Source organism: Amphiura filiformis, chromosome 12 (assembly GCF_039555335.1).
Source record: "Amphiura filiformis chromosome 12, Afil_fr2py, whole genome shotgun sequence".
In the NCBI taxonomy this organism is placed as follows: Eukaryota; Metazoa; Echinodermata; class Ophiuroidea; order Amphilepidida; family Amphiuridae; genus Amphiura; species Amphiura filiformis.
This window is the reverse complement of record NC_092639.1, coordinates 10,946,666-11,018,754: the sequence shown is the minus strand read 5'-3', so window position 1 is coordinate 11,018,754 and position 72,089 is coordinate 10,946,666. Positions and strand designations below refer to the sequence as shown.

Genomic DNA, 72,089 nt, shown 5'->3' with positions numbered 1-72,089 from the left:
ATCATAATCATTATTTTAATGCCAAAGCAGGGCTTTAAATTTCGTTTACATTAGAATTGCTCAGAGTTTGTGAATCTATGCGGTTTACAAAGAATCGAATACTCAAAGTAAAAATGCGTAACTATGAGCATGATCAAAGGTTTAGCGCTAACAATTACCGAGAGGCTAACAAACTCTGCTGAATAATATAAAGTAACCGTAAAATGCTACGTGTATCACAAATCGGTTCACATTTTAGGGCACAATCGTTGATCTACGTTTTCTATTATAAAGCTACAGTCAACACATATCATGAGCTGTAAGCACAGATTTAGAATTATCAGCAAATTCATTGATAGTGACAATAAGGGGAAACGGGTAAATGATAGAGCCTTGAGGTACACCATAGAATTAAATATGCCAGCAAGGAGTTAAGTCAAATGGGTTATAAATATTTAGATATTTATCGCATGGCTATATCAGGAAATATAAATAGCTGTAGAGAAGTTACATTACAACTTTTAGTAATGTTTGTCATTTCAAACCTGACAATTATTGCAAATATTGTAGTTTATTCATCGTTCAAAACACTGGTTTATATTACAACCATTTACCATACATGCCATGGTAATAGGATTCCTCCATTACTTTACATTGCAAAATATTACTGTTCAAATTCTTACTCAATATTTCCCCATTGTTAAAGCTATATGGATGACAATGATATTGTCGAAGATATAATAGCAATTTCCGCATTGGAGCTTTGACATTTCCCTAGTCCCCGTAGGTGTGCCGTCGACGGAAATGTTTGCTTAAACATTGATTCAGCGGCAGTGTTTCTATTTCAACAATATGCGGCGTCGCTAGAATTGCGTTTGCATAGTTATATCAGCTACAAAGCTGTAGGAACGGTTGACTGTTTTAGATGAAAATTGATCTTGACTATAATTGATGTCAACTTGATTCAGTTTAAAATACGAGGTTTTTTGTCCTGGTCTTCAGTACTTCACGTTTTTGCTGCCTCGGCCATATTATGTGAGTGTAAAGGATACATTACAATTTATTTATTAGATAATTAGTACCTAATGTCACTCGTGGCTTTATGTCGGTGGAGGCAGAATTATGTTTGTTAGGAATGACAAATTTGAATTTAAAAAAATTAAAACATTAATAGTACATGTAGATTTGACAGTTGCATCATTTCAAATACAATTAGAGAAATAAACGTTAACAAATCTTCCCCAGTGCTAATGGCAATAAACTCCGACCATATTTGGCATAATGTCTAGTAGAATCTTGCGCAGTAACTTTATTTAATAAATGTAGACTAACTAGTCAAATTCAACTGGACCCTTTCAAGAGTGTACAAATTAATATGAATAGCTGCAGTGAAGTTACATTACAACTTTTAGTAATGTTTGTCTTTTCACAACTGACAATTATTGCAAATGTTGTAGTTTATATTTACATAATTTAAAACACTGGTTTATATTGCAAACATTTACCATACAAGCAATGGTGCTAGTGCAAGATGGTTTCCTCCATTACTTTACATTGCATAATATTACTGTTCAAATTCTGACTCAATATTAATTTCCCTATTGGAAAAACTATATGGATGACAATGATATTGTTGAAGATATAATAGCAATTTCCGCATTGGAGCTTTGACATTTCCCTAGTCCCCGTAGGTGTGCCGTCGACGGAAATGTTTGCTGAAACATTGATTCAGCGGCAATGTTTCTATTTCAACAATATGCGGCGTTGCTAGAATTCCGTTTGCATAGCTATATCAGCTACAAAGCTATAGGAACGGTTGACTGTTTTAGATGAAAAGTGATCTTGACTATAATTGATGTCAACTTGATTCAGTTTAAAATACGAGGTATTTTGTCCTGATCTTCAGTACTTTACGTTTTTACTGCCTCGGCCATATTATGTAAGTGTAAAAGATACATTACAATTACATTACAATAATTAATACCTAATGTCACTCGTGCCTTTATGTCGTAGGAGGCAGAATTATGTTTGGTAGAATGTCAAATTTAAATTTAAAAACAAATCAAAACATTAATAATACATGTAGGTTTGACAGCTGCACTAAAGGATGCATACTCAACTAACCGTGCTAGCATTGACACAAAGTTTGCAAGCTGGTATTCGAATACCTGGTGCAGAATGTTGTTTAATGAGATAATCTTGAGACAGTGACAGCGCAAGTGTGACAGGGATTTGATACAAAATTGTCTTGACATATCTTAACTATTCTCTATTCTGGCACTAATGTGATTATGCAATAAGGCCCGTGAGATGCTCATATCTTAAACCAATTAAAGCTCCTTTTGTACATTAAAAAGTAGGGTATATATTTTACCGCTGACGTACTCAGAAGCGACATGCAGAAGCAAACTAATAATTATGGCGGTCTTTTGCGGATTATACACTCTAAAAACATTTTACTCAACTTGAGTAAAAAGGCCACAACTCAACAACTCAATAAATTGAGTCGATGTTGGGTAATATTTACCATTATGAGCTAAATGTTGGGTATTATTTCCTCAATCTGAGTAATTTTTAGATTGCGAGTAAAATATTTAAGAGTGTTTAGCCTGTAATTAATATATAATGAGTATAAGGGATGTAAATATGATGTTTGGTCGTTTTATTCTTTCTAAATGTATAGGTATAGCGTTTTTACCTAGTCTCAAAGTGCCGCCGTTTATGGTGGATATTCACTTCCTCCGCAAATCGGCAGCCGAAGGAGGGGGCCAACGGCGCACTTTCATGTCTGTACTTAGATTTTGAATATCCAAAAAGCACTAGCACATGTTATGACAGCGCCCTACTCTTCCGGAGATACGTGTAAGGTATGTATCTCTGTACATGGGACCAACGGGTCTACGTCCTTCCGAAGGACGGTGTACTATCATGGTTCATTTATCATGTTTATATAATTTCAAATACACCATACACTCATGAACCAAAAGCAATTAGTATCCAACCTATTATATCACGCTCGCCAACTGGAATAATCAAATAAAATTGAAATCGATAATAATAAACGGGAAGATATATTCCTGCTCAGTTATTTATACATGTAGGACCGAAGTACTCCGGTTAAAATATGGATCTTTCTATATGACAAAACTGTAACATTTGCAAGCAACAAGGGTGAGTAAGGACATAAAATGGGGGAAAATATTGCTTTCCAAAATAACAGTAAAGAATATTTCCTACATCGATGTAATGTGAGATACTGTTAATAAATCATTTAGAGTCATAATGTGAAATTAATGATATGAAATCAACTAATAAAAAGTTTTGGCTGTTTTAGTATCATCAATTTTCTATCTTGAGAGTTAGAGTAAAAGAATTATCATTATTCAAATTGTTATGTAAGACCTGGTTTGGCACTTAACAGGTGTGTTGGACGTTTCAATTACATATTTCCGAATAATATGATGCTAAATAAGTTTTGACCTAGACAAAAAAAGTATAAAATCATAAATTTCAGATTCTGAATAATCCATAACTTGGAGTGCTAATAGAATTTCTTCTTTACGTCTGTGGAATTTTTATAATTTTTAACAAACACGTGGCTTACGTGATCAACTAAAATAAAAAAATCCTTAAAAATTGAATTAAGACTGGGATTTATTTGATTTTATTCGGTACAATGCACTTGGTACGAGGCGGTATTTGTTATTAATTTACTAAGATGTCCGTTTTTGTAACACTAAGTTAGCCTACACTACGCGTAGTTTTCCCCGATAACCCCTTTCTTAAGACAAAGCTCTTGTCTTTACTTTTGCAATGAATTAAAAATATAAATATCATTCAAACCGGTTAGTTTTCCATACTGTCAAGTATTTTTTGCATTCGGAACTGTAACTGAATCTGTGTTGCGCATTTCTTTAGATATGTTAATGGTATAAGCAGGCATTGCTTCTGTTGGTTCGTGTAGTGTATGTTAACTTTGATCACATTGATACGTTATTTTAATGCCAAAGCAGGCTTTGAATTTCGTTTACATAAGAATTGCTCAGAATTTGTGAATCTATACGGTTTACAAAGAATCGAATACTCAAAGTAAAAATGCGTAACTATTAGCATGATCAAAGGTTTAGCGCTAAAAGTTACCGAGAGGCTAACAAACTCGGTTGAATAATATAAAGTAACCATATAAATGACTTTAAATGTTACGTGTTTCACAAATCGGTTCACATTTTAGGGCACAATCGTTGATCTACGTTTTCTTTTATAAAGCTACAGTCAACACATATCATGAGCTGTAAGCACAGATTTAGAATTATAAGCAAATTCATTGATAGTGACAATAAGGGGAAACGGGTAAATGATAGAGCCTTGAGGTACACCATAGAATTAAATTTGCCAGCAAGGAGTTAAATCAAATGGGTTTTAAATATTTAGATATTTATTTGGTTTGCTTTCGTAAAAAATATCCCCCTCGAAAGCTCCTTGGAGTGACAAGGACGTAAGACGTTACTGTTGATTGTCAATGTCTCGATAGTACCCGTAAGGTACTAACACTGGAAGCGGATCATGCCTGCGATGGTTTAAATTATATGATGTTTAATAGATGCGCTAATAAGCTGCAAGTCTCTGTTCAATGGCATAACCCATAAAAAATTTAAAAAAGAAAGAAAAAAAGACAGGTACAAACGCCTAGACGTTGATCCACAAGCCTCAGTATACTTTACATGTTGTCGCTGACCACTACGGCCCCACATCATTCCATAAACCATTTAACAAAAAACTTTTGCTGCTACAAGAGCGCACATCCTAGACATCCCACCAATAACCTTCGCAACCAGGATCAGCTCCCCGAGTTTCGTACGGGTTACAACGAGACAAAAAGCAGTAAGTTCCTTGCAAGCTAACTCAATTTTTCCACGAGATCGTACTAGGCACCGCGTACCGCCAAGGTTCGAACCCGCAACCTCTCGGCACCATAGTCGAACGCCTTATCGATTGAGCTAACTTGACTGCTCAAGTCGTGAGTCATTATTTTTTTAATTTAGAATAACGCCATCCATTTTCTGTTATGGTGCATTCACATGTACAACATGGAGAGTCGATCTGAGCCAATGGGGGTAGTGAAGAGAATTCAGTGTCAGTTTCAGTTATTTCATCCATTCAATCAGGCACAACATTTTTGGTCCTATAGCGCTATCGGTGCCCGAAGAGGTACCGATGACACTTTTTATCGTAAACCCTGAATATTTGTACAGTGCATTTGTTTTTTATTTATATAAAAAAATATACAAACATATTACAAACAAATATATATTATATTAAACAGTTCAAAAACAACCAGTTTTTGACCTTAGCTTTCTGAGAAAAAATCAATATACGTGCGGAAGTTGGTTTTTTATGTTTAGGCCCAGTGGTTTGAATGATTTTAACTGGTGTTGCAGGCTTAGCGCTAGCCGAAAGCTAAGGTCAAAAACTGGTGGTTTTTGAACTGTTTAATATAAGTATTCACCGTATCTCTTTTAGTAGATCCAACCAGTATGTTTTACAGCACCCTGTGGAATTGTTTGTGGACATTTTGGGTACTACAAACAAATATATATTTTTATACAAAATAGTGAGGGACTTTTAAAAATATGACACATATACCACATCCTTCGTTAGTCTAGCGTTAAACGGGATTCAAAGGCGCCATGACGAAACATCAAATAATTCGCATGATACAAAAAGAAAATGGATTTAATTAAAAATAATTCGTCCAGAACGTACCAGCAAGAGAGTGTGGGTTAATCCAATTTGTTGTTGTTGCACTATTCATTATAGTTGGACTCTATCGGATTGTGATCGTCATACAAGAGACTGATAAGGCCAAAAAAACAAGTTTGTTTCCTGTAGCGCGCGTATTACGTTTTTGACGGCTTATTTTGCGCATTAGATTTTTTTTTTCACATTTCAAAGAAGAAAAAAAACCCGGAAAAATCGCAAAATATAATATAAAACACTACTGGAGTAAACATTTACACATTACACGACAAACGAGCGTAGTGAGAAACTACTTCAGAAAACAACACATTTTTTTGAAATACTTTTTTAATCTGCAGGTTGAAAGGGGATCATACATAATTCTTGAATATGACTTTCTTTTGTTTGTGTCGGAGAGACCCACTGTAAATTCCCATTCCAATTTTAAGACATGCATTAAAAAAGCCGCATTTCGCATTTGACTTTTTTGACCTGCTGCAGGAAACAAACATGTGTTTTTGGCCTAAATGTCTATAAATATATCACAATGAGAAATAATTATGATAATTAATCTGTAAGTACTTTTATGTTTCAAATTCACTTTTCTCGCACGTGTAATTTATGAGAGAAGTATCAATTGTGATGTGATCAAGTAAAATCAGTCGGAACTTTGGAAATATTGATTTTGAGATATAGCCAAACAAAGGAAATATTTCCTTTTGTTTCCTCTTGTTTGTTTTGGAAACTCTTTAATTGCTCATATCTTAGGAACTAGTTGTTCAATTTCAATGGGGTTTTCTGCAAAATACAACTTTGTAAATGTTTTTTACTATCCTATAAGAAATTCTGACTGATTTTGCTTGATCGCATCACAATTTTACACTTGTCTTAAAGATCAAACTCATAATACATGTATGAATAAAATTGAACCGTGTGTGCAAGTATGATACCACTCATACAGTACAATGACGTTTTTATATGGTTTCATAATTAGCAACATGAAAATACCAAAACGGTATCAAATTCTAGGCATACCTATATGAAATTACGAGATAAAGTGTCTGAACTTCATTTGTAGGCCAACAATCTGTTTCATCTAAGATAATATTCGTGTTTTGTTTTCCTGAGTGTCTCGTAGCTTTGAGGTTACCAGTTCCAATATCATAATACCTTGTATACATCCTATTTGAAATTCAAGATAGGGTACGCAAAATCAAGAGTATTGTCTCTTCTGCAAGTTGTTAGCTGTTGTTTAACCCACATTTGTAACTAAATCTTTCTTTTCTTCCAGTAGAATAATGCAAGTTGACCAGATGATGAAAAAAGTTAAACAGTTTAAATACTCGTAGCATAAGTTCACCTGGGAGCTTTTGGAATGTATCACTATTCCGTGTTCATGGACTGGTGAAAGATGCTTGTTGGTCAGATTCAGAGACTGTGGGACCGTGACGTAAGTCACGTGTCTGCTCTAAGCATCATATTCTAACACTAAAACCATTGCATGCCATCCCCTGCATGACTTGATCTTGAAAGGAAAAATAGGTTGTCGTACAAACCAATCACAGCATTTCGTGAACTTGAAAAGGGTCAAGGTTAGTTGTCTCGTACAAAGTGGTGTCATGCTCAACTCCAGGATGTATAAAAGCTTCCTCCACTGGTACACTGGTGAAAATCGCGGCGAGATACCTTTTATCTTGTCAACAAAGTCCAAGGTATTCTTTATGTTGCATGGTGTATTCCCCACTAACGGAGAAATGATCCTGACACAAAAGTGTCATATGCGATCCGCGAGCCCCGGACCGCGAGCCAGTGCCGGAGACGATGTGACTGAGAGGGATAGCTGCCTTGGAAATGTTGTAAAGTCCATAATATATACCTGAGGCTTATAGCTTGCAAGTAGTATGATGAACTTATTTTCAACTACATGATATATATTATGCATCAAAACAGGGTTAAGTGTCGTTCGTATGTATGTAAGCACAAATGAGAAAGTTCAATCATGTATAAATGTATTAGCTGTGATATTAAATTTGATTTCCCCAGCACAACATTATGATTTTTTACCATCTTTATTGATTAATAAATCTCTTAAGTGACCTAGTATCAGAAGTAATCCGTTGCTTTTACATATCGTTGATGTACGTCAGCCTATGCATAAACGCAGAGTGATGCAGATATTGCATGGTTGATAATCTTTTAACAATCTTAGCATTGCCCCGAGGAACATATGAGAACTTAGCAATCACGTAAACACCATGTCCAACATCACGACTTTTGCTTATCACCGGAGATGGTCTCTCCTCAACGTTATTGACCTAAATTTTGTAGCTCATTTCTTAACTTGTATAAATAATTAGCCTAAATAAGGACCCTGACTTTTTATTAACATTTTAACAACAATGTCCCAGGGAGACGTAAGCAAACATTCTCCACATTCTCCGTCTGCTCCTTCCCTTTCTAACTTATCACCATCTTCATCATCATCATTTACATCATTTATATCAACACATACATGTTACCAATCTCATCACATTCACTACAATCATTAATATCATAATACTACCATTCCATTCCAGTGTCGGAATGTTTAGCAAGCAACCTCACACGATGCGAAAGGGCATTGAAAATAAGTAAACCCAGCGATCTAGACACGTACGATCAACAAATGGTTCAGAATTGATAGAAGATTATAGAAAAAAGGAAAAGTTCTAATTTTCGTAAATATTGAGGAATATTGTTCGTCTAGCTTGGAGGTTTCAGAAAAAGAATAGATTGTACTATATCTATAATGTCTAGTTAATGTTACCCAGCAAAGAGTTAAGATAAGTAAGATGTGATAGGATTCAATTACATTTGTATTTATTTATCATCAACATGCAAATGGAATTTGGACCTGTTGGGCATCATAACATGGCAACTATACAAGTTCTACGCACACATAAGCCCAGGCAAATAATTTGATATGTTTTTTAGTGAATTTGGAGAATGTTTGATTTTTGTCCCCTGTAGGGGTTTTGGTTCTTTGGTTTCATTTTTAGTGCAAGGTGGTTCAAATACAGCTTGGTATACAAAATATTTGAATCCAGCATACCCAAATGAACAAAAATAAATTGGTTGCCAGATTATACGCGAACTTGCACCTTGATGCTCACATTTCCAAAACAGAACCAGTATATCATGATGGTTTAGCTAGGCAGTCCATTTTACCGATTTCCCTCAAACAAAGTGTTACGTGTAAGCCGATTTTTATTATATATGTCAACTGGATCACGTGCAGATGAATCAGAGTACGTTTCCTCATTCCCATGGTTTCCTATAGAGGTTACCCACGTTACTCATGTGTGACTTCTAACAAAAGACGCTGCTCCCGTAGTATTCCTCATTCAAACCAATTCAATGCACGACCTCAGAGTTACTTGCACGAGTTTGGCGGGCTAATTTGAAACAGTTATGGTTGTACATGCAGGTACTTCTTTTGAAAATTCTAAACAAGGTATAGCAGTCGTTGATAGGATATGCAGCTTATAAAACACGGATAACCTCTATTTCACACCGTGAGGGGGATGGACATATCAAAGTAAATGGAGTATAGTATAATAGTATCTTCAAAGTTGATCTTCAAAAATGATGGTGGTTTATCATATCTTGCACGCACCCTGGGAGTAAAAGCAGTGTAGCGGAAAGAAAATATTTGATTTGCAGAACGAAGAAGACAATTTTGGACGAAGAAGAAGAAAAGATGGGACAATTGTCGAGACTCTTGTCTTAAAATTTTTAATTTTTTTATTATCTTGCTTCATCAGTCAGAATTAATAGGTAAATTTTCACGGGAAAATTTTCTGGACACGTGACACCCATGGGCGCAGACATATTAGCATTATGAAATGTGACCCCGAGCACAGCAGGTGTTCTTCCAATGTATTTGAATAGGAAGAATTCCTCCTTTGATGCAAAATAAGTTACTTGTCGCAAGTTAATAATGCTATGGTAAGAGTTTCCGTAGATAAATATTTTTTCCGTAGATAGATATTTTTGAAATTACGTTTTGATGATATTGTGAAAAAATTAAGATAACATAATATTCAATAAATTTGCAATGTACAAATTTCTATCAAAATTACGGTCAAAAATACTATTCCAATTCAAAATTACTAAGACTTGAATAGCGAGGTCACCGCCGGGGGTCAGAGATCAGGCTCGAGCTTACACTCACATTGATACGCATTGGTCACGTGTCCAGAAAATTTTCCCGTGAAAATTGACCTATTAATGTTGACTGTTCATCTTCGTGTTCTGCAAGCTCTTTACTGTGTAAAAACTCCATATTGCTATTCCATCTGCTATTTTCATCCATATCTTTAAGAAGTACCTATAGATTTATTTCTAATCTAACACCGCGTCCGACATCATGACTTCCTAATATCACAAGGAATTGGCCCTTGAGTTGTTGACCAGAGATAAAGTTGCTATCTCATCATGTTCGTGTTACCTAACCCGCATTCTTGCATGTAAAATTGCCAAGTGTTATGCTGGTTTCATACTATCTATACCCTGCCGCTTGACGCTGAGCGGCGTGGCGCACGCGCATTGCCGACAAACGGACACAATCAAGGCTTGTCATTGGTTGAAACGCCCTGCCGCTGGGCAGGAAAGTGTGACGGGGGCATTAGTTCTCTAGTCGCGGATACTACGTCGGTTGTGCTGGTTGGATTTGCAATTTGATATAGTATTTTCCCATTTCCTCGAATTACGTGTTTGAATTTGTTCTGTTTTTAGTTTGTGACTAGTGTTTTAAGTCGTCGATCATGTGATTTTGATTTGACACACCTAATCAATATTGAGAGTTATTGTCAATGTAGTCTTCCAGCAATTTTCAATTTCATCTAGGATACAAATCTTTAGAAAGGATTTTTTTTTCGTTTTGGATCCGCATTTGTCATTTTTAAAATACGAAACGAAAATTAAAGTACAACTACAGAATAGATATTGACAAATGAATTTCATGGATAACCCCGTCATTAACAATTAATGGTTAATACTTAAATGTTTTACTAGAAAAACTGCCCAAAATGAGCAGAATCCTTACAATACACAAGTGTTCTCATAAGTATTTTACGTATCCGTCTTCTGTCATCCTTAAGTCCACCCGAATCTACACTTTCAACAAGAATGCGACATGCACATTTACGATTTTTAACATATCTTATATGGGAATGAGGTGTACTGTTTCACATCGTACTACATTTGAGTCTTTGATTGCTTCTCTTTACTTGAACTTTTGACAGTTTTTGAATACGGCAAACGCCCGTTATTTTTACTTTTAAAGAATTATGTGACAATTACTAAATATAAAGTCATGTCCGATTGTTGTTGTTTTTTGTGGTTGTTGCTTTTTGCGGGTTATTAAAAATAACCATTGCGCTTTAATATCGGCTTTTGTCTCTTTGTTTCTATTTTTGTCACGAATATGTAATTTTCTCCTAATTTGTCATTCAAGCTTGCTACAAATACAATATATGTGTGTGTTTAATTAACGTTACCAAGCTAAGTATGGAATACCAAATTCTATATCCTAGGTAAAAAACACCAACATTATTTCATGTTCTAAATGTTAAAAGACAAATTTGAATTGTTTAACAATTAGTATTTCACAACCAGACACAAAACATTGTATTCAAAGCGAAAGCACACTCTGTCTTTCAAAGTCAATTGCGTCGAATGTCTAAATTTACAAATACAGTGGCCTCAATTAACACCACATGTCAATTGTATGCCTTGTGAATGCTAACTAATTATGTATTATATTCTTTTGCATTGCAACGATCTCAATGTATGGTGTCTATGTGTCTATGTCTATGTGGCGTCCAATTGAATGTAGCAAAGACCATATCAATATCTCAACTATTTAAATGCTACCGGGATGGACTAACCTTATCCTGTTATCAGTGTTTGCGATATGTGGCAGAACAAACTTTTTTTCAAATGAATCTGACGTTTTGATAAACTACAAAACTCCAAACCCATCCTCAGTGATTCAGAACCAATGATAGACTCCTGCTATGACGTAGTCTCCTTGATTGCTACTGGCGCATTGCTAACCATCCTGTTACGGGAAGCACGCTGTAATTTCTAGGGCCCTTAAGAGCCACTGAAAGAATAAACCAATGGTATATCTAAGTAATAACTGTAGTGACGCGTATTAAATTGATAAGCTTAAGGCTTATCAATGTTGGGTAATTAGCGTATTCCCTGCTTGAGGACTCTTACAGTTTCGTCTTAAATTTAAATAACGAATTTGCATTGGGGTTAATATGTATTAGTGCTGGTTAAGCACACTGCGATTTCCATGAGGGTAATGTAAAGTACTTCAAAAGAATAAAAAAACACAATCCCCAGGATGTGGTCAAAAATACAAAATTAAAAGTACTTGGTGTTTGTTGGGTTACACTACTGTTGTTAAGTTACATGAAATCAAAACAACATTTCTGTCCATATAAGACAAAGATGGCAGAGAAAATAAGTATATCAAAATTACAGTACAATAAATGAACAAAAAATTCTGAAATAAATTGATCGTATTAAATAATAAAACCATACATGCGGTATTTACAGCACAGGCACCTCAGATGCGGTATTTACAGTACACCGAATCTTTGAAAAGGCTAAAGAATGACGCATTCCAATACACTGGAATTTTGTAGACTTCAAAGCAGCATTTGACACCATATGGAGGGAGGCCGTTTGGAAATGTCTGCGATCAGTAGGAGTAGACACCAAACTGGTGAACCTCATTGCAAAAATGTATGAGCAAACCAAATGCTCAGTCGTGGTAAATGGAAAGATCACCGATTGGTTTGAAGTCCTAGTTGGTGTTAGACAGGGAAGTCTTCTCTCACCATGCCTCTTCAATCTATATCTAGAGTTTGTCATGAAGGACATCCAAAATCTAGGCTCAGGTGTGCAGATGGGTGACATGTGTATTAGCAATATCCGATATGCAGATGACACCACACTCATGGATATGGACTTTGAGAACCTGCAAATATTCACTAATGAATTGGAAAAAGCATGCAGCAGCTGGGGAATGAAAATTAACCCAACAAAATGCAAGATCATGTCTGACGATCCAAGAGATATCATGCTGAATCAAATGCCCATTGACAAAGTAAATAACTTTGTCTATCTGGGTAGTAGTGTGCCCTCAGTAGAAGAGGATATTAAACGTCGCACAAAGTTGGCAGCCTGGGCATTTGGTAGATTGAAAAATACCATCTGGTCTAACCATGACATCACCAGATCGCTGAAAGTAAGGATCTACCAGTCGCTCATCCTCCCTATTGCCACCTATGGGTCAAAATCCTGGGCGTTACGTGAATCCGATCGACACAGACTGGATGTTTTTGAAATGCGATGCCTTAGGGCAATGCTTGGAGTTTCACTACTTGACAAAATCCGCAACAATTCCATCAGACAGAGTCTCAACATCACTAGCTCCATCAATGATGTTATCTGCCGGAGACGTTGAAATGGGCTGGGCATTTCTTCAGGATGCCTCTACATCGGCTTCCCCACCAAGCCTACATTAATGACTTCAGCAAGAAAAGACCACCAGGTGGTCCACCAACCAGATGGAAGGACCAAATTCAGAGGGACTTGGGAATGACCCCACATGAAGCAAAGACACAAGCAACAGACAGAACTGAAGGGAGGAGGCTTACTCGGCAGAGGGCAAAGGGCACCGGCCTGAGCAGTTAAGTCAAGTGAGTCAAAACCTTAAAAACTTCATCAAAAGCAAAATCAAGTTAACACAAACGAAATTAAATCATCTTAGCAAAATGGAAACCAATCTGCTTCCTCAATGAACTTATAAAACGTAGTTTAAAAATAACCGTGCAGTTTGTATTATTTATAGTACCACAATGTATTGACATCACTAGAACTATGGACATTACTATACTGATATTAATTTGGCCACGTATACGCTCGTTTTGACTCATCTGCAAACTTGAAATTGATCACCTGTCACTGCAGGCTGTAACGTAGAGGTCCCAAATAAAAGTTTCAATGCAATTTACTGGTAGCATCATTTCTTCTATCCTCATGCGCAACTAAGCTTTCGCAAGGGATGACGTAGATAAATGAATGTCACACCGGTCACGCTATTCATGAACAAACATGATCATATTCATACCTTACATAACCTATTAATGTTCAATGTTTTAGTGTTTAATCGAAGAAAAAAACTGCACTGTACAATGCGCAAAATATTCTTGCAATCCACAACTGTTCTCACAAGTATTTCGTCCCGTTCGCTCTTGCTATCCTCAGGTTCATCGGGATCTGCACTCTCAAGAAGAATGCAATATGCATAAAGATTTTTAACATCATATAACCGAAAGGGAAGTACCGTGTACCACTCTTTTCACATTCATATCGTACTGCATCTCAGTCTTTGATTATACCCATTTTGGCCCCAGAGGTCAAAGGTCACGGGCCCCAGGGGCCCAAATGTGAAAATACAAAGCACGCCATTTCTCACCAAATGAAGCAGCCTCAGGGCCCTGAGTTGGTACACTGATAGCCCTAGGGGTACTCTATATTTACAAATATACAAGAGCCCCATATGTTATATATTATGGACCCCAGGGGCCCAAATGTTAAAATATTGTGCAACAGATTGACAAGCCTAGCTCTAAAAGTACAAGATCACTAGGGCTCATATGTGGCATATGTATGGGCCCTAAGTTGTAGATGTGCCTTTTGCCCATTTTGGCCTCAGATGTACAAGGCTGGGGGCCCCAGGGGCCCAAATGTTAAAACAAAGGGCCGGCCGTTTCTCATCAAATAATTAGCTACATGGTTCAGATTTGGTACACAGATAGGTCTTTAGTATTATATTGTCATATGTATATATAATCCCCATATGTCACATAATATGGGCCCCAGGGCCCCAAACGCTAAAACACAGGGCCGGCCGTTACTCAGTAAATAAAGCAGCTACAATGCCCAGCTTGAGTCTACTGATAGCACTTGAGAATCATACTTCAACATATGTACATGAGCCCCATAAGTCATATCTATTGGCCCAAATGTTAAAACAAAGGCCGTCCGTTTCTCATCATATAAAGCAGCTTTATGGCCCAGAGTTTGTACACAGATTGCACCTGAGAACTACATTGTTATATGTACATACGAGCCCCATATATCACATATTATTGGCCCCAGGGCCCCAAACGCTAAAACATAGGGCCGGCCGTTACCTCAGTAATTAAAGTACCTACAGCGGCCAGCTTCAGTCTACTGATAGCACTAGAAAGTTATACTTCAACATAATTATGTACATGGGCCTCATAAGTCAAATATTATGGGCCCCAGGGCCCCAAATGTTAAAACAAAGGGCGGGCCGTTTCTCATCAAAGAAAGCAGCTTCAGGGCTCAGAATTTGTACACAGATAGCATCTGAGAATTATATTGTTACTAACACCCACACACCCATCCAACCCACACACGTACGTAGGACTAAACAGACAGATCGTATTATATTATATCATAATTGGAAATACCAGCGTGAAGCGTTAAGGCTGTTCCAGTTAAATTACATACCCATTGGCTGTTCCATTTAATTTACATATTCCCTCTGAAATGGCCCCAAAAAGGCTGTTCCGTTTAATTTACATACTCCCTCTGAAATGGCTGTTCCATTTAATTTACATACTCCCTCTAGAATAGTTTCCCCTGAATCATATTGCATAGCCTCACTGTGAGTAAGAGATAATGACAACAGCAACCTATGGAGAGTAAGAGAGACGACTCCCTGGGAGGGACTTTTTAAAATTTCTTTATTTTAAGTGCTACGACAGTGCAACCTACATTCAATTAAAGCTTGTGACTTGGACTTTCACTTTTTACACATACAATTTCAGTAAATAAAGTAACTACAGCGGCCAGCTTGAGTCTACTGATAGCACTAGAAAGTTATACTTCAACATAATTATGTACATGGGCCTCATAAGTCAAATATTATGGGCCCCAGGGCCCTAAATGTTAAAACAAAGGGCGGGCCGTTTCTCATCCAAGAAAGCAGCTTCCGGGCTCAGAATTTATACACAGATACCACCTGAGAATTATATTGTTACTAACACCCACACACCCATCCACCCACACACGTAGGACTAAACAGACCAGCGTGACGCGTTAAGGCTGTTCCAGTTAAATTACATACCCATTGGCTGTTCCATTTAATTTACATACTCCCTCTAAAATGTCCCCAAAAAGCTGTTCCGTTTAATTTACATACTCCCTCTGGAATAGTCCCCCCCCAATCATATTGCACAGCCTCACTGTGAGTAAGAGAGACCGACAACAGCAACCTATGGAGAGTAAGAGAGAGACGACTCCCCTGGGAGGGGACTTTTTACAATTTCTTTATTTTAAGTGCTACGACAGTGCAACCTACATTCAATTAAAGCTTGTGACTTGGACTTTCACTTTTTACACATTTTCTGCCCAATTGGACGACTTTTTACAATTTCTTTATTTTAAGTCCTCAGCAAATAAGGACTGTAAGTTTGGGTACACCGTTAACATGCGGGTATAGCCGTATTTGTGTACAAATATATAGCCTTCTAGTTGCTTCTGCTTCTCTTTACTTGGCCTACTTTTTAAGGACACTTCTTGAATACGACAAGCGTTATTTATTATCTTCAAATCTGTTGACATATGATTAATGTTTAAAGAAGTGCATGTGACAATTAGTTAACAGTCCCTTTTCCATTGTATGTGTAAAATTGCCTGACTATATATGATTATCAAAGGCGTTATATCTGTTTTGAATAGATCGTATGAAAGGCGTGATACTTTGTTTTATACAGGGTGTTCCAATAAAAGAGGCCCCTCATTGCGACCTCTTTTTCTCCTATTTCAAAAAAGATTGAAAAGTGCATATACCATGCATGAATATAAAACTTTATTTTAGGGAATGGGGCTTTACCGGTGGGCTTATGGGTTATGGGTTTTGTTAAGTGTCATTAATTTGGGCGAAATTGATGTGGGATGGGACTTCTTTTGCTATACTTGCAATTACTTATGTTTTTCTCGGTTATTTTATGCCTTTTTGTTTTATTATGTTTCTTACTTTATTGTTTATTGCTTTCTTTTTATTGACAACATAAGTCATTTGTCTTTTTGGAATAAAAGGTAGCCCTGAAAAGGGCTGTTTAGTTTGTCTTTGGTTCTTTTGATGTGAGTTTACTGTGCTGGTCTGCCCTCTACCTGGTTGCCTCCTTGACGAATACAGGTTTCAGCCCTAGTCCTCATTGCATCATTGCATCAATTGCGTTGCGTACCATCCTTGTGCGCCGGATACTTGCGAAAGGTAGCCCTGAAAACATATATTATGTTAAATATACCAATTAAATTACGTTTATCACACCAGTGAATGTGTTCCGAGGCCTTATCTTTCCATGTCATTAACCTTTTTTCATTTAATCATTGATGTAGCCAAACCTCATCTGTGGACAGAGTGAAAAACGGGTACATTTCTTTTTTTTAAAGGGCATATCTTCAAAAGTTATGAGCCGATTGAAATAATTTTTTTTTTTTTTTGACAAGAAGACATACCCTTCATATAAAATAAAAAAAAAAAAAAAAAAAAGTGCCAATGTGTAATTTCCCCTATTTTGTCTCCCGGTGCTAATGAAAACAAACTCCGATTGTATTGCGTGAGGTCCATTTATTTAAAGCTCCATGGTATGCACCAATTACTCTCTTAGTTTCGAGTCCAGACTGTATATTGTAAAGACGAACGACGTGTGTTTTGAACGACATAAACCACAGCATAAACCGATTGTGAAGGAGACTAACTTTAAAGTTGAAGCGTTTCCGATTAGAACGTCAGTCCGGCAAACTCGTCAAATTGGGCATATAATATATTTTCGGGATGTACGAACGGGAATCGGGATATCGCTGTGCTTGAAACCGTGCGCCCAGCAGGGCCCGCGCCCGGTAACTTGCAGTAGTGTTTTGTTTTGCACTACAGCCCGGGCATGCAAGAAGTGCTGTGAACTTGAACATATTTATATGGAAGATGTGGGCCTATATTAGATTTACTGAAACCCGGGGCTCACAAAAATGATTATCATAAATGATCAACCAAATATTGTTGAAGGTCTATAATTGATCATCATTCAATGACAATGGACATGCCTATTGCCTCTGGCAAGTGGGGGGGGGGGGGGGGTAATCCCATATACTGCCAAATGCATACGGGGATTGCGCTTTTGCAAATAATCCTTATAGACATGGGTCCCTATTTTTGCTGAAAATCCTTATGGGTCCGTTAAACCCCCGTACCGTGAATCTCGATCTTTTCGGGGAAAATGGGTCTAGGAAAGAACACTTTAGACATGGGTCTATATTTTTGAGAAAATCCTTAGAAATGGGTAGGCCCCTCCCTACCTGTCTACGGTCAAATGGCAATGGGTAGGCCTACGGGTTTCAAGTCTGGAGCCTCCACCCCGTCTAAAAAATATCAACTTGTTCCCCCCCGCATGCCTAGGGCCGGTTTTTAGGTGTCACTTCGCCTAAACCATAAGGGGTGGTGCAATAATTATGTGTACCCAGGGGTGAATTCTCAAAATGGTCTGCCAAAAATCGCTTGCCCCCCCCCTTTGGCCGTGCCAAAAAAACCCTTGCCCCCCCCTTTCGACGTGCCAAAAAATCTTTGCCCCCCCCCCTTACACATGCAAGATTTTGGGGAACCCGAATTTAAAACCTTAAATTGTCTTAACATATAATGCGAGCGCAGCGAGCAGGAAATTTTGCATGTTTGAACGTGTTCGTAACGTTTTCCTACGCCTTTTTAGGGCGTTATATAGAAACGGTGCCCAAAATATCTGTGCCAAAATTGCTTTCCCCCCTTTCGACCTGCCAAAATCGCTTGACCCCCCTTTCGACCTGCCCAAAATGCTTGCCCCCCTTTTTGGCCTGCCAAAAATCTTTGCCCCCCCTATAATTCACCCCCGGGGTACACATAATTATTGCACCACCCCTAATTATACGCCTAACGACCATACCCGTCATACGCGTATAGGCCTACGGGGAGGGGCTTTTGGGGTGGCAAAAAAGAAGGGCAGCAGAGGCGGCAAAGGGATAGCGCGCAGTGGTGTAGATTTCTTTTTGACATTTGGGGGGATGGGGGTTGGAAGTTTTTTTTTGAAGTAGGCCTATAGGCCTATACAGTGAATCCAGCACCTTTTGGCGACAGCATTATAAGCAAAAAAATACTAGAAGATAACTTGTGACATAGGCCTACTAGATGCAAAAGTGGAATAAATTCGCGTTGAGCGTGCAAAAATTTGCACTTTGGGGGCTAGCTAAAATGGCCAATGAGGTTAATTTGGTCAGAAACCCCTGGCAGAAACCCACATACAGGCGTCAACATTGGGAGGGTGATTGTATGCAACATCTACCCTGGCAAAATATTAGTGGGATTTATCCTCCATCCCACCAGGATCTACGCCTACAAAAGGGATCCGAAAATCTAAACTTTGAAAATAGTCCAATAGGCCTTCTGATTAAAATACAAAATAATAAAAACACAAAAGAACTTCCCATGACAATATGTCGGTTCATAAAATACAAATTTTGTATTATTAGATCCAACACAAAGGTTTTTACTGCTTTGGGAAGGAGGATGGTCCGAAATTTTAAAAAAGTCGGCGGCAATGAAATTACGACCCCCCTTTTTTCGGCAACAAAAAATTTATGACCCCCTCCGCTGATTGGCCTACACCTTAGGGGCTGTGCAATAATTATGACCCCTGGGGGAGGGTAAAATTGGCGGCCGGGGCAAGAAATATTTGGCGAGCCGAAAGCAATTCCCCCCAGGCGATTTTTGGCACGCATTCATGGGGCGCCTTTTTAATAAAACACTCTAAAATGGCTTGGGAAAACAGTGACTCGGAGCGCTGAGGGGGCAAAGAATTTTTGGCGGGCCGACGGGGGGGGGGCGATTTTTGGCGGGCGGAGGGGGGGGGAAGCGATTTTTGGTGAGTCATTTGGAAGTTTTACCCCCCGGGGGGTAAATTGCACAGCCCCTTAGGCCTCCCCCATAAACAGGCTACAATTGTATTCAAATCATTCAAATCAGTCTTTTTGAATGAAATAACCACACTATCTGTCATCTTGTGACTCCCTACATTTTGGTCATCGAAAATGTTATGACCCCCCCATATTTTTTATCCTTAAAATTTGTGAACCCTTCTGTATATTTGGGACCCCTTCCGAAGAAAATGATAGCGCCCCCCCCCCTCGCCAGGCCTAATCATTATTTTGTTCTTGAGTAAAGATTGGTGAATCATATGATTTGGCCTACAAATGCATCGTTAAACCATAGGCCTATTTTGTACTTTTGTTCTCAAAATTACAAAAAAAAAGTAAGGCAATTATCGTAGTAGGCTGACGATATCCATTCTTGTTCTAAAATTGTTAATTTTGCTAATATCGTCTATATCTTTGTAGTTCGATGTAGCAAAGCCATATGTATATCGGCGCTTTCACTGTGCGGCAAGACAAATTTTTTAATGAGTCTGACGTTTGCTGATTAAGTGTTAAACTCCAAACAAATATGCCGAAAAATGCATTTAATGTTCAAATAGAAAAACTGCACTGTACAATGCGCAAAATATTCTTGCAATCCACAACTGTTCAACTATTTCGTCACGTGTCTTCTGCTCCCCTCAGGTTCATCAGAATCTGGATTTTCAAGAAGAATGCAATATGCATAATGATTTTTAACATCTCATGTCAGAATGGGATGCACCGTGTACCTCTCTTTTCTCATCGTACTACCTCTCAGTCTTTGATTGCTTCTCTTTACTTGACCTATATTATAAGGACAGGTTCTTTAATACGATAAGTGTTATTATTATCTTCAAATCTGTCGACATATGATGACAATTCATAGTAAACAGTCCCGTCTTCTATAAAAAGAAACTCCCTTTCCATTGTATGTGTATAATTACCTGACTTTATCTAATTATCAAAGGCGTCATACCTTTTCTGATTACATCGTATGAAAGACGTAATACCTTATTTTATTAGATCTCAATTTACATTACAATTATGTAGGTGCAATTAGTGATTTACGTAAGATGTGTTTAATTAACGCTATCAAGTTAAAGTTGAGAACTGAATATCAAATTCTCCCGTCCTATGTTATCGGGTTTAAATTTGAAATGATATATTTGAATTTCTTCACAATGAGTATTTCACAGCCAGACACATTGTATTATTATCAAAGCGGAAACATGCTCTCTCTTTCAAAGTCAATTGTGTCGACTGTCTGAATTCACAAATACAGTGGCCTCAATAACACCACATCTCAATCGCATGCCTTGTGAATACTAACTAATTGTACATTACGTTCTTGAGTACATTGCAACGATCTCCATGTATCGCGTCAGCGTTAATATCGTTTATGTCTTTCCAGTCCGATGTAACAAAGTCATATGTATATCGGCGCTTTCACTGCACGGTAAGACACACTTTTTTTAATGAGTCTGACGTTTTAATTCGAGACCTGCCCGCAGTAATTCATAACCAATGATAGACTTCCGCTGTGACATAGTCTTCTTGAAGCGGCGTTTTGACTGCTACTGGCCGGGCTACTGACGCATTCCTAAGGGGTGGTGCAATAATTATGTGTACCCCTGGGGTGGTGAATTATTCAAAATGGTCTGCCAAAAATCGCTTGCCAGACCACTTTGAGAATTCACCACCCCGGGGTACACATAATTATTGCACAACCCCTAACCATCCTGTTAGGGGAAGCACACTACAATTTCTAGGGCCCTTTAGAGCCACTGAAAGAATAAACCAATAGTGGTATATCTAAGTAATAACGGCAGTGAAACGTTTAAAATTGATACGCTTATCGATGTTGGGTAATTAACGTATTCCCTGGTTGAGGACTCTTTAAATTTTCGCCTTAAATTTAAAATGCAAATTACCATTGGGTGTTATAGGTATCAATACTAATTAAGCGTCAAATTACATCTAAAGAATCATTACCGGGATGTGTTCACAAAAATTGCGAATCACAGAATTCAAAGTGCTAGTCGAGGATACAAACCATTTACTAGCTAGTAATAACTGTGAAGTTGCGCACTAATACATTTTTTTTGGCTTCAAATAATAGAAAAGTGTGTGTGAGTTGTTGAGGGCAAAGAGCGCACAAGGGGATTACATTTTTGAAATGCCATATTGTTCCTTTGGTCCCAAGGATAAAAAGCAATGGTCGTGTATTCCCAGGATGTCTAATTAATAAGATAGATTAATAGGCCAAATTGATCAAAGAGTATTAATAACAATATACATGGGTCAATTTAATTTTTCAAAATGCTCCAAATTGAATAAAAATAGTATCAGATTATTTGTGTTGATAAAAAGATATCGTTTGCTACACCTGAGAAGTCATCTTATTCTAGAATCATGGTAATATGGGTTCAAGTTCAACTAGCCTATGCATTATAACCTTGACAGTTCATAGGTCATAACATGAAATCTAGACTCCGTACAAACTATGCAATTTATGCTGCCTGATGTCAAAACGGATATTTTTTTTGCAATTGGATCATTTTGAAAATGTGTCCAATGTACAATCACCCTTGACCTATATCTCACTAAATACTGCCTATCCCAGAAAAATACAGCACTGTATATTTTTTGATTAAACATATTATCCTGTTTTGCCAAATGAAATAAAGTTAAATCCCAATAGTTAGTTCTAACTGGCAATGAAATTCAAACTTTGATACTTGGTCAATTTGGGGGGGAATAAGGGCCTAAAACATGCGTTTTTAGAGTGATTTCCGTATGCTGTAACAATCAAGCGCAAAGACGTGTACAACGCATTGTGTATTATCAGCACCAAAATTATTGGAAGCACCAGAACCATGAACTCTGATTTTAACTTGCCAACGCTCAATTTGAGTCTTTCTGTAAACTTAAAATTGATCGATTGTCAGCATATAATGCAAATAAAATAAAGTTTCAAGTATTAATGCAATATGCTGGTCGCATTACCTCTTTTTATCAGGAACATTGGGCTTGCTTAATGAACCTCTGCATACTGAAGGTAATCGAATTACCCTAAATTTATTTTAACAGAAGTCCACGGCATACATTAATCCAAACACAATTCTTCTTAATTAGTGTGCTGGGATCCAGGAGAAATGATGGCATGTAAAGCCGAGTTATTTTTAAGAACATTTGAAAAATGATGGCGCTATTTATCTAAAACCTTGTTTGCATCTTTACAAGGAGTAGACACTTGTAAAATGGTATTAGAACATAGTAAATAGACTAACAAGTGACAAGGGTATTTTCAAAAAACATTTATCATGAAATGTAAGATATGACTCATATGATTTGGCTAATTTGAATTTAAAATATAAATTGCGCCCTCAATTTGGACACAAATGTACAGTTTATAGAATTAAAATTATTGCAAAAAAAGCAGAAAAAGATGAATAATTTGACATAGAAACAAAAATCTATGTTAAAAATTGCTATAATATATACGTTGTATAATACAGTTTATTTGTGTGATACCTGTTGGTATTATTCGGGTCTAGAATTAAACATTATTATAATGTTTTGTTAGAAAAATTTATAAATGATCACATCAAACAACCGTGTTAATAAAGTACATGTCAAGTGATGACGTAGACATGTACTTTATTGTTTCCCATGCTCAAGGTACTGTCCACTTGGAAATTCAAATTTCTCCTGATTCCCAGGACACTAATTGCGAAGATGCGTAGATGGACTAATGGATGCCGTGGACTTCTGTTAAAATAAATTTAGGGTAATGCGGTTGCCTTCAGTATGCACTACATTAGCCTGATATTCTCAATATTTTGAAATAATATTATACGACCGTATTATTTTCCTTGTAAATATGTCAAGGACAGATTATGATGCATCAAAAAGTAGAGTTGATAAGATTAGATGCAAGAAAAAATGTATACAATTATACAATTTTTGAATATATCACGCTGCACAAGTACGTTCACGCGGTACCTCTGGATTGAACCATAGATTTCAAACATCTTGAAAATATAGCGACAGAATTGGCAAATCACTGAAAAAATATAAATTTTGAAAGTTGGAAAGTGCTTGGTAATTGAATTTCAAAAGTGATTTTTTAATGTCTCAAATTTGAAATATGAACGGCCAGTATTTTTTCTACCATAAATGTTTCTCAAATAGCTCTGTACAATAAAGAACTATCGTGAAGTTACATTACAACTCGAAGTATTGATGGTTCCAATATAGAATTAACCAAAGGATTTTAGGAAACAATAGTCTGTTGTTAAAATTTAATGTAAGGGAAGATGATTTATGCACATGTGGTAAAGGTAACTTAGAAACATTTAGGCATCTTTTTGTAAATTGTCTCTAAACTATTTTGGAATACCATTAAACTATGGATAAAACTAATGTGGAATTGGAAATGTCTTCGTTAACAATTCTGTTTGGGTCTAAATTTGTTTTGACCTTAACACTTATAATGACAATGGCAAAATTCCATATATATAGAGCAAAGATGATGGAAAAACACCCATATTTAAAAACTTTTAAGCAAGAAAGTAAATATTATTATAATATCCTGAAATATCAAGCAGCATGTAATTTATAGTTAAATAAGTTTTCCAAAAATTGCAACTATGGCGAAGTCTCTGCACTGGTTAATTGGTTGAAATAAAATCCTTTGTTAATCTTAAGTATCACATGCGTAATAATTTTAGTATAGGCCTTAATGTATGGTTACTGAGTAAGTTGGTGTACTATGTTTTATCATACGTATATAATAATTATATTAGTCTCTGCTGTCAGGAAAGTTTTGTGAAGGGGTCCGGTGGCTATTTTTGTATGTTTTCTCACCCACAGAAAGTTACATTACAACTCTTTATTACAATATTCCTCATTCAATACACTGATTTATATTGCAACCATTTACCATACATGCTAGTAATACAAGACTCTTTTTCCTCCGTTATTTTACATTGCATCCTATTACTGTTCAAATTCAAACTCAATATTTCCCTATGGGAAAACCTGTATGGCATGACAATGATATTGTTGAAGATATAATAGCAATTTCCGTATTGGAGCTTTGACATTTCCCCGGTCCCCGTAGGTGAACCAGCTACGGAAATGGTTGCTTAAACATTGATGCAGCGGGGTTGTTTCTTTTTCAATAATATGCGGTGTTGCTAGAATTACTTTTGCACAGTTATTTCAGCTAAAAAGCTATATGCACGAGTGGTTGACGATTTTAGATATACTGGCTATTTGGGTGTAAACTAAGGAACTTCATTACCATGTATGTCTTGAATAATCAACATGTCAGTCGTAATAAGGCAGAAATAACCATATTTGGTAGGAATGACAATTTTAAATTCAGTGTTGAAAACATATTAAACATACATTCAGACCCCGTCTATAGACGAATCCAATTTTACGCAATCATGCACCTCAATGGCAGCCATAGCTGGGTCCCCCTTAGGTCTATTCCCCCTAAAATGTGAAATAATGTGGCCTTGGCGGGGATATTAAGCTGCATTCCATCACCCGTGTTACACGTAGAAAAAAGAATGATGAAAAACAATACAATAATCAACGTCGATTTTTAAGCGGATTTAATACACCCATTTGGGCAGTAACAACACCAGTTTTGTGCAGACGGGACCCAGTAATGACCGAATGAATTCTGACCATCACTTGGCTCGTTGTATTCGTCTATAAACCGATAATCAAGTCACGTGACTCCGGGTCCTGCCACAGTTCTTATGAAGTCCCACGAATGTGGTGGTGAAATATTAAGTCAACGTAGCTAAGGATGTTGTTTATGGAGATAATCTTGAGACAGTGACAGCGCAAAGATTTTATACAAAATAGTCTTGACACATCTAACTATTCTCAATGTTGGTACTAATGTGATTATAGGAAAAGGCCCATGAGATGGTCATATCTTAAACCGCCTTCAAGCGCCTTTTAAACACTGAAAAGTAGGGTATATATTCCACTGATAATATCAGTTGTCAAATAAAAGAATGCAAAAAATGGAATGATATATATAAAAGTGTCATATGCGGTCGATTCGTAAAATAATAAGAGCTTTTCTATAGGTTTAGGTTGGTACCTTTTATATAGGTTTATTTCCAGCCAACTCACCTATTCTGTTCTATCTGATACTACATGATAGCTACGGATCTCTTCTTTTCAGTGATACTAAAATAAGTACAAGCCTTTTGGAATTTGTATTTTAAGAAAAATCATAAAAATATGGCTTAATATGATATGAAATCACGATATATGAAGCTTCTAAATATAAAGATTTGACTCAATATTGTGAAGTGCCCAGAGTAATTTAATTTGATCATTTATCTTTGTTTACAAGTTGGGAATCCCCTTGTCATGTAATCACAGTAAACAAAGTCAGGACTAGTTATGGATTGGTAATTCCCTTCAAGGTAAAGCGAAGATGACAGCATATTTGAATTTACCCAGGAGGTTTTGTAATGTTAAAAGGTTAATGATTTGTCTTGGGATTTTCCAGATCATAATAAATGTTTTGAAATTAGTAATTAGCTATTAATACAATAGGATTTTGGTGTTTGGTATAAAAAGAAAATGATTTTGGTACAGATTATTAGAGTGTTGTCGTGTGCTTAATTTGGTTACACTTTACAGTCCATAAGAAAGGAATTGCGAACCAGACATATCTTATGTACTACTATCCAGTAATAACGGACGTCAAAGTGCGTACATCTTCAAAGAAAGGAATATAATTCTGTCGACTTGCTGCAGACTGGTTTATGAAACAACACACCTGTCAATGTAAGTTAAAACATGGGGACTGTATGCGAGGCAGGCCTGTTTTCCATTAGAAATATTGCGCGCTCCATATTATGGAGATTGTCATCTGTGCGAGGAATTTATATGCAAAGGAAATAAAAGTCTTCAATGGACTTCGCTGAACAGTGATCTTCGCAGGACAAGTGAATCAGGATATGCATCCGAACATTGTAATCAACAACAAGAAGGCTGCTGGTTACGTAATATTGCTAAATTTGATTGATTCTGACTGATTGTATGTAATTTACGTTGACTCACAAAATTATTATTAAATCATGCTTTACTTTTCAGATATTGTTGATTTAAAGCCTTAATGTACGATTTCCGTCGAATTTCAATTTTGTTATTCTTTATTCAAAATGTTGAAATAATATTAGTAATAACTGCCGGGAAGGGTTGCTGTCCATTTTAAGTTGAAATAACAAGGTAAAGTGAAAGAAACCCCACTGGTTATTTTGGCCATTTAACATGCAGTATGGGAGGACATATTATCATAATTTTTAAATTATGATAATATGTCGAACTTTGCTCTGTTTACCTACAAAGACAACAAATTTGACCGATTCCATTTAGGTGCAAGTAGGGACATAATGTAAACATTACAAATAGGCAAAAAAATCATGTTTGAAAAAAATTAACCAATTTCATATTATAAGATCGTACATTATGGCTTTAATCAAACAGTGTCTTTTGTTGTGCATTCTGAATTGAATTTGAGTAAAAGGTGTTTTTGACCTTGAGTTATTAACGACTCGTAACAATATCGCATATGGATGTTGGCTTGAACTCAATATATATCTGAATAGAATTTTTTTGTAATAAAATTTCGTTGGGCATCAACAATCACATACCCCATCCCGCGAAGTTTGTTTGACCACCATACGCCAGAGAAAATAGTAGGTCAAAAACAAACATATTAAAGTGAGGGCAAGGGATGTATGCTGATTAGACCACTGATGGATTAGACCGAGTCAGAAAACAAAATTGTATAAGTCAGGATTAGGACAACAAGGGTTGATATTGTACCTGGACAAACGAGTTTAAACAGTCCAAGGATGCATTTGGTTTAAACATCTTACTTTATTAGACAAAAAGTATTCCAGAAAGGTTCTTATTTTATGCAGAAACTAATGGTCATAATGAAGTATGTTGGTTCTGTGCACTTTCTTAGATTGATCTAATTCCCCCAAATACTTCTTAAACTTGGTGTTTCTCTTTTGTTATGACTCTAATAACAGCAGTTCCGTTATACTACCATTCCGTCTGAACATGATGGCGGTATATAAACCTAACAGCAGTTGGTTCTACTGTTTATACATTTTAACGAAGTTCCATCTTACATTTGCAAACTTCCTTTTATTGTTGGCAAATACGAGACAAGACCAAGTTCTTATAATCGTCAACATAAATCTTTTTAAAAGATTTTAAAGATACCCATTATGCTACCTCCTGTTTAACAATAGAAAATCCCGTATTAACAAGTACCAACATCAACATAGATTGGGCTATTGCTCATTCTAATTTCGTTATTTGGCTGTTAACAGCCAATATGGTAGGCCGTTTCATATATATTATTATTATTATTGTTGTTGTTGTTGTTTTATTATGTTAATGATATATGAAGCACCATATAGAATTGACGGTGCATAACCATGATAAAAATGGACAACAATGACAGAACTACGTTGCTATTTCTCAAGAGATAATCTTCATGATACCAAAGCACACCTGTCTCGCGGCTAACATTTCAAATCGATAAGAAATCTCCATCGCTCTTTAACTGCACTCCCACGACCCAATTCCTAACTCACATCTATGTTATCTAAGGAATAAATATCTAATACATGCGGTTTTACTTTTGCTGCGTAAAAACAAAAACAAATGTGCAGTCCATCAGTATTGTGGTACATGGTCATACCTAAGCAGGAGAGAAAGAAAGAGTGAGTTTTAGAGTACGGTAGGAACTGAAATAATTGTAGTATAGAAATTGAAAGAATTCTATAATAGGAACGTGTATACCCTTGTAATTCAGGTCACTAACGGATGACAATTAATAAATTATCCCGTCAACGAATGATGTTGTGAATAGGGCAATTTGTTCACATAGTGTCATTTTTATAAGGTATACTATCCGAGAAACTGTTCTATCATGTAGCTCGTGTTAACACATCAAGAGTATTATTGGTCCAAGTGAAACACTTCTAGTTTCGAAACATTAGCGATGTTGAAATCGTTCAAGCAATTTCATAACAATGCCGCCATTTTTGTCCAAATCGGAGCAAGTTGAATTTTTACCCCTGTACAACAAAAATGTGTCAGGTTTCTGTAGAATAACTCTGTAACGATAGCTCGTAGCTAGCACAAACTATACTTTATGTTTGAAATCATTCAGACAAATAATTTGGTGTATCTGTAGACAAGATTGGAGCATTTTCTCATCTTTGGAACATGTGTGGGCACTCTCATGGTTTTATCACAAAGTGCACAATGATACAGCTGCACTATTGTACTTATTATATAATCACTGGATAGAGTGTTACAACATAGCTGTTTTATTTTACGACATCCTGATCGGATGCATGTATTTGCCCCTTCCATTAGTGCTTCCTATGGATTGTTGTCTTCATAGTATTTTGTGTGTGTTTTACTGTCATCTTTCAATCAATTTACTTGAAGTCATCAGTTTTGTTTATGCTTAATGATATAAGAATATAATCTTATTATTTGTCTTATCTCATTCGGTCATCTACTCATCTGAAAAATCCCAATATAGTTTACCTACTCAATCGGTATTTGGAAATGTGTACACACGAAACTCTGAATCCAAATTGATTCGCATTCAGCGGCCAACTTAGCTGAACGATGCTTGCGACGCCTACGGTGGTGTGGGTTTAGCATAGTCCACTTGATAATTCCCTGGACAAGGACATTACTGCTGATTGTCGATGTGTCGATCGTGCCGTCCCTCGCAAGTAACACGGGAAGTGTACCCTGGTTGCGATGGTTTGTATTGTAGGATGTTTAGGATATGCGCACATAGACTGCATGTAAGTCTCTGTTTAATGTTATGGTTAATGAAATGTCTTGAGACACATTGATCAGCGGCAACCTGAAAGTGGGAAGAGGCTATGTGTGTGGACTTGTTGTAGCGCACCAAGTCGCCAGGAATTTGTTATTTTTGATTTTGCGTTCACATAAAGCCAATAGGGTAGTATTTACTTTAGTAAAGAGAGTATTGGCAATACGCATACGCGCTAATCATTATTAAATTTCCCCGATTTTGGTGTAACATTGGATTCAAGGTGAATTTAAAGGGGCCGTGCAGAAAGCATGAGTAAACGCACATGATACAAAAACAAAATGGATTCAATTAGGAATAATTTGCCAAGAACGTATCAGCAAGAGACTGTGGGTTAATCCAATTTGATGTTGTTGCCCTATTCATTATTTCTGGGCTGTATCCGATTGTGATCGGCAGACAAGAAATTGATAAATGTCTATAAATATTTTAATCGCAATAAGAAATAATTATCAGAAAAGAAATGGTTAAGAATAAGGAAATATGTTTCAAGTAGTCGCATAATGTATGGTATATAGGTTGAATCTGGAAAAAAATGTATTTTTTTAAAACAGAGGAAGAGGCTTACGTATCATACACTGGAACATGGACACATTCAACCATTACAGACTCGCGCACGAGATCAAATTAATGATATCAATATACAGGGGAAAGAAGAATTACGCATCGTTTTTGTTTTAACATCGTTAATGGTTTTTTTTAACATTATTATTATTTTAAACGGGGGTGAGAAAATATCCTATGTGCAATTGTATTACTTTTGAACGAAGTCTAGAGGGCGCTACCGGGTTGTTTGCTAATTTAGGCAAGCCACTGACAAGTGATGTTCTATTTTCATCATATCGCCAGTATGAGGTAGATTTAGAGGATTTTAAAACAAACTTGTTAATTTTCGAAGAGGAAAGTATCAAACCTGGAGTGTGCGGGTTTATTTGGGGGCATGTGTGACTGGATGGGGTAGGGATGTGCGGGATGTGGGTGGGTGTTTATCTATCTATATATTATTACTATGTTATTGTTTTCTAAATTTAAAAAGCTTGCCGTAAAGTGCTGTTTTAAGTAAATTTATTTTGCTTGCTTCATATTCACTTTCTCTTTTCTTCCACGTGTATTGTATGCTGCAGTCCGGATTTTAAGTACAGCATCAATTTTGCATTTGAAGATCAAACTCATGACATGAATATAAATTGGACATGTGTGCGAGCATAATACTCCTCACTCCATGCAGTGGTGTTTATTATGATTTCATTGGTAACATGAAGATACCAAAATGGTATTAAATTCCATGCATACCTGATATGAAATCTGTGGTAGTCTTAAATTGACTCTATTCACGCTCTCATTTAAACTATACTGACTATATTCTTGTATTATTGCGTTGCCATTGTTAGTTTATTACTATACTATGGCATATTATAGACAAAGTTCCCTTCATTCTATTGGCTATTTGATGGCTATTTTAAATTTTGTTTTCCTACGTTAAAGCCACCTTCAGTTGTGGCTTAGATGTTACTAGCATTTCCCTTTGAATGCAATGCATCATATTAATGTAAGTATTTGAAATTCAAAAATCATCTTAAATGTATACAAAATCAATTTTGTTTTGTTTTTTAACTCAATACTACTAATCCAAGTAACATGGTGATCTTATGTTCAACTATACTATATCAGGCATCAAAGCTGGGTTAAGTGTCTTTCATATACATATAAGCACAAAATAAGAACGTTCAATCATATATGTATAAGCTGTGATATTGAATTTGATTTCACTAGCGCAACGTTATGAAGGTTAACCATAGTTATTGATTAAAAATCTCTTAAGTGACCCAGTGTGCAAAAAATATATATCCGTAAGTGTGCGTTTGTTTTTATAAACTTCTGAAGTACGGCAACCGATGTATAAATTTAGCAGGCCATTGTTGATAATATTTTAACAAACTTAGTGTTGCTCTGAAGACTTTGCAATCACCTAGACATCACCTCCAACATCACGATATCACTACCCTCATCAACGTCATCACCATCCGATTACAATCTTTGATATCATCATACTTGCATGATATTCAAAGGTAATGGTGTTTTACTATAAACTCCGTGCACACCCAGGGAAAGACAAGTATACACTATCTTTAAGAAAAGTCTTTGCTGTATGTAACAATCTAAAATCAAGTATATAGGAATGAAGAAAAAGAGCAGAACGAAGAAGCAAAATGGCATGAAATAGAAGAAAAGGAGGAAGCATAGTTGCTTTAATCTCATATTACGGTAATCGTCAATTATAATTTTGCTTCATGTTCGTCAGGGGCTTTATACTGAATGGTTTAATACATCTTCGTACAATTCACCTGCTAGTTTGCCTTAAGACGTTCCCATAGACTTATCACTATGGACCACAATGGCTTCATCCCAATGGCATAGATCAATAACCTCAATTAAACAATCATAGTGCAAAATTTGACCTCAAGTTGCAGGATATGAGTTTTTGTACCCACATTTTCAAAGGTCATTCAATGAATATACTAATGAATTAGGGTCAAAGAACTGTGCCTTGATTAGATGAGCATGTTGTGGATCCTAGTGTATGTCTCACCTAACAGCGCGACCGACATCATGACTTCCTAATATCACAAGGAATTGGCCCTTGAGTTGTTGACCAGAGATAAGGTTGCTATTTCATCATGTTCGTGTCACCAAAACCGTATTCTTGTATGTAAAATAATGCGTGGTGTGGCCAAGTGTTAGTTCTCTAGCCACCAATGCTGCGTTCGGTATTCTGGTTGGACTTGCAATTTGATACAGTATTTTTCAAGTTCCTGGAAGTAAGTGTTTAAATATATATGTTATGTTTATGATTTGTGACTATTTTTTTAAAGTACGTTTAACATACGATATGATAGTATGATGTCCGTCTTCTACCAGTGGCGTAACCAGGGTGCAAACTGCCCCCCCCCCCCCGCCCCCCGATACAAAAAGCTGGGAAGAAGGACAAAAAATAGAGAAGGGAAATGGATTGAAGCAAAGAAAAAGAGGGAAGAAAAAAGGAAAGAGGGGAGAGAAAGGGGAAAGAAGAGAAAAAGATGGAAGAAAAAGGGATACTACAACAGAATTTGGAAAATTGATAAATCTTGCCCCCGCCCCTCCCAGAAGTGGTTGCGCCACTATCTTCTACCATCCCTAGGTCCATTCGAATCTGCACTTTCAACAAGAATGCTATATACGACATCTTATTTCAGAATGATGTGTACCTCACGTTCGATTGCTGTCTACTTGACCTGCTTTATAAGGGCACCAGTTTGTGAATAATATAAAAGCGTTTTTCAAATCTGTTGAGATTATAATTTATTTTAAAGAACCCTGTGTGGCAATTAATAAACAGGGTGTCTCAATAAAAATAGGCCCTGTGGATCGGGGATATAACTTATAATATCAGCCGTAAAATTAAAAGTTTCTTGCAGATTCAAAATCATTGAAGTGTCTTCTATAGATTGGTGCATAAAGCATCAAAATCCGTTCACGCGTCACTGAGATAATTGGCAAACTACAAATAGACTCATTTTTGGACCTTTCCAATGGGACAATACACGTTGACAATAATGTGCTGCATTGTAGTTTAGAATTGAAGAAATTAATGAAGTTAAGGGTTGACTACGTATTGTTGGTCGAAACAGCCAAAAAGATCGATTTTCATTATATTAATCAATATATTATTGACAAATAACACCTTGATGTTTTGCAAAACTTCATACTTCGAAAATGTGCTTGATTTATAAGCTAGTTGTTAATGAGTTATGTACGTTTTACAAAAGTGATGCTGTTTCATCCCTATTTACAACATAACTCGAGATCCACAGGACCTACAAAAGTATATCTGTAATATCAATCCACCAAAAAAACGTTGACAACGTAAAAAAAGCAGCAAGTTTAAAAAGCCCCCACCTCGGCTCACTTTTTGAAACTTGGTCCCATTTGTAAAAGATACTGATTTAATTTTTGTCATAATTATCAACTTAAATTATTTCCAGAAGTGTTATATATCTTTAATGTGCCGATGCGATATTAAGTTGTTAGCATAATTCTGGAACGATCAGAAAGGTTATTGTGTTGTTCTTGGCCAGTATCCTATATGTGACTCCTCGCCACAACTGAGCCCGGATGTCGCCAATCATCATTTTTGAGATATTCAACCAAAATATTCTGCTTGAAATTAGCTTTAAAATGATGTATATCATGTCTATAGTACTTGACATTTAAGTAGTGAAAAATCAATAAAACAGTCAATAAATCCTTTCTTTCCTATTGTTTATTGTTAAGTTCGATGGAGCATATCTCAATAGTGGCACTGGCGACATCCGGGCTCAGTTGTGGCGAGGAGTCACATATATGTTTTGTTTTATAATAATTATTAAGTTCATGACCAATGATTGAATTAAACGAATAACAAGTAGGCATGTTAATGGCAATGATGCTATTGTTTAAACGTTAAAACCACCGATTTGCTGTTGATATTCAAAATGGGACCAAGTTTCAAAAAGTGAGCCGAGGTGGGGCTTTTTAAACTTGCTGCTTTTTTTTACGTTGTCAACGTTTTTTGGTGGATTTTCTTTCTTTTTATGAATGTAGCCAAGCAGCTCTAAGCTTGGAAAGTCATCGGGTTACGAAGTACTCCATAAAACGAATAAAACGAAAAATAGATGTTTGAAATTATGTTATCCTTGATTTATGACAGTAAATAATTTAATAAAACTTTATCAGCCGTTTATTTTAAAACTTGCTGGTCACAGCTACCGCGTGACTGTAATGTTAATATACATATACATTTTAATATACTTTAATTATTCAAGGCAACTAAGAAAATGTAAATATGAACAACACATACCCAATGTTGACGATGCAGCGAGACACAGAGTCAGTCCGATTTCAAATTGAAACTATGTAGCAAGGCTTGTACTACGGAAGCGTCTAAGTGCCACGACTTAGCAAGATAATTATGTTTTAATGATTGTGATTTTTGTAACCCTGCGGGGCAATCTAGTTGGATATCCAAATTTCGCGGTTGATAGTTCTTTGTAGCCCTGCGGGGCAATCTAGTTGGATTTCCTTATTAAGCGGCGGTTGTTGGCGGTCTTTCGCGGTTTGTAGTTTTAATTTCCCTCATTCTTCATGCCCTACCTTCTATCGGGGTTAATTTATAGTTTAAGCTCGTTGGATAACTATACTTCGCGGTGTGTGGTTCTTTGTAGCCCTGCGGGGCAATCTAGTTGGATATCCAAATTTCGCGGTTGATAGTTCTTCGTAGCCCTAGTGGAATTTCCTATTAAGCGGCAGTTGTTGGCGGTCTTTCGCGGTTTGTAGTTTTAATTTCCCTCATTCTTCATGCCCTACCCTCTATCGGGATGACTATACTTCGCGGTGTGCGGTTCTTTGTAGCCCTGCGGGGAAATCTAGTTGGATATCCAAATTTCGCGGTTGATAGTTATTTAGATTTATAGATCTAGTTGGATTTCCCTACTAAGCGGCGGTTGTTGGCGGTCTTTCGCGGTTTGTGGTTTTGATTTCCCTCATTCTTTATGCCCTACCATTTATCGGGGGTTAATTTGTAGTTTAAGCTTGTTGGATAACTATACTTCGCGGTATGTGGTTTTTTAGCTGGATGTCTCTATTGAGCGGCGGTTGTTGGTTGTCTTTCGCAGTTTGTGGTTTTAATTTGTATGATATCCAAATTGCGCGGTTTGTGAGTTCTTTGTAGCCCTGCGGGCCAATATAGTTGGATATCCCTAGTGAGCGGCGGTTTTTGGCATTCTTTCGCGGTTTGTGGTTTTAATTTCTCTAATTGTTCAGGCCCTGGCCTCTATCGGTGGCTAATTTGTCTTTTAAACTGGTTGGATATCCATATTTCGCGGTTTGTGGTTCTTTGTTGCCCTGCGGGATCCCTATTGAGCGGCGGTTGTTGGCGGTCTTTCGCGATTTGTGGTTTTAATTTCCCTCATTCTTCAAGCCCTGCAGTCTCGGGGGGGGGGAGTAATTTTAATAAACAATTTCCCTGAGAATAAAACATCTTGCTTTGATAAAAAAAAAATATCACAATAGCACCAGATGTTTAAAATTATGTTATTCTTGATGAACGAAAATTAATTGTTTAATAAAAGGTTGTAAAAGAAAAATATGGTCATCGAATTTCGAACTCCAGTCCCCAGATTAGGAGTCCAAGTCATTTACCATTAGACCACGGGAGTCGGCTGTGAAATAGCGTGTCGATGTACAATATTTATTATATGAATTGATGTGTCGTCCGAAAAGAACAAAAGAATTGTGAAAAACTTGATTTTTTGGCGAATGGGGTTCGGAATTTGTATGTAAGGTATTTCAGAAATTGCTAGGGTATAATTGGAAGTGAATTTGAAAAAGTGGTGTGAAGGTGATAACCAGGTAGACCTGTAGCAGTGTCCAAAAATTCTGGATCAGTATGATTTGCAACTAATTTTCGCTATGAAATACCGCGTGAAATGGAAGCAAAAACATTTGTTTATTACGAACAATAATTGACTGTAGGATTGGTGGCCCTTTTTTGAATTAATGAGTTGTCAAGATATTACACCTGGGACTGTAAATAACATTTAGCATGGTTTTAGCCACATTTTGTACCCAGCGAAAAATAACATCGAACAATAGAAGTCAAGTGTTTTAATGTTAGCTGTAAATATAGTCTCGCGGGAGCATCTGTTATTAGTCTTCTTTATCGTTCTTTTTTTAAAAAAACTTGCTGGTCACGGCTACCGCGTGACTCTAATGCAATTTTTGTCAAAGCTCACTTCCATTTGCAATATGATGTGAACTACCAAATCACAATAGTTTGAAATAGTGTAAAACCTTAACTCCCAGTGTTGCTATGTAGGAGATAACTTGCCTGATCAGCAACTATGCCTCTTTTCTGATTTGGTTTATTTAACCATCACTACTATCACTTGGACATTTCATTTTGAGGGAACCAATTTCTTTTGAATCAAATATTTCAGCCACTTAAATATAAATTTCAGCCCTACTGTATGGTTAACAGATGTATGAACAGCGGCATTTTCAAGTATTTTTGTGGGACCTGAGAGCACCTCAGACATATCGAATTACATTTCGAAAACGAGGAATATCCTTCTGATATTAATTTATTTTAAAATTCGCGATTTAATGCCATTTTATGGCAAATGATTAAAAATTGATATTTTTTTAATTCAACAGTCCTCGAAGTAAATTGTATAAATTTAATGATATGTACGTATACTTAAAATGTATGTAACTGGGACAAAAAACCGACTATCATATGAAAATTTTGACCATTCATATTGAAGATAAAGATTTTTTTCTCAAAAAACACAAAACACACAAAAAAATGGGTCTTTTGGGGAAAAAACTCGATATGTTTAATATGAAAGGTGTACATATCATTAGATTTATGAAGTTTACGTCGAGGATGGTTAAATATCAAAAATACAAAAAATGTCAAATTTTAATCATTTGCATAAAATGTGTGTCATATCGCGAGAAATACAAGACTATTTGATATCAGAAGGACATTCCGCGCATTAAGAATTCAATTCGATATTACTGATGTGCTCTCAGGTCCCACAAAAATTACTGCGCAAACGTTGCTATCCGAGCCCTTAACCCAAAGAGAATCGTGTGAAGAACATTATTTGGGAGATTGATTGATTGATTTTGAACTCGTTTTCAGCAACACTTGACGTTTCCTTTTATTTCTTTTATAATAAACTACACATTTCTGTTTATGTGTATTATCCCATTGGAATGGTCCAAAATGTGTCTGTTTGTACTAATTTAATTAGCTCAGTGACGCGTGAACGGATTGGATCACTTTCGCACTTCGTGGTTTTTAAATCTTTAAGAATTGTTTTATTTTACTGCCGATATTTTAAGTTATGCACCAATTTCCATAGGGCCTATTTTTATTGAGACACCATGTACAGTCAATCAGTCATGTCTTCGTTCTTATTAAAACAGTTCCTTGTCTTTTGACAACGTGGCTGATGCACCAGCTTTTATTTTGACATTCCTATGTTATGACACGAATGTATAATGCTGATGGTTGCTTAGCAACGTGGTTGCCAGTTCTTTTTCCAAGAAGATCGTCAAACACGTGACTGCGAATGCATTGCCCCTCGTCCCTGTTTATGATGGTCTCCTGAAGAGAGACCATCGAGGGGCAATACATTCTCAGTCACGTGTTTGACGATCTTCTTGGGAAAAGAACTGGCAACCATCAGCATCAGTGGTATACAGAAGATCGTCACAACAACGAATGTATAATATTCTCTTAATTTCTAAATACTGATATTTTTTCTGTAACTAAAGCTTGCTACAAAGATATTATTATATATTGATAATTTATGCGTATAATAACCATAATTTATCCGATTATCAAAGGCGTTATACTTTTTAAATTAGTATGTACACTTATAATAGGAGCAATTATAGACTTGCGTAAATGTGTTAATTAAAGCTGCAAAGTTAAAGCTTAATATATGAAAAATCGCAAAAAAAGTTCTCTTATCCTACGTTAAAAACCCTTCTATGGCAGGTTCTAAATTTGAAATGATTAATTTGAAGTGCTTCACATTGAGACACATAATATTATGTTCTAAGGGGAAACACAATATGTCTGTCTTTCAAAGTCGATTGCGTCTGCTGTCTGAATTCACAAATGTAGTGGCCTCAATTAACACCACATCTTGTGAATGCTAGCTAATTATACATTTCATTATTTTACATTTCAACTATCTCCATGTATCGTGTCAGCGTTAATATCATCTATATTTCCAATTCAATGTAATAAAGTATCATGTATATAAAATCTCACCCATTTAAATGCTACCGGGCTAGACTAACCTTGTCGGCGCTTGCAATCTGCGATAGGACAATTTTGTTCAAATGAATCTGACATTTTTCGATTAAGTGTCAAACTGCAAACCCGTCCTCAGTGATTCAGAACCAATGATCAACTTCTGCTATGACGTAGTCTCCTGACTGTTACTGGCGAAAGAAAGAAAGAAAGAAAGAAAGAAAACAGAAAGAAAGGAAGAAAGAATTAGTGTTTCATTATGCTTTGTTTTGTAAAATATGAAATTGACAAATCTAACGTTAACTTCAATTATTGAGCCTTTATTAAATAATATTGGCCTACTATCATAAGAATAATTAATCGAAAAATTATAGCAAGTTTGAAAATGGTATGATAAAGGCGATTAGCGCCTGCTTCCACCATAATCCCTGATGAGGTCCATTTATGTTTATTCAAATGAAACGCCTAAGGTAGTGTGACCAATAACCTACTTGACCAAACAAAAAGGAGCAGTCGCTTACACATGTCCTTCTTTTGATCGCCCAATTGATACATATGTCCCGAGTTTAGCGCTGGGTTCCACCATTATCCCTGATGAGGTCCATTCATGTTTATTCAAACGAAGCACCTAAAGTTGGGGCTTTTGTCTTGAAGTGTGACCAATAACCTACTTGACCAAACAAAAGGGAGCAGTTGCTTACACATGCCCTTCTTTTGATCGCCCAATTGATACATATATCCCGAGTTTAAGTGACAAGACACTATAGGTGCATTAACCAATGACACGTTCGAGTTGAAGTAAAACTGGAGCAAGAAATCCAGTGGATATATGTGAAGTTGCCGTTCAGGTTGAAATAAGTTGCCGTTAAGGTTGAAGTAAATTTTCAAGGTTGAAGTAAACTTCATTTCACAAACTCTCTATTGGCTTCCCACACATCTCGGTTAAACCAGTTGGAGTCCTGATCTATTATCTTCACATCCTTCCACGCGATTGTAAGTTTCGTGGCTTGGGCGAGTTGAGAGACTGTATTTATTTTAGCAGCAACAACCACATCTATAATTGGCGAGTCGATGTGGTCACCGCGCACGTTATGGCTCGCGTTTGACGTTGTTGTGGTAGTTTTGCGTAAGTGTAATGGAAAAAGTGACTAAATTATAAGATAATTAAGATATCAAAAGTTATAGTAATATTATGACTCAGAATTGATGGGAAGATCCACCAACCAGTTATCTGATTACTAGAAATTAAACCAAATACATGGCTAGTAGATCTTCCATCTGAGACGGGGAAAGACTCAACAGAAACAAACGGAGAGCAAAAGATAACTTCACAAATAAACTTTAATTTCTCATCAACAAAGTGATCACAATAATATACTAGATGAGCGAAACATTCTTAGTTCATTCTCCGGCTATGGCTGGCTGACAACTGCCCCGAATAATAGGCCGGGGTAATTGAGGAGACGGAGCCGCGGAGCGATATATATTTAAATTAGCTATGGAAAGCAAATAGCGTCATAACACACGCCCTGCCTTTCTTGAATTGGCGCCTGACAATTCTAATTTAATAATATAACTTTTTAAAATAGCAATTTGAATTGATCAACCTATGATTTAAAAATATATATATCTTTCTAACACAAACTTTAACATCAGACATAACATTCATCAAGTAACTGCATGACTAATAATTAACTGCATCTTTTTAATCTGAAACATGTAACTCCAAAACACGATTGGATAGGGAGAAAATTATTTTTAAAAACAACATCTTTTAAAACTCTGAAGCTCGTACAGCAGACAAGGAAAAAGGGGAAAAGGGGATGACAAACTAACACAATTCTGAAAGACATCGACCAAGACCTTGCACAATCCCCAAACTGGGCATTTACAATGTCAAGTTCCATGTGTTTCAGAAAGTGCGAAGATCTTACTCTACACCTTAAAATTAACCCTAGAGTTCATAATCTTGAATCGCTGAATCCCTGGCCAGTAGATCCACCGCTGTCGACTTGAACCCATTCGCTGCACTGTACTTGACGCTGATCTTGACGTTGAACTTGACACTTAATTTGTCGGTGTGATTCAGATCATGTTTTCCATAAAATTTTAAACATGACGTAACAAGAATTGCTTTTGCAATTAGACGATAACTGATGACGGATATCAATATAAATAACAGCCGAATTAATTTCTTCATATAATTGCAGTTTTCAATGCACCAACATTGTGAATGAGGCGGAATTTCTTGCCTTTCTATTACACGTAAATTACTCCTCTTAAACAATCGCAATTTCTGTGTGTTAAAATCTAATCTGGCCTTATGCTGTTTTAGGAATCTTTTTCCCAACATGATTTCCTGACTAAGATTTCGAGCAATATACATTGGCACGAGAAATTTTGAACCTTCAATAAACAACGGAACAACAACAAAACCACTGATTTGCAACACAGATTTGTTTGCGGTACGGGCTTTTGTTAATCGCGGTCTTGACACTGCAATTTGGTGTGACAATTCCAAAGAATGCCAGTACTCATGATCGATTAGATTCATTGTACAACCAGTGTCAATTAAACAGTCAATGTTTTGGCTACCAATAGTGACAGAAATATAAACTTCTTCATCAAAATCTGTTTCAACGTTATCACTATCGCATTCAGACGCGGCAAAATTTGAATCAAATTTTCCTTGCGCGGAACTTGGGCTGAATTACACGGAGAATTACTGCTCTTGTTTACATTACAATCATTCGAAATAAATTTCTGTACAGTTTGTGCATGTATTACCTGCTCATTAGTTGGATACAAAGTATGACTCTGATCACAAACATCTTCACACGGAGAGTAATTGTTCACAGGAGTTTGACAATTTAATCGTTCAGGTAAGATACCTATTTTCCCATCTGAATTTTCCTGAACTTGTTCTGAATCTACAGTTTGAATAGTATCAGATGGGTCAGTCAGTTTAAAGGACGCCCATCAATATGGAACCTTTCATAACAACGACGACGCATATGATTATATCGTCCACATCTATAGCATACAATGGGCGGCCTGAAATTTCTGGACTGGCCTGAGTTGAATGACCCATTTGCATTGTTATGTGCTTGATGAGGCGACTGATATTGATTACGATGAGTTCGTTCAACCCTTTCAGCGTCTCGAATATCTTTTTCCAAACTCTTGAATCTATCGTCCATACTCTGTAATTCAGCCATTATATCGTCTATTGAAACTTCACCTTCGCCTTGACCTCCCGCACCTTCACCTGTGTCTAAATAGGCCTTGCCTAGGGCTAAGTGGCTTATTATAGGAGGAGCCATAATCGCATTTACTTGTACATTAATATACACTGTATCAATACAAGAATATCACGCTGCAATATTATTTACAAAATGGCCGAAAACAGAAATCACGCAACAATATTCTTCGCGCCATAAAACAACTTTGGCGGGAAATCACGAGAAGCGTATTTCACTTAATCTATCAAAAATATCACATAATATATATACAATGAATCAATCCAATATTGCTATAAATAATAATACCAAATTAACTTACCTGGGGGTTGGTTTTTCCCACCAGGGGCAGCTGACAGCCAGTCACAGCTTGCTTGGTACCGGAAAAGATCGGATTCTGCACCATTTATTATGACTCAGAATTGATGGGAAGATCCACCAACCAGTTATCTGATTACTAGAAATTAAACCAAATACATGGCTAGTAGATCTTCCATCTGAGACGGGGAAAGACTCAACAGAAACAAACGGAGAGCAAAAGATAACTTCACAAATAAACTTTAATTTCTCATCAACAAAGTGATCACAATAATATACTAGATGAGCGAAACATTCTTAGTTCATTCTCCGGCTATGGCTGGCTGACAACTGCCCCGAATAATAGGCCGGGGTAATTGAGGAGACGGAGCCGCGGAGCGATATATATTTAAATTAGCTATGGAAAGCAAATAGCGTCATAACAGTAATTAGTCAATCACATGAAAACAATCTTTGTATGAGTGATATAAAACTTCGTCAAAACAAATACCAAGTTAAAACAAACACTTTAATCGTCATAGCAAAAGGTTAACATGTCGGCTTCCCCAATGTGCTCAATGAGCTCAATAACACATTTTTCTAACAATACAATTTATTGACAGCAATATACAACTGAACCGAGAACATTCTAATCTGAATTTAATTTTAACAAATAGAGACTCAATTCGACTCTTTCTGTAAACTTTAATGCAATTGATCGTTTGTCACTGTAGTCTGTAAAGTATAGGTTCTAAATAAAATAAAGTTTCAAGTATTATGCAATTTGCCGGTCGAGTCATCATCTTGAGTATTTATTAAAACATGAATGTTGAGCTTGCCTAATAAAGCTCTCGCAAGGGATGGCGTAGACATTTACAGTGTTGTTTCCTTAGCTTGAGGTACTGTCCACTTCGAAATTCAAATGTCTCCTGGTACCCAATGTACATAATTGGGAAGACGCGTAGATGGGCGAATGGCTGCCGAGGACTTGTATTAGAATAAATTTAGGGTAATTCGATTATAATAAATTTAGGGTAATTCGATTACCTTTAGTATGGACTAATGTTTTTTTAAATATTTGTATACGTTCCTTGTAATCTGGCAAGGATGTGTACGAAATGTATGGTCGATAAGTTTAAATATAATAAATTTGCACAATAAAAAAACGTACTAAAATAATTTGACAAATATATCAAAGTCACAAAATTGAAAATCAATTTTAGGTCAACCTTCATGTAATACCCTTTTTAAAATATCCATAAGTACCAGACATGAGTCCTGTTTGTTAGGGACAGTCTCTGTAGCTCAGTGGTAGAGCGCTCGCCCGATAGGCGAGAGATCTGGGGTTCAAGTCCCCGCACAGGCAGGTATGTCCGGAGTTTTTACTCTGGTATATCTGCCTATGCATGTCATGTTTCCATTTGTAATTTCATGTTTAATTGTGCTAGTGTGCGATGGGTAATTCTTCTTTCCCTATATAATTGATATATTAAAAATAACAGTTTTACATTTTTACGGACATTTGGTTGTAGAGGATACTTTATTACCATTTATTTCTTAAATAATCAATATGTCAGTAATTTTTGTCGTGATAGGGCAGAATATATATAGTAAAAATAATATCTTGAAAACATAATACTGAACTGTCAGTTGCACAAAAGGATGTATACCCAACCGTGCAAGAAATGACACAAATCATGCAAGGTGGTATTCGAATACCTGGCTCAGATTATTGTTTACTGAAATAATTTTGAGACAGTCCTCTATTCTGTGAGTCAGACCAAAAGTATTGATTTATTTGAAAAGGTGTTAAAAAGTTTCGAAAAGGATTGTTAGACGTTTTGATTACCTCTCTTTTCAAATAATCTGGTGCTAAATGATTTAACCAAACCAATAAGGATAACATTATTATACAAATCACGATATATGTAATACTGAGTCTCATTTTCCCAAGGTTGAAAACGTCCTTGGAAAGTTCGTTATGTAATTTGAAACAGACATGTGGCTTACATGCTCAACTAAAATAAAAATCCTTACAGATTTGATTAAGACTATGATAAGGTCGAATCAGTAAGAATTATTGGAAATGTAAATACTTCGATCTAATCTACAACATTGTACTGGCTACGATGTATTTGTGTAAGGAATTATTATGATGTTAGAAATTTTATATTATGTTTTGCTTAAAACATTACTTGGAGTAGACGCTGGAAACGTTAAGCCTACACTACGCGCAGTTTTTCTTTAACACTTAATAAGGCACAAGCACTAATGCTCTACCCACTTACGATGCAAACACAATAGGTTTCATTGTTATTTTAAACTGTCAAGTATATAGTTTTCATCCGTGATTCGAATTGAGTGTTTGTTACTTATTTTGTTTTATTGGTTCTTGTACTTCTTGTACTATGTTAATCATGTTTGATCATGACGACACGCTCAGAATTTGCACTCTCTCTCTTTGAATCAAGCTCATTCTTTAATGCAAAAACAGGGAGCTAGATTTCGTTTATTTTACACATTGCTTACAGGATTTGTGAATCTACGGTTTACACAGAATCAAATATTCAAACTATACAACAACAAAATAAGTAAGTAAAATGAGAATGATCAAAGTCTAGCGGTAACAGTTACAGAAAGGCTAACAACCTGTACTGAATAACAACAAAATCGGTTCACATTTTCCGACAATAGTGTATGTTTTCATGAGCTATGAGCACAAGTTTAGAATTCTGAGTAAATAATTCATTGATAGTGACAATGAAGAGAAACGGGTAAATGATACAGCCTTGGGGTACTATGGAATAATCATGTGATTGCAAAAATCAAATCAAATGGGTTGTAACTGTTCAGATATTTGCAGGTAATATCAGGAAATTAAATCGGTGTCTTAAATAAATTGTATCCAAGCAAGCTTGCCGACGTCAAATATAACATTATGTGATAAACCTATGTTTACACACTTACATTACGAGGAACACCTGTTGTTTAACACATATTCAACCAGACGTTCCGTGTGAAAACGCTCTCAAGTCTTTTAGTGCTCATTTAAATGTTTAGCCCTCCCCTAAGAATGTCAAAGGAAGTAGATATGATTGAAATGTATATAACTGTAAAAAATGTAAAATAACGAAGGAGAGAAGTTAGGACAGCATAATTCCGAAATTCCATCCGTACCTCGTAACATAGCAAGTGTTCGGAATTAACATTTAGTTATATGTGTTTAATGTTACGATATTCTGCATGTATTTCACCCGTTTATTAGAACTTGCTGGTCAAGTTGACCTCGTAAATAGTCATTTTATAGTCTTTTTATACAATATGCTAGAGTGAACAATAGCTTATTTCATATATAAAATGCTAGAGTGAACAATATGCCATGAGGAGTGACACATGTCAAGAACCTCTGAGGCTCCTATGCTATATGAAAGAAAACCACGTGGGCCAATAAGTGGTTCACAGCAGGTTCGGAACAAGAAGAAATACGGGGCACAGTAAAGCATCAGATACATGAAGGATGGTGCACCGATGTCAGATATTTCTCCGACTACTCCATCTGGTAGGCTTTTCGAAACGTGAACGGCAGTGTCGATGAAGGTCCTGCCAGTAGATATAGGTTCTAGAAACTGGTACTGTAGCTCATTTGGCTACAAATGGCTTTGGTAGCAGTGCCTTTAGATCTAGTAGGCAAAAGCTGGTGTGCATTTTCTAGAGGACTGTTGCTGCAGCCACTTGACGTCTTTAATGAAAAGATGTGATGTTCAGCTCTGTACTTGCTTATTCACCTTACCCCTAAATTGTGGTCAAAGTTTGACCTTTTTGAGGTGCAAATTTGACCACGAATTAAGGGTAAGGTGCATAGTTACTTTCGCGGTCAACATTTAACCACACTGTTTTAAGTGAGTTCGGGTATTACCATCATTATTTGAGTTGGTTTTGGGTTTTACTGTCATTTTTCTGTCTTATCTCATTAAGTCATCTACTTATCTGCAATGTCCCAATATAGTATACCCACTCAATAACGGTACTTGGACAATTTCATGAAGCTCTAAATCAGACAATAGATTGATAAACGTCTATTAATATTTGAATCGAAATAAGAAATAATTATCAGAATGGTAATGTGTAAGAAATAGGACTAAAGTATGTCGTATTGAAATAGTAGTATTAAGTATTGAGTATGGGCAAATTGACGACAATTTGAAATAAAACCCCACCGAAATCACGTTTTGATGAAATGTATGGTATATAATTATATTGGGCGTGTGTGTGTGAATGGTGATAAGAATATGCGTTTGGATGTTAATGTGGGTGGGGTATTTATGTACTTTCTACAAGTACATTTGCGTGATTTTTTTTCCACATCTAAAATTCTAAAATCTTGCCATAAAGTGCTGTTGTTTCATTTTTAAGTACTTTTTTGTTTCACATTCACTTTTCTTCGCACGTGTATTGTGTACTGTAGTCTGGATTTTAAGTGCAGCATCAATTTTGCACTTGAAGATCAAACTCATGGTATGAATATAAATTGAACATGTGTACAAGTATGGTACTCCTCATAGTGATGTATGGTGTCGTGCATTGATGTTGTTCATGATTTCATTAGCAATATGAATATTCTAGACACATCTGATATGATATGACGATGTTTGGTTCAAGCATGAGCATTGGTATAGACTTAAATTGACATTGTTCGCTCTCTCCTCTAAATTATATTCATGTATTACACTACAAAATTCCTATTGGAGCTGCATGCACAGGTACACCGTCGCCAAGTTACTTGACTGGTACTGTGCAGTACATATCAGTTTGAAAGCGCTCTTTTAGCAAATTCCCAGTTCATTGAATTTACAATCGTATGACAAAACAGGCGAAAATAGTAACTATTTGCACAAGATTTGCAATTTAAAGAGAATTGGCCATTGCTCATTCTAGTATATGGACAATATAAGTGTGCTTTTTCATTTAATAAAATTTGAAAAATATCGTAATGAACACTTGAGGTTTTGACTTTTAAAACCTACATTTTGATCAAAAAGTGTGCTTGGATAGGAAGTTTTCAACAGATTTACCACATACGCCTTGCTATAACATTAGATTGCGTTATATGTTGATCTAGTGATGAAAAGTGTTTTTTGGGGAAGTGTTTGCTAGACAAATTCTGATTGGATGAAGGGAACACTTGAGGTTTTGACAAAAACCAATCAAAGAGGCCCATTTTTCAGCTAGAAGCTCCACAGCTCTTCGATGCTATGCACTCAACCGTATAATGTAATCAAAGACTGTAGTGGAGACAATCACTGCTTGCTTGAGAGCTGTTGGACGAAAATGTGTACTCAGGTGTATCGAGGTGAAAACTGTGCGCATGATGGTTTATAAGAGAATCGTTTTGTATACAAACCTTTCCTTATGCCAGGAGTACCAGGGAGTACCTGTTTAGTACCAGTGCAGTACCACTGCTGTGTGTAGAGTCGGGTACATTGGCGATGGTGTACCTGTACAGTCAGCCCCAATAGGAACCTTGTTGTGTATTCTTTTCATGTTGTTAGTTTATAACTTCAGTCAGTAATATATTATGGCAAGTAGGGCCTATACAAAGTCTTTGTCTTTTTATTAACATTTTAACAACATTATGCTTTGACAACATTATGCAACCATTTAAGTTTCCCTTTATGTCTTCCTCTTCTTTTTTCGTCCCCTCCTCCCTCTTTTCCTTATTACCGTCATCGGCATCATCATAATAGTCGTCATCGTCATCATCATAATCAGTGTCATCATTACCATGATTATTATCGTTATCATCAGCATCAACAACATCAACGTCGACATGGTGATTGTCATCATCATCAACTCATTACATAAACTATAATTAACACCATATTAAAACATTTTCATACAAAATAGATTAGCATTTCTTTGCCATAAAATGTTAGCTTTTACTGTCAGATATATCCCCTTTTATTTTTGAGCTGAACAACTAAGGCAAAGCAAAGAAAATTGGAATTCACTACCAGCGCCGCGCCGATGTCGCCAATACATATCACTCCTTCGGTCGTGTTATTGTACGATCCTTTATTGTGTAGATCACCGTCCATGTACGTACTGTGTGTTATGAACATCCGACATTTCCTGCGTTTTATTCAAAATCTCGGATTTTGACAAAACTACCGCACCTAGAGTCTTGGTATTTGCAGAGTATGTTGGATTAATACGTACAATGTAATCGTGTAAAAAAGAATTTTGAAAAATATTGAGGGCGTCCTCCTCAGCAAATGTTTTAACGTTTTAAAAGCATTATACTTTTAACCAGGAATTGGTAAGTATGCATATCTATAAGCATTAGGAATAACAAACTATAAAACAACATCTTATTCTATTCGTTATTATATTGATTCATATTCGTCTTCTGAAATTGACTACTGTTAAATTCATCGTCGTACCATTTCTGTTTTACCCGCTGCCCGCTATTTTTTTACATTATCTTGTAAAAAGTACCTATAGATTTATGTCTCACCTAACACCGCGTCCGACATCATGACTTCCTAATATCACAAGGAATTGGCCCTTGAGTTGTTGACCACAGATAACGTTGCTACCTCATCATGTTCGGGTTACCACAACCGTACTTTTGTATGTAAAAGAATGCGTGATGTGGCTACGTGTTCTCTAGCCACCAATGTAACGTCCATTATGCTTCTTGGATTTGCAATGAGCATTTGCAACCTGAGCGCAAGAAGACCGTAAGTCCACTTGGCCCCTCAACATGTATACATATACACTAAAGTTACGTATAGCTTCTTATGGTTTTATAATGTTTGATACATGTTCCAGGGTGAAAACATCATGAAAGGTTGTAAAAGATTTTTTTTTTGGCCCCTGAACATGTATAAAACATACCAAACTATACGAAACTATACGCAACTTTAGTGTACATGTTGAGGGGCCAAGTGGACTTGCGGTCTTCTTGCGCTCAGGTCTTCAATTTTAATTTACTGGCCAAGATGACATATTTAGAAAAAGTGTTACACGGGTCATCAACCTGTTGTTGTAAAAACATTTTGTAAGACGCATTTGTCTGTTGGACGCATTTTTGTCTGTATTAAATGTATATGAAATACTGCGATTAAGGTCAATAATAATTTTTGTGGTCACCCATAGCAAAAAGAAAAGTTTCCCGGTGACCACCCGATGACCATTCAGTGGTCATGAGAAACCTTTCGGGTACCTTTTCCAGAGTTATCCGAAAGTGCCCGCTAGCGGATACCTTGCGGATACCTAATGAAGTTATCCAAAAGTTTTCGGGTAGACATCCGGAAGTCTCCCAAAAACTCAAATATTTCAAATGAGGTACCCAGAAGGTTCCCAGAAACTTATATTCTTTGCAGGAGTTACCCGGTGGTTATCGGGTTTTAATTTGACCTTGAAAATAGCATTAAGCATCTTAAGAATGCGTGGGTGGGTATATGGTCAGAGGTCACTGAATGAATTCAAATAATGGAGTAGCTAGCTGTTGGCAGTTGGAATATATTTGTGCAGAATATTCAAGTTATTTGTGGTCCAAAATGTATGGATTTACATGTAGGACATTGCAAGATGTTTACTAATTAATCTGGAACATGCTGTAGTAATTATAAAGCATTGAATGCTTGATTTCATATGACAATGCAGGTATTGTATGAAATGATTTGTATTGATGCAGTCTTTATACACTGATGTACCTAATATACATGTATATGACACATTTGAATGTTTATATCTTTTCTAGTAAATCGTACATAATTTTGACAGTAAATTAATGTCAATTAAATTACTAATCATTAGCTAATGTGTCAATTAACTGATCAGCTTTATGTTAAGCTATTTGTTGTAAATAAATTATAATATTTGATATGAAAATTATTATGCTGTGTCGACAGTGATGTGATCACATTTAGGTACTGTAATACATGTATATGCTGATATAACAATTTGGTTGTACATTAATTGAAAGGTATGCACCTTATAAAGGTGTGAACCAATTAAATTAAATCAGGAATATTTAAAATTCCATTGTACACTTTCAAGTTTCTTAAAGCAAGATAGCACAAGCTCAACTGCCATCTACAATCCAAATAATAAGCTAAATTGCCTAATAAATTTGTGCATAGTCATGAATTTGTATTTCTGCATTCCCAAAAGGTCAACAGGAAGTCTCCAAAGAGGTCACCAGGTATATCGTCACCAAAAGCTATCCGCTAGGTCCCCGAAAAGTTATCGGGTAGTTATCCGCTAGTTCCCCAAAAAGTCATCGGGTGGTTACCCGCTAGTTTCCCAAAACAGTCATCGGGTAGTCATCCGGTACCTATTTACCAGAAAGGTATCCACTATCGTTTCCCAAACATTTATCGGGTAGTCACCCGCTACCTATCTAATTTGCATGTGAAATTTGCCGGTGTCTACCCGGTGACTATCGGGAAGTTATCCGAAAAGGTCTCATTTTTGATATGGGCAAATAATAATTTTTGTGGTCAAATAATAAATTGCACACAAAACGGAAACGGAAGTACATTACATCAATACAATTGACAAAATAATGACGCAAAGGACAATTAATTGATGTAAAATTTAATGCGTACCTTATTATCGATGTAATGATCAATGAGCTCAATGATGGGTATTATTTTCCTCAATGTGAGTATATTTTTAGTTATTTTGTAGAGTTGTGACCAAGTTGAGTAAAATATGTCTGAGAGTGTAACTACTTGATTGATGAACGGCTTTTGTTTATCGTTTCTATTTTTAGACACAAATGTGTAGTTTTCTCTTCATTTGTAATTCAAGCTTTCTATTAATATATAATAACAATTGTATGTGTATAATTACCTTAATTTATCCGACTATCAAAGGCGTTATAACTTTTTTGATTCGATCAGAATGCACATTACAATAATGCAACTAGACTTTTTAGAGATTTGCGTAAAATATGTTTAATTAATGCTGCTAAGTGAAGTATAGAATCAAATTACTATACTCGACGTAAAAACACACTATTTCAGGTTCTAAATTTGAAATGATTAATTTGAATTGCTGCACATTGAGTATATCTCACCCAGACACATAACATTACAGTCTAATGGGATACACACACACTCGGTGTCTCTCTTTCAAAGTCAATTGCGTCGGCTGTCTGAATTCACAAATACAGTGGCCTCAATTAACACCACATCTCAATCGCATGCCTTGTGAATACTATCTATATATTACGTTCGTTAGATATTACCACCACCAAATAGCAGATTCGTAGAGATATGTATTAAATGCGCCTTAAGGGATGGGGTATGAACGTTTGGACAGTATTTATTGTGGGACATTAGAGCACATCAGACATATCGAATTGCATTCTGAATACGAAGAATGTCCTTCTGATATCAAATAATTTTTATTTTAATTCGCAATGTAATACACATTTTATGGCAAATGATTAAACATTGATATTAACAGTACTCGAAGTAAATTTTATAAATCTTATGATTTATACTTAAAGTGTATGTAGGTGGGATGAAAAGCCGACGAACAATTGAAGATATGGATTTTTTTTCCCAAAACACCAAAAACATTTGGTCTTTTGGGGGAAAAAATCCATATCTTCAATATGAAAAGTCAAAATTTTCAATTGATCGTCGGCTTTTTCTCCCGGCTACATACAATTTAAGAATATATCATTAGATTTTTAAAATTTACTTCGAGTACTGTTAAATATCAAAAATGTGCACAAAAAAGTGGAAAATTTCAAATTTTAATAATTTGTCATAAAATTTGTATTATATCGTGAATTTCAAAAATTGAAAATTATTTGATATCAGAAAGACATTCTTCGTATTCAGAATGCAATTCGATATGTCTGATGTCCTCCTCTCCCACAAAAATACTGTCGAAATGCTCAAACCGCTCATTCTAGATCCCTTAAGAAAACGTTATTTTATCTTCACAAAGGCGACTCAGTTCTCAACCACATCTATGATGGTTGAAATTTCCCCTTACCTGATCCCTCTGACTAGAAAAAACCCCAATAGATTAAACATCATTCTTTTTTATGACTGACCCTCAAAGTCCATGGTGTCCTGGACTCTCTTACTCTCTATCATGTCTATGCAAAATCATGCTACAGTTGGAATTAACATTAAGTGGTTACAGGATTAAACATTGCTAAGGGACCGATCGTTATTTACGGCAGGGGGGAATGGGCGTCCCCTCCCCATCGCGTCTGGTTAAAATTTTTGGATTCCCCGCTTTTTTGGGGGCAACAATCCCCTCTCCCTCTCCCCACCCCAAAAAATGTCGGGTCCCCCTTTAAAATGCCCATTCCCCCCTGTTGTAAATCACGATCGCTCCCTAACCATGACCAATCCTAATTTTAGTTACAACGATTCTAATTTCTGCTCATTTTAATCTCAATTCATTAATTTTACTTAAACCTACAACCAATACATTATCAATTTCGCTCTTCCAGATTTCTGTTTGGTGTTGTTAATATTACAACGATCTCAGTTAATCGTGAACATGGTGAAAGAGTCAATGTCTTTCCAATTCAATGTAACAACGCCTCTTGTAAATATCTCGCCCATTTAAAAGCTACCGGGCTAGATTAACCTTGTCGATGCTTGTAATGAGCGGCAGGACAAACTTTTTTTAATGAATCTGACGTTATTTGATTAAGTACCATACTCCAAACCCGTCCTCAGTGAATTAGATCCAACGATCGACTTCTGCTGTGACGTAGACTCCTTGAAGCGGCTTTTTGACTGCTACTGGCGCATTGCTAACCATCCTGTTACGGGAAGCACGCTGTAATTTCTAGGGCCCTTAAGAGCCACTGAAAGAATAAACCAATGGTATATCTAAGTAATAACTGTAGTGAAGCGTATTAAATTGATAAGCTTAAGGCTTATCAATGTTGGGTAATTAGCGTATTCCCTGCTTGAGGACTCTTACATTTTCGCCTTCAATTTAAATTACAAATTGTCATTGGGGTTTATAGGTATTATTGCTAGTTAAGCGTCACTGCCGTATCCGTGAGCGTAATGTGAATTCCTTCCAAGAAATACAAAAACAAAACCCAATCCCCGGGATGTGGTCATAAAATCTCCGAATTAAAAGTGTTAAAAGTTTAAAAGACTTACACTATTGTGTCATGTTACATGGATATCAAAACAATATACTGTCAACATAAGCAAATATGGCTGACACAGTAATTAAAAAAATGATTATCAAATCCGCACACTAACAGCGCCATCTACGTCAGCTACCAAAAGGAAGCATTGGAGGAGAAAGGACAAAGCTGGTCATTCAATATGAGAAAGTGCTGTGTTACAGCACGAAACGTGATTGAGGTATGTCAGCATCACCTATTTATTGCATTTTGTTTTAGAACTTTGTAAATAATACAATTAATATCGAAGTTACATGCTAATTATTTTTTATGTTGAGCTCAAAGCCGTTGTTTCACTTGATTACGAATGAACTAGTAGCGGAACTAATAGTTACGGTGTACATTTTAAAGTGTACGATCAGGACCGGGTTTTTTTTCCTGTGGGGTGTGTGGGACCGGGGTGGGTGTGTGTGTGTGTCTTTGTTTGTTTGTTTGTTTGTTTGTTTGTTTTATCGTTCTTCCTTAGGGTTAAACATCCATTTATGGTTTGGATATACATAAATAAAATCAGAAGAAATTAAGTACAAAAAATAAAAAAATCATGAAGTATATTGTTCGTAAATACAACAATTAGAAAACTTTATCAAACATGTCAAAAGCAAATAAAAAATCAAATTAGGCTAACAAAGCTCTAGGAGCCAGTTTGCCGCATTTTGTTTCTTTAATATTAATTTGTTGAGAAATCCAGAAAAACAAATAAGCAAACAAAAATAAATGACAACAATTTTTTTCTCGTACATTCTGTTTTACAAGCAGCATGAAATCATTGAAAAGGCTCATCGGCATTTCCTTGGTTGTTGCCACTTTTGTTTAATTTCAAAAATATCTGACAATATTGTTAGCATTTTTAAGAAATGTATGCACAATTTTAGTTTTTGTTTACACTTTCGCTGGTATCACTGATTGGACCCTTAAAGCCATATTATAACATTTCTGTAAAAATAGATTAGTATTTATTTTCCATAAAATCTAATTTCGAGCTGAACAAGTGAGGTAAAGCAAAGAAAAGTGGAATTTACTACTAGCGCCAATGCATGTTACGCCAGCGGTTGTAATACGGTACGACCGTCTGATGTGTGTGTGTGTATGTGTGTCCCGGTCGCCGTGTTATCGAATACGTGTTCGACTAATATTTCCATCGTAAAAATAAAACGACGGTTCCATCGTTTTATTCAAAATCGCGGATTTCGACAAAACTACAGCACCTAAAGTCTTGAATTTTCAGAGTATCTTTGTTTACTAAAGTACATTACAATCGTGTAAAAACCAGAATTAAAAATTTTGTTCAGGGCGTTCTCCTCAGCAAATGTTATAATATGGCTTTAATAGAGCTCTCGCAAGGTGACGTAGGCATGTACTAAGTTGTACATTTCCTTAGCTCGAGGTACTGGCCACTTGGAAATTCAAATTTCTCCTGGTACCCAGTACACTAATTGCGAAGAAGTGTAGATGGGGGTAAATGGATGCCGTGCACTTCTATTAAAATCAATTTATTGTAATACGAGTACCTTCAGTGTGGACTAATTTAGCCTGCTATTTAATTAAATATTATGTATATGAAATTTTAAACAAATTTAATATTTCATACGTTTCTTATAAAATTGTCAAGTATGATGCGAGAAGAAAGTACCTTTGTTATCATTAAAGATAATCAATTGTCAAATTATCAATTTAAAACCACTAAAATGTGATGCGATCAAGCAAAATCAGTCGGAACTCGAAATTAAAAATTTTCAGTTTCTTATAGGATAGTAAAACTCATTTACAGAGTTGTATTTTGCAGAAAATCCCATCGAAATTGAACAACCAGTTCCAAAGATATGAGCAATTAAAGAGATTTCAAAACAACAGTTAACAAAAAGAAATAGTTCCTTTGTTTGGCTATATCTCAAAATCAATATATCCGAGTTCCGACTGATTTTGCTTGATCGCATCACAAATATGTTGAAAAACATAATGAAGAGACAGAGACAAAACTCAATTCATAAAATTCTTCATTTAAACCGTTTTAAAATATTTTTGAATCTTTAAAATAATATTGTCATGTCATTTGCTTGATAGCCTTGGTAGTCTGATTCATTTTTGTTTTCTGAGACGTAGGACTTGAGATGTTGGTCAATATATGGACTCGCCATTGGGAATCGCTGCTGTATAAGAACCCTTTACTTGATCGAGTCAGAGTGATGTCAACTACTTCATGACACATACAACCTGAAAACACAAATAGCTAAATAGCTAGTCAAGCTTGTTATTATTATACAAATGTCAATACCTAATTGCTGAGAGCTACTTGACACGTCATTCCATCGAAAGCTTAATATTATTTTATTTATTTTATTATTTACGGGATATGTTAAGTGGACTTGAGTTCCAATTTGATTCAGGGGCGTGTTTGGAAACGGCACAACGCCGTCAATTGTCAAAGAATCAAAGAGAATATACTTCATCCCAGGTTTCGAACCAGAACACCAAATATGATATATTATGAGGATGCCTACCAATACGCTGTGGTTCTGCGTCTCAATTCTTGCAGTTGTCAGAGATGTATATATTGATACGAATATTGATAGAATATGGTCATAATAAATTAATTTTGATTAAATACGTTCTTCCAAGCAGCCAACAGCCAACAACCCACCACAACCAACTCCAACATAAGAGAAAAAGGTGGCCAACTTGCAGAAATCAGGTAGAAGCAACTGTATAAGAACACAAATCATAACCCCATCAACCACACAACCCCAACAGCTCCCAACCTCACCCACTCTACATGCGTTAAATGGCAACGTGGTTCCTATACGGGACCACCAAACGGGTGTGTTTTTTTTCTTATTTTATGCATGCACCTAACAGAGGACGTTGCCTCCGTTGTAGACAAATTATACAATAAGGCACGCACTCTCAAATACATTTTAGGCTGTTTGCAGTCAATTGCACATCTTAGCTAAATGGGGACGGTCCCCGGTTTCAGTAACGTCCACTGTTGAAATGTCATTCAAATTTTATAAAAATGCCCGCGTTTGACGGCGAACACGCACAAAAATCATGAATGTGAATCCCAGTTTGAGAGACCCAAGTATCAAGCCATTGCAAAGCTGGGAAACAACAAAAACCTGTGACATAGACAGCATATCAGCAGAGCTGCTGAAAGCATCTGGAACATCCGGTAGACAAATTAAATGTTATGGCTCATTTGCAAACGGATATGGGACACAGGGGAGTGGTCAGAATACTGGGTCTCATCTGTCTTTGTAACAATTCCAAACAAGGGATACCTTACCAATTATGACAACTATAGAACAATTCCCCTCATTTCGCATGACAGGTGCTGAACCTTCTGACTTGTAAAAATTGCAAAGGAACAGACATATTTTCACAAAGAAAGGGGCCTCGAGAGCGAAATGGTGAGTTATGAACAAGTCAAAGAGTTCACTTGCTACCTGCTCAAGCAACAACGACACCTCAATGGAGATATGATAAGAAGACGGCTTGTAATCCCAAGAGACAAATTTACTCTCAATCTGCAAAACCTCTCAATGTCTGCCCAGCAAACACAAAACGTTTTCGACATCATTCGCAAAAGGTTATAAAAGGTTGTCAGAAAACGTTTAAATGTCGGGTTATATAAAAGGTATATTAAGAGTATAAAACGTGTTCATAACCTTAAAAAACATTTTTTGATAATCTACTACTCAGCAAACAAAAATGTTTTACAGAAAACGTTTAAATGTCGGGTTATATAAAGGGTATAAAAACGTTTTAATAACATTCCAAAAGCATTCTTGAAAACTTGATACAAAACATTCTAAACAGAATGTTTATTTTGGGGTTGAAATAATATTTTGCGAAAATTGTTTGCCCAAAATATTTTCAATAACGTTTTAAAAACCTTTTCGTGACCTTTATATAACCCGACATTTATTAAAATGTTATTAAAAGGTTTTGAAAAAAAAAATCATTTTAAGGACATTTCTGTGTGTGCTGGGTTCAAATATTTTAACATAATGTTATTTAAGTATTGACACAATATTTGGCAAAAACATTTTTTGAAAACATTTATATAACCCGACATTTTAATGTTATTAAAACGTTTTTACCTAAACCAAAAGCCAAAATATAACTGATTTAAAACCTTTTTAAAACGTTTTTGTGTTTGCTGGGTGGTCACTCACAAATAAAATCACAAACAGACTATTCACCTATCCCAGTGGGCACAGGTTAGGATTTCGACGTTGAATCAACGTTGATACAACGTCGAAGTTTCAACCTAACCTGATTTCAACCTGATTTTAACCTAAAGGTTAGTTGAAATCACGTTTCACGTTGAAATTTCAAGGTTGAATGAACGTGATTTCAACCTGATTTCGACGTCGAATTTTTAACGTGATTTCAACGTCAGGTGTGTCCACTGGGATATTTCCCACAGCTATAATATTGATGTTGTGAAAATCTATCATTTGTGCACAATTAATTAAATCAGAGTTTTAAGAGTATGCACAATAGGCAAGTGGACTACGGACGGAGAAGACTACCTATCCGGTAATAACGAGGCCCGAGCTCATCAGCGGTTAATACCTTATTTGCCTTTATGGGCGAAAATGTGGGAAATATGTTTTTGGCCGTTACCATGGTAACAAACATGTTTAGGCTAAATTTCTTTTAGTTTTGAAATGTCGGCCCCAAGGCCTAACAAATATATATGTGAATATGAAGAAATTTGATTTTTTTTTTACCCTGGCCACGACCAGGTAATATTCCCGTAAATTCAGTCTTAAACGCATGGCCGCAGAAATTGACAAATCAATGAATAAACACAAAATGTTCAAAGTTGAAAAAACTGGAACATTATATTTCTTAAGTGATTGTATAAGGTGGTCATTACGTTTGGGTTTTGGAAAGAACCTTCTGTTAAATCATGCATGACTCAATTACAAATCTCTACATCCCTTTCTTCTTGTCTATTGATATTTTGAATAGTGTTTATCTTTCCCTAATAGATAGCGCCCTGATCGATTCTTCCTGCATATCAATATGCTTCATTTACATTACATTACAGAGATCGGACACTAATCCCTACCATAACAAACCATGTATAGACTCTACATGCAAATACAGGTGATATAACAGGTCTATATTACAGGATTACATTAGTAAACTATGATCTATTTGCAAGTATTATATTGATTGAGCAGGAAAGATTTGATACTATTTTTTTGTATAGTAGTCTAGTTGCCGGCGTGGGTTATTTCTTTCTGCAACCATAATGGGCCGCAATGCGATAACACATAGTACATACATGTAATTAATAGGCCTATGAGGCTAGATATAACACGAGTTTATTAAGATTATTATTTCCTCTTACTTAATAAAATAAAAAGAAATCGATAGAATTAAAATTCTATAACGGTTTACCTGGGGTTCGAACCCACAACCTTTGTATCCATAGTCTAATACCTACACGACTGTGCTATGATTCGTTGTGCCAGAAAGGTATTTGTTTATGATACTTATTGATTACGGAATAAACTGCATACACACAATATACTATTACTAGTATGGGAAATAATAACTTGACATTCGCCGCTGACATTCGTACTGCAGAAGCGGAGTTATAACTTGTTAAACTTTGCTCCTTCCGTAAAAGGGTACATTATTTTGGCACTACATTATTTCTTTTTTTCCACATTACTGGTATTAAATATCAAATGGTCATAATTGGCGGCCACTTCAAATCATCCCCAACTGAACGAGGTTCAGGAATGTCCTCTCTTGAACAGGATTTAGCCAAAGCAAACAAAGACTTATACATACATAAGTATAAGCTTATTATCCTCTTCAATAATAGGATTAAAGATTGGTGCTTGACTGGAATTACGTGCTAGTATCATTGGTTATTGTTAAAAGGTAATAAGGTGTGTAATTGCAATATCTCCTCTGAATAGGAAAGACTCTCTACATCGAACCATGGATGCTGATGGTTCGCAATACTGTTATTAGCTGTTATTTAGGGGAAGGTATCTTCCAACCCCAAATTTAAATGTACTACATCCCTTGATAAATGTGTAACTATTTTGCATTTTTCTCCAAAAACAAATAACACACTGGTAACAAAATTTATGTATATTATAGGGCAAGGAATCCAGTTACTACACTGGAATGTCAGTGACTCAAGACAGGCGGTACGGTATTTATGATAAGAAAAGAGGTACCGCTAGATTGTACCTCATTTCTTAACATAATGAACCACTTGTCTTGCATTACTAAAATTTCAGTGATTAAGTAATTGTATTCCTTATATACATAACTTTTGTTTCCAGTGTGTAGTTATTTGTTGAGAAAAATGCAAAAAAAGTCACAAAATTTATCAGGATGTAGTACAACCTTTCAGCTTTCAAATTATGTACATGACGTTCCTCAGATTCTTGTCAAACATATTATATATAAATTTTATATTACAACACTTCTTAATGTTCGTCTTTTCATTACAGTGATTTGCACGCATGTGATTACAAACATTTACTATACAATGATGGTAACGGAAGCCATATTCTGCCATTACTTTACATTGCATCTTATTACTGTTCAAATTCTGACCATGATATTGTCGAAGATATAATAACAATATCCGTATTGGAGCATTGACATTTCCCTGGTCCCCGGTGTACCAACGACGGAAATGTTTGCTTAAACATTGATTCAGCGGCAATGTTTCTATTTCAATAATATGAGGTGTTGCTAGAATTACTTTTGCTTAGTTATGTCACATACAAAGCAATATCAAGAAACAATGGACGATTTTAAATGGAAAGTTATTTTTGATATTGATTCAATAACAAATATACAGGTATTTGGTCCTGGTCATGCACCGCGCTTCAAATTAAAGAATCGTACCTATACTTGTGCGTCAACATTAACAGAGTTGAATATAATTGATATACTTCAACTCTGCCGCACATTCCCGTACCCTTATTTCCACTATTTCTATACTCTATATGCAATGTTGATTTTGATGTCCTCACATTTTGTATGGTGTCAAGGTCACTGTGCTCTCTTGCTTTGATATTTTTGTGGATACTGGGCCCCAATATCAACAAAAAACATCAAGGCCTGAGGCCGGAGACTCCCATACGACGACTAAACACTGAAAGTGAGTTCCAATTTAGAAGGGCCCCGCAGTGTAAGAAAGCAACAGTGACCTTAACAACATAGAATACATATTCTACTTTTTTAAACTTTTACCACATAATTTCCATCATTCTTGAAGCCCCGACCTCTATCGGGGGCTAATTTTTAGTTTAAGCTTCTTGGATGTATCCATATTTCGCGGTTAGTGGTTCTTTGTAGCTCTGCGGGGTAGTCTCGTTGGATATTCAAAGTTAACGGTTTATGGTCCTTTTTTTCTTCAAGAATCTGAGACATAAACCCAAACACCGTTCTTGGAACATTTCCTATTAGTATACTTGAATGGCACCGAGTTTGGCCTTTTCCATCTATTTGTGCAAATTTTAAAGCCAATATGAAGCTAAAATGATCAAGTATGAACCGTTACTAAAGAGATACAGACCATTCACCAACAGCAACAGGCAGAGTCCCCCGTGTTTTGTATGCTGCGAATTCTCGCATATTCATGAGGGCCAATCGACTGTGTCTAACAAATCACGCACACGTTGTGTCTATGCCTTTGCTCTACGTTGGACGTCTTCGCATTTAAACGCGAATGACCGTAAAAATACGCGGTGCGTAGCAGTCTCGTAAGTTGCACTCCTTGCCCGGGACTCCTTGCAACGATTAGCTCTTATTAACCGATGATGCTGGGACTTATGTAGTTGGCTAATGGTCTCTATTAATATTAATTTGTGGCCCTTTCCATTTACACCACCATACCGTGTTATTTATTTCTATATGATGGCGGTATACAAATCGAAGAGCTGATACTGTATGTAAATGTTCTTCACGCAGTTTCATCTGATAGGATTTTTGCAATTTTATATTTCTTGGTACCAAATACGAGACAAGACCGCGTTCTACGAAACCCGCTTTAATGCTCCGTAATACACATTTTTTTTATTTAAAGATTTTAAAGAACATCCGCCATCATAGTACCTCCTGTAACACAGTATTGTCAAGCAACGTCAATATAGACTGTGTTATTGCTCTTTCTCAATTGTTCATTTTTATTTTTATAACCTCAACCACGTTACCACTGTAAACTATTTTTGTTGTTGTTATTGTTGACATATTTAGCAATTAATATAAATATAACTATAGCGAACGTGGGCCCTTTTCTTACATTATGATTATAAGTAGTGTTTCAATAATAACTATATATTTGTATGTAAATGATAAATGAAGAATAGCTGGATATTAAGGGGGTACTACACCCCTAGATAAATTTGTGTCTATTTTTGGATTTTTCTCAAAAACTAATAACACACTGGTAACAAAAGTTATATAAATTATAGGGGCAAAGAATCCAATTACTACACTGGAATTTTAGTGACCCAAGACAAGCGGTTCGTTATTTATGATCAGAAATATGGTACCGCTAGGATGTACCTCATTTCCTATCATATATACTGAACCGCTTGTCTTGAGTCACTGAAATTTCAGTGTAGTAATTGGATACCTTGCCCCAATAATATGCATAAATTTTGTTACTAGTGTGTTATCATTTTTGGAGAAAATGCAAAAATAATCACAAATTTACTACAGGGGTGTAGTACCCCCTTAATGGTGGACTAAAAACGGACTACAATCAGCATGGCAAGAGAATGACTGTGTTGTTTCTCAAGAGAGAAGCACGTCTGCCCCGCAGCTTACATTTCAATCGATAAGAAATCTCCACTGCTCCTTAACTACAATTCCACGACCCAATTCTTAACTCACATCCATACTATCTTTATCTAAACAATAAGCAGTTTTACTTTTGCTGCGGTAAACACACGAATGTACAGTCCATGAGCAATGTTGTTGTTTACGGACGTGACTTAGCAATGACAGAAGGGATATGCTTTCTAGAACAGGAACTTTCATTGGTATCCAAATCCGTCTCAAACGAATATAATTGATCTCCACGAAGAATGCTGTTAATGGCAGGGAATGTATTCAAATAAATATTCATCAACGTGAACGAATCGTTCAGCAGGCTTTCACTATGGGTATTCGTGACTCATAAGTTGAAGGTTTTAACGAAATTCAAGTTGGTTATTATATTTAAATATTTTCATCAACATTCATTTAAGGTTAGTAATGACCAATGTATTAATCATGAAATAAATTATTAACGGTGATATTTGTGATCTCGCGCTGAAACAAATCATACTATGACTTTTTAGAGCGATGAGCCATTCTAATCTTTCAATTTTCATCATGGTTAGACACTTGGTTTATGATTAGCTAGTATTCGCATGACCATTCGTTTAAAGGCTTATCATGATCACTGTATAAATTGTATTAATCATTGTACTATAAATTATTAACGGTGATATTATCGCTATAATATACAAATCATTTCGCTGGTTCAACAAAACATTTCTGTCCTATTAAATAATTGCGAACATGAATGACATAGTGATATAAAATCGATCAAAAATGCAGCTGGATTTACAAATCTGGATTTTCTCTAATTGTATAAAAACATTACAAAGCATAATATATTTCAAAAAGGCTCAATTTCTTGACTAAACAACGTTTATAGTGCACAGCCACGTTGCGCACTATTTCAGAACCTATTTAAAACTGTTGCGATTTGGTAGTTCAAAGCATCTTGTGAATGGTAGTGAGCTTTGGCAAAAATAATTGCATTAATCATTGCATAGCGAGTGTGTAGAAGAATTCAAATATCACAGATATACTTTTGTAGGTCCTGTGGTTATTGAGTTAAGTTGTAAAGAGGGCTGAAACAACAACAATTTTGTAAAACGTACATAACTCATTAACAAGAATAAATCAAGCAGGTTTTCAAAGTATATGATTTGTAGAATGAACTTTTGCAAAACATCAAAGTGTTATTTTTCAATAATATATTGATTCAAATAATGACAATCGGGCTTTTTTTTTGGCTGTTTCGACCAACAATACCTTGTCTACCCTTAACGCAATACATACATACATTATAAATATTTATATAGCGCTGCTACATTTAGAACGTAGAGCTCAAAACAAAAAACACAAAACAAAGCAAAAGAAGAACATGAAGAAAAAATAAATGAGAACTGCCTGTGAAGGCTACAAAATCTATGGAAACAAGTGTGACTTTAGAACCCTCTTGAAAATACCCACTGATTGTGATTCCCTGATACCAATTGGCAGTCTATTCCAGGTGCGAGGCGTAACATAGGAGAAGGTCCTGCGTTCAGCTGACATGAGTGTTTTGATTGTGTTGTGCTCTGTCAGGAGGGTGGTATCAGAAGCAGAACACAGGCCTGCACGCGCAGGGCAGTGCAGGGAAAGACAATCAGACAGGTACTCAGGAACACTCTTGGTGAGGCATTTAAACACAGTGACTAAAACTTTGAAATTGATGCGCTCTTCAACAGGGAGCCAGTGTAACTGCTTTAAATACGGTGTGGCATGATCATATTTGAGGGCCTTACATATCAGCTTCGCAGCCCAATTCTGGATCCGTTGTAGTCTTTGAATGTCTGCTTTACTGCTTTACAACAGCCAAGAAGCAGCCCATTACCATAATCGATCTTGGAAAGGACATGGGCTCTTATGACCAGATGACAAGAGTCATAATCCAAGTACCGACGTATCCGGGAAATGTTGCGAAGCTGGTATGTAAGGTTAGAACAAAGAGTCTTGACGTGAATGGACATAGACATTTGACAGTCAAAAATAACCCCTTAGGTTACGCACAGAATCTGAAGGACAGATGGATTTGTCCCCAACCCTCAAAGCAACCGGTATCATTGAGCGCTTCAGGTGTGGAGTAGTGGTCACAAAAAACTCAGTTTTGCTGTCATTAAGTTTGTCAATCGTTCCTTAAGTTTATCGAACGCTATCGAAAAGAAAGTATATCGTTCCGAGGTGTTTTTTTTAAACTTTAAAAAGTGTGATACTCTAACGCATAATGGTTAAGAGGACTTTCAATTTGAATTTCTTAAATTAATTGCAAGCTGCAGAGTTTTCCGAAACCACAATCTTTCTGTACATAAAATCAACTTGAACATATGGCTATACTAGTTATTACTGATTACTTTTAATATCGTTATAATAATATATATTATTGTATGTTTTATATAACAATTTGTATGCCTGTAGCTTATCTGGGGTATTTTTTCATGGATTGGTGATATATCAATATATAAATTGATCAGCCCATCCACTAATTTATTGATACTTTGTGGTATGAATTCGGCAAATAGAGTCTTGAAAATCAATTATACCCTTACTTCATTTGCTTTTAAAAATACGTAAAACTTAAACTGATTTGGATTGTGCTATGTAAAACTATAATAAACTACAACATAACTAAACTAGATTGAACGTAATACTACTAACATCAAAATTAAAAATGTTGGGACTATGTAGTTGAAGTATGCTTTCGTGTGCCACGAAATCTAAATATTTACCTGAGGGTAAGTAATGATGTTATAATTATATTGCTTTATCTTTATAATAAAAACGACCATGTTAATTTAGGAATGATATAAATAATGAATAAAGAGTTGGTACCAAAATGAAGCATTTAAACATTTAAAAGTGCATTTCGTGATCCACAACATCGTCCCCCACTTTTCTCAAAAAAAAGTTGAGATTTTTATACCAATGGAAACGTCTGGCTACATAATGTAAAAAATATTTCTTACAGATTAATTTGTTTAGTATCGTGAAATATGAATAATGTTCTGGTACACTAGAACGAGTTACACCACATTGTCTATGGAACAATGTAATACACATAAACGCAAAATCGGAATCAACTGAAAATATTTCTTGCAGATTAATTTGCTTAACAAAAATATCGTGAAATATGAATTATGTTCTGGTTCCAGAACGAATTACAACACATTGCTTATGGAGCAGTGTAATATACATAATCTTGCATAACTCGTAAACGCAAAATCAGAATCAACTGAAATTTTGGGAATAAGGATTTTCATGGACATCTGCTAAACAATGTCATAAAAAGATCACAAAATAACCCTTTTAATCATTTAAGCATTAAAATAATCAAATAAATAATTCGTCAAAGATTTTAGACAGTAAAGTTTTGTTTTGTTTTTATTGACCAATTAATCCCCGGACCTTACAGTCAGGTGGAGCATTATTATAAAAATCGGTAGTCAAATCAAATTTGCTGTGAATGGGAACATCTCAGCTTGAAATTACCAGCAATTATCATTAAGGTTTTACCTTGTCGTCGTAAACTACGCTTAATGTCACGATTTCAATTTTCGTTCACGATGATTTGAACGTAAGAAAGATTCAAAAACCTGACATTCACTTATTTATATTCCTCACACTTCATAAACTTTCCATGCAAAAACCATTATTAAAGCGTGTGGGAAACATTATAGAATTGAGACTGAGAGATCACAATTGTCTCAATTATGCTCATCTAGAAGTCCAAAGTTCTTTAATCCTAATATACTTGTGCGCTCAAATATGACATTTGAATATATTTGGCAAAAAACTCATACCCCAGAACTTAGAGGTCAACGTTTGAGCTATGCCCATTAAAGAGGGCTATTGAGCTATGCCGTGGGATATGAGACCATTTTGACTCATAGTTGATGAAATGGAAACGATGATGGTTCGTGTTATCGTATTTCGTAACGATGCGACATACATCAAAGCCCCAAATATCAAGACTCCTCGCCGTACATCCATCCGTCCGAAGTGAAGTGAAGTTTTGATGATGCAGCTGCGCCGTATAGACCTTCCAATCAATATATTACAAGACTGAGATGTGCCACTCGTTGCCTATAGCAAAGAAGTATTACAGATAACGAGGAAATCACTGTGAACTATATGGTTATGGGAGTGAACGGTGTAATTATAAGGATAACCTTTGCTTAAAAAGTTACCTTTTTCAGAGTCTTCATTGAGCAGCGACGTAGCTTGCGACACCATCACGGCGTCTTCATTCAGCGTAGTGATGTTTTGTTTACAATCCTCCGGTCACATGACCACCCGATGGGTGGTCAAGTGTCAGCAGATCATTGTAGATGGCGGGCAGGTCGTATCCGGCGTCCCTGTTGAGCGTGGGTCTTTGTGTCTTAATCTCTATGGCTTCCTGATCTTTCTGTTCCAAAATGGTCTTCTCTGCCGATGACTTCCACATCTTCAATACTAATATCATGTTTATGATCAGCTTTGTGATCACCGACTGCTGTTCGGGGGGCAGTGGTTCTAGTATGTTCTTTGAAACGGGTGCCGAGAGATCTGCTTGTCTCACCAACATAAGTGTTCTCACAGTCAGGGCAACTGATTTTGTAGATTACACCACATTTGTTGGGTTTTGGGGTTTTGTCCTTCGGATGTACTAGGAAAGATCTGATGGTATTGACCGGTTTGTGGTAAGCGTTGACCCCGTGGTCACGGAAAATATAGGATAGTTTCTCAGAAAGTCCTTTAATGTATGGCAGCGGGACATTGATTTTTCTCTCATACTGTCCAGTTGTTTCTTTGCGATCTTTCTTTTTTCTTTGGTTTGGGGGTTTTAAACATCCAGGACTTATAGCCGTTTGCCTTGAGTGCAGATTTTACATGGCTCGTTTCCTGTTGTTTGTCCTCCTCTGTAGTGACTAATTTGTCCACTCTGTCCATTAGCGTTCTAACCACTGACCTTTTGTGCTCCAGATGGTGGTTCGAGTCAAAATTCAGGTATTGGTCAGTGTGTGTTGGTTTGCGATATATGGTGACCTTGGTGCTACCGTCATCCTCAACATGAATACACGTGTCCAAGAACGGGAGTTTACCCTCCTGTTCGGGTTCGTTTGTGAACTTAATGTTCTTGTCTAGGCTGTTGATGTGCGATGTAAATCCATCTATGTCATATTCATGGATGAGGACGAACGTATCGTCGACATAGCGAAACCATTTCGACGGGGGGCGAGGGGCTGTAGCAAGAGCCTTGACCTCGAAACTCTCCATGTATAGGTTGGCCACAATGGGAGAGACGGGGGAACCCATCGCCGCACCATGGGTTTGCTTGTAATATTGTCCTTTGTAAACAAAATAGGTGGTATTGAGACAAAAAGTGAGGAGTTCCAGGATATGATTAATTTTGAGGGGGGTGCGATCCTTTAGCGTAGCGTCTTTCTCCAATTTGTCCCTGACCGCTTGAATCGCGTCTGGTACGGGATTGCTCGTGAAAAGGGCAGAGACATCATATGATATCAACTTCTGCCCTGGAGGTACTTCCAAGTTCTTAACTTTTTCCACGAACTCACCACTGTTGTGGATGTGGTGTTCAGTTTTACCTACTAAGGGACTGAGGATATTGGCAAGTACTTTGGCTGCATTGTAACTCAGACTGCCAATGCTAGACACTATGGGTCGGAGAGGAGCTTCCGGTTTGTGAATTTTGGGAGTGCCATAGACTTTAGGGACTTCCTCAGTTGTGGGGTAGATTTTGTGTTTAATGTCTTGAGGAATGGGATCACTGTGTTGCCATTCGCGTATTATACCAATAAGCTCACGTTTGTATGCTGGCGTGGGGTCTTTAGCTAGCTTTTGGTATGTGGTTTGATCATTGAGCAAAGACTCCATCTTATCTTCATAGTCACTGGTATTAAGGACTACAGTGGCACGACCTTTGTCGGCCGGTAAGATCGTGATATGTTCATCTTTTTTCAAGGATAACCTTGTTAGTCTGGGGGCATTTAACGCGGCTGTGTACTCTAGACATTCTTTCTTTCTCAAAATTGAGTTTTTATGATATGTTTGTACCTTGTTATGTTTTTTATAAATACAAGGAATGAAAATCCAGATTTGTAAACTCCAACTGCAATATTTTAAGGATTTTATTTCTTTATTCCACTCGTGTTTGAAATTGAAAAGGAAAGAAAATCTTTGTTGTACCAGCAAGGTACACGCGCGCAACAACTCATCGCGTTGCGTATCGCGCAATTTGTTAACGCACAAATACGCGACGCTTATCTGCATGCGCGGCGCATCTTATGGAAACACCACGGAAGCACTGATTTCACAAAAACCTAGTGGTCAAATGGCTCCGTTTTAGCTGATAAAATGTGGGTTTTTTCAAGTTCTTTCCCCGATTTAAATATCAAGTTATGAATGGATTTCGCTCAAACTTCTCAAGGGGCTGTGGATTTACCCGATGTTCACGTAATATAAGTTATAAAAACGAAAACTGTCGCATTCTCCTGTGAGATTCGATGAAAGTGCAAAATGTGACCACTTTAAACTTCAACGGCCATTATTTCAATGTTCATTTTCTCGGTAAAATGACGATTTAGGTACACGATAACTCAATAAATACAGCATCTATAGGTAAGCAAATATGATCATCGTAAAAAGCATGATCGACTCAAGAAACGGTTTTCTCATTTTTTTTTTTTTTTTTCTATTTGCGATTTTGGGCATCATTTTTTGCATTTTGGCGTTTTTGAATTTTAAAAAGTTCATTTTGATGCCTTATATGGTCAATATCTCAAAAAATAAGGCCAATATCAAAAAATTAAAAAAACGTTTTTGGAATGGAGCCTCAAGATTGAGCTAAAAACAAAATAAAATATTTTGGAAAGAGTGTTTTTTGTTATGATGTACCTAACAAATATTGCCAAAAACTCACTTTTTGTGATTTTCTTCAAAATTGTTGTTTTTACCCCAAATCTGTATTTATATTAAGATTTATTGATGTCTTGCCTTCATAAAAATGTATACTTTTATATGTTTTGCGCGAATAATTACAGAGTTATTGCACTTTTACTACATGCATGTCTGAGAGTACACAGCCACCTTAAGGTACATTTTAAGCAAACTTATCTTGTGACCAGTTTAAATTACTTACAAATCAACGAAATCATATACACGATGATACATTAATGGTGATACATTTAAAAGGGCACTTCGTGATTCACAATATCATCCCCCACTTTTTTCAAAAAAGTGGAGATTTTTATACCACTGGAAACATCTGACTACATAATGTTTATGTACAAAATATTTCATACAGATTAATTTGCTTAAAACAATACCGTGAAATATGAATGTTCTGGTGCACCAGAATGAATTACAACACATTGTCTATGGAGCAGTGTAATACACATAATCATGCATAACTCGTAAACGCAAAATCAGAATCAACTGAAATTTTGGGAATAAGCATTTTCATGGACATCTGCTGAAAAAATGTCATAAAAAGAGGATGCTATAGGATCACAAAATACTCCTTTACTCATTTAATCATTAAAAGATTCAAATAAATAATTCGTCAAAGATTTTAGACAGTAAAGTTTTGTTTTGTATTTAATGAGCAATTAATCCCCAGGCCTTACAGTCAGGTGGAGCATTATTATAAAAATCGGTAGCCAAATCAAATTTGCTGTGAATGGGAACATCTTAACTTGAAATTACCAGCAATTATCATTAAGGTTTTACCTTGTCGTCGTAAACTACGCTTAATGTCACGATTTCAATTTTCGTTCACGATGTTTTGAACGTAAGAAAGATTCAAAAACCTGACATTCACTGATTTATATTCCTCACACTTCATAAACTTTCCATGCAAAAACCATTATTAAATCGTGTGGGAAACATTATAGAATTGAGACTGAGAGATCACAATTGTCTCAATTATGCTCATCTAGAAGTCCAAAGTTCTTTAATCCTAATATACTTGTGCGCTCAAATATGACATTTGAATATATTTGGTATAAAACTCATACCCCAGAACTTAGAGGTCAACGTTTGAGCTATGACCATTAAAGAGGGCTATTGAGCTATGCCGTGGGATATGAGACCATTTTGACTCATAGTTGAAGAAATGGAAACGATAATGATTCGTGTTATCGCATTTCGAAACGACGCGACATACATCAAAGCCCCAAATATCAAGACTCCTCACCGTCCATCCATCCGTCCGTCCGAGGTGAAGTGAGGTTTTGATGATGCAGCTGCGCCGTATAGATCTTCCAATCAATATATTACAAGACTGAGATGTGCCACTCGTTGCCTATAGCAAAGAAGTATTACAGATAACGAGGAAATCACTGTGAACTATATGGTTATGGGAGTGAATTAAACAGTGTAATTGAAGACCTGAGCGTAAGAAGACCGTAAGTCCACTTGGCCCCTCAACATGTATACACTAAAGTTACGTATAGTTTATTAGGGTTTTATAATGTTTAATACATGTTCCAGGGTGAAAACATCATGAAATGCTGTGAAAGATTTGTTTTGGTCCCTGAACATGTATAAAACATTACCAATCTATACACGAAACTATACATAACTTTAGTGTATACATGCTGAGGGGCCAAGTGGACTTACGGTCTTCTTGCGCTCAGGTCTTCAATTGTAAGGATAACCTTGTTTATAGTCTGGAGGCATTTAAGGTACATTTTAAGCGAACTTATCTCGTGACGAATTTTAGTGAGCCAGCTTATATTACTATTATTATGATGATACGTTAATGTTAAACAAAGATAGTGAACAAGTCCAATTGCAACTTCCGGTTTTTGAGAGCAGTTTTGAGACACTTTGACCTCTGACATATCGAGAAAATTGCTGTAATTATTAATAATTAATTTGTTATTGTAATAATGTTATTATTATAAATAATAAAATAATTAATTTATGCTATAACCAATTTTTTTTTTTTTTATTCTAGTAACACGTTTTAAATTATATTTTGTACGCACAAAACCCCAATTTTTCTAAACTTTCCCGATAGGTCAAAGGACAAAATGTCCCAAAACTTGAAAAACTGTCCCACAATGCATTGTAAACTTCCAATGCCGATTGGGCTTATTGTACGGTGGATAAATATTGTCAGGTTACAGCCGCATTTATGATTTTACGTGCATGATATTGACAAAAATGACGTCTGGGACAAACAAAGAACGGAAGCATCGGTTGATACTCAGCTACAATTAACAAATATATCTCATTCTTAAACACTTGAGAACGTTGCTGCAATCTTAATTGGTTCTTACCCGTGGGATGTGACACGATATCACACGGGTCAGCGCGCGTGCATCAACGCGATACGCGTACTTGCTATTTGAACCAATCGGAGGATACAATGCGACTGATCGATTTTAAGCCCTAGGTAATTTGATTAAAATTTGTAATACTTATGATATTTGAAATGATGTTTTTAAGAATGAGAATTAATGTATTGTTTTTAGCCGCTGTCGTGCATCTATCGTCTCATATAACACGGGCGACATCAGTTTTTTTGGCGTAAAACAACTCGCCTTCGCTTCGTTGTTTTACTAAAAATAATGATGTCGCCCGTGTTATATGAGACGATACATGGTGTTGGTATGATGTCATTTGTGCTTGTGTTTATGCGCATGTGTTGATATTGTGGGTACGTGGGAGAGGTTAATAATTAATGTTTGAATAAAAACGATTTGGAAAAATAAGAAATTGATATGGATCAATCGCTACTCTTGTACATGTACACTGGAATGGTATGACGTTGTTAATGGCAAGGACTATATTTAAATAATTAATCGACTTGAAGCAATCGTTGGGCAGGCTTTCACTGGGTATTCGCGACACAAGTTGAAGGTTTCAACAAGAATACGATTTGGTTATATAATTAACTAGTATTTCACGGTCATTCGTTTAAGGTTAATAATGATCATTGAATAA

General features: G+C 36.2%; 1 protein-coding gene and 1 non-coding gene across 2 annotated transcripts; one reads left to right on the top strand and one right to left on the bottom strand.

Annotated features, from left to right (window-relative positions):
- Positions 1–43,397: 43,397 nt before the first annotated feature.
- Positions 43,398–43,469, top strand: Trnai-gau (transfer RNA isoleucine (anticodon GAU)). Its single transcript has one exon. It is a non-coding gene; the product is annotated as a tRNA-Ile (tRNA).
- A 23,436-nt stretch (positions 43,470–66,905) lies between these two features.
- On the bottom strand, positions 66,906–68,012 carry LOC140166617 (uncharacterized). The gene has a single exon (XM_072190117.1). It carries the CDS (start codon positions 68,010–68,012, stop codon positions 66,906–66,908), a length of 1,107 nt encoding a protein of 368 aa, XP_072046218.1.
- Between the last annotated feature and the right edge of the window lie 4,077 nt (positions 68,013–72,089).

Bases quoted from the DNA above. Each gene is read 5' to 3' on its own strand.
- LOC140166617 (XM_072190117.1), bottom strand. From the start codon at position 68,012: ATGGAGTCTTTGCTCAATGATCAAACCACATACCAAAAGCTAGCTAAA.